The sequence below is a fragment of the Paramormyrops kingsleyae genome, chromosome 7, assembly GCF_048594095.1.
Source record: "Paramormyrops kingsleyae isolate MSU_618 chromosome 7, PKINGS_0.4, whole genome shotgun sequence".
Taxonomy (NCBI): domain Eukaryota; kingdom Metazoa; phylum Chordata; class Actinopteri; order Osteoglossiformes; family Mormyridae; genus Paramormyrops; species Paramormyrops kingsleyae.
The window spans coordinates 29,881,515-29,941,752 of NC_132803.1; the positions used below are offsets into that span (position 1 = coordinate 29,881,515).

The following is a 60,238-nucleotide window of genomic DNA, read 5'->3' on the forward strand; positions in this document are numbered from 1 at the left end:
TTTTTTCGCAGAGAGCTAAACCCCTTCTGGCTAAATGCTAGGGGACGGGTGGATGTGGCGAGCGTGGGGGGGGGGGTATCACGCTATGTTAGCTCAGCTTAATTCCCAGTAACACAGATTTATTTAAGGATACTTGCATAGTGAGGTAGGGATCCTCAAGCTGTAGCACGAGGAAGACTGCGCACATAATGCTGACCTCAGCACGAGTGCTAATTAAGGCAAAGTGTCCTCAACTCGGCAAGGAAGCGAGGATGCGACCTCCAAAAACCTTCAGGTGGGGGCATGAGGCGTTTTTGGGGTGAATGGGTGGACGGGGCTAACACACAGGAGAAAACAGCTTTAATTATGAGGCAAAATGCTTTTCTGTGGGGTTTTTTTTTGCGGGGGGGTGCTGATTTATTTAAGCATTTCAGCCTGAGCCACAGACGATGTTTTCTACATCTGCTGGCCCACGCCTTGGCTTTCGGAGAAACGCCATAGGTTTGACGTGTCGCCACAAAAAGGTGTCACATTCAGTGGGGGGCAGGCTGGCGCGCCGAAGTGCTTAAAGCACACAGGAGCGACGACAGCAGTCGCACTGACGACCGTTTGGAGCCTCTCGCATCACACGCCCTCTCAGCCTCCGCCATCTTCATCCCCGCTGCCGTTTCCCGGAAAAAAGATGGGGGAGCAAGAAAAAACAGAAAACAGCAAAACTGGTTCTCTGTTGTTTCAGGTGCGGGGTAGTACTTGCCAGCCTTGCCACGGTTATTTAAACCCCCCCCCCCCCCCCCGATCTTCCCGCCAATGAGGCTGGGCGCAGTGCATGCCTTCATGGCGGGAATTCGTATGTAAATATTCATGCGTCGCTCCTGTGATGATGAAGCACGTGTTACTGCTCACAGAGGCAAGGCGGGGGCCCCCGTTTGCCGACATCTCTCTGTTAATTAAGCTCCTGCCTCGCGGTTGCCGACCCGTGTTTTGCATCACGCCAAACACCCGCTCTTATGACTTCTCGCCGGCGAGCACCGGACCGTCTTTTAGCCGCCAAACTTGCCTCAGATTGTCTCATGCTTTATTCTGCTCATTTTTTACCCCCCCCCCCCCCCCCCACCAACTTCACTCTGAAATCCTCGCGTGTCAAGTTGCGGCTGTGTTCGGCGCCCCCAGCGAGTGGGGCTTGGCTGCTCCGCCCTCGAACTTTCGCTCGCAATCTCACGGCCCATGATGACTGGCCGCTTCACTGCGCCCCCCCCCCCCCAACATTCACCCCGACACATTTCGGACTCCCCTCTCGCTTCTCACTGCTGCGCCAGTTCTGGCTCGAGTCAACCAACCTGTACAATATTTTTGCTTTTAAAGTGCTGACAGTCGGCATACTGCCCCAAACAGGAGGCTCTATCCAGGCTCTTTCACTGTCATACGCACTCGACTGGGAAAAAAACACCTTTTTATCCCAAGTGGATGGTCACCTGATTGCCATGAAGCCTGGCCTGACCCCCCTACACAGACCGTAGCTGGCTTCCATTCAGCTGGCCTACGTCTTCCAGTTGCTGTGTCTCTCCATTACTCGTTAGGTTTTATTCATTGTTAAATAGAGCAACTTGCGAGTCTTATCTTCCGTAACCCAAAGTCGGGGTTTGATGCTTTCTTCGCTTAATTAATGCTCAGCCCACCTCGGTCCCTTTTCTTCCCAGAACACAGTGCTCCCCCTAGTGCCTGCGGGTCCCGCGCTGCGCTCATCCATCCCAAAGAGCAGGGCCCTTCACGTTTTCTTTGGAGGTGCCTTCTCAGGAAGACATGCTAACGCGCCTCGCCACCGGAGCGCCCCCCCGCTGGATTACCATGCCCCCGAAACACACGCCTGCCCGCTCACTCTCCTACAGCCTGCTGTCCTCCTCCGTGGCGTAGCCTCTACCCTCACCAGACTTCACATGGAGCGCCGTTAAAAATACATGCAAACCATACCTCGTTGTTTATTTATATGGTTTCTTTTCCTTTTGTTCTGAGGTGACCGAACCATCCTGTGGGTCCGCACAGTGTCCTAGGGGTGCAGAAGGGTGTCTTTGGATGTGGTTGACTAATTTTTTTTTTCTTTTATTCTGTGAATTCAACCTACAGTTAAGTCACGGGAGACAGCAGCCGTCAGTTAGAAACTCCGACGCACATTCTGGGTATTGCAGTGATGACCATTCTGCGTGTCACAGTTGCATTGTGGGTAATCCTGACTCAGGTTGCACGGAAGCATCAGAGCTGATGCACTCATTCTTGCATGTGAGCCTTTCAATGCAGTAAACAGCTTTTTCTATGTGTCACTGAGCATTCCATATTCTGTTCCATAACAATGCACTTTGCCCTAGATAAACAATGCTTATTGCTAATCACTGTATTATTATTAAAGCTGCCACACCATGCCCTCATTACTGAAATCTGTTTCCTTGGACCCTTTGAAAACCTAAGCTTCCCATTTTGTGGCAGTAATTATTTTGTTATTTTCAGTAGGGTGCTTGTGCCCTTTTCTGTCTCAAAATACAAGGCATTGGATACAGTAAATGTGCCAATAATACCCTAAAAATCACTTTAAAACATTATGCAAATAAACCATTTTTGTCAGTAAAACGTGACGGCTAAATTCTACATTTTAACGATGATTTTTGCAGTTCTAAAGGAAATGACCGGTACTATCAGGTAGTAAGACGACCACACCTGGGATATCTACATAATTGACCTAGTTCAGCTGTGTATCGAAGTCAAATGTGACATGGGTTCCTTTGTTTTTGAGGGTTTATGGTTATTACAGAAAAAAAAATGTACTTCATGCATGGATGTTTTAGGCACTGCTGTCATAATTGTTGTTTGATTGCTATTCTCCCTGCATGACATGAAGCGACTGGCCAACAGGTGGCACCCTAGAGCAGCCAGGGGGTGTGACGGGTTTAGCACACCACCCAGTCACCCCCAGCATCTACTGTGTGCTCAATCCTGTCTGAACTCTGCTTGCGTCGGATGTCGTTTGTTCCTCAAGGGTCTGAAAGGCTGGCTAGAGTAGCACTAAGCATGGTCCAGACTGCAGGGAGATGGCAACACCCCTGCGCCCCCCCCCCCCCCACACTCTGGGTTATTGATTAGATAATCTCTTCCCCCTTTTTCACCACTCCCCCCTCCAACAGAGTCTAGTTTACATGGTCCCCCGCTGTGGGTGACATGACTTTTATTGCAGAATGGTGTGGGGGGTCGCAGGTTTGTCATCCAGGGGGACCCGGCTTTCACCTTGCCGGTTCCCCCCATGTCCCCTGTCCAGGTCGTGCGAGCTGCTGCATGTGGCTCCAGCAGCCCCTGAGTCTGCTGCAGGTGTGATTCTGTGGGGACGGCCGTCACAATGGCTGCACCTGTACCGCCCAGCCAAGCCTGGATCCTGCCCGCTAGCACGGCGCTTTAGCTCGCGACGCTGCCATTTTCCGTTTCGGAGATTCGCCGGCTCTAGCCGGCCACAGGAGTCGCGGGGCGGAGGAGTGGAGCTGAGGGAAGCCGTCTTGCCTTTGGGGCTGCGCCGCGTATCAGCTGCTCAGGCGTCAGAGCACGTCTGCGAATGGAGCAGCGGCTGGTGTAGCTGGCTGGGTGTGGCAAGCAGCTGACAAACAGGGGCCTACATGGGCCATCCTGATTCCCACCCCCCCACCCACACACGGACCTCCAGGCTCACAGAGTTTGGTCACTCTTCCTGTCCCAGTTTCACTGCTACCTGTTCCACTCCCAGTCAGACCAACCGGGATGCGGAGGGCAACCAGTTCTGCACATTGCAGTTGTTATTGTTTTTTAAAATGTATTATTATCATCTGACTGTAAGATTAGAAAGGCTTTTTCTTTGTGTCTTTCAGGGAAAATGACCTATATGGTCAACAAAACTATTGCAAAAATATGTGTGTATGATCGAAAATAAATGTTTAATGTGGTACTATTTTAAACGTAGGCCTATCTATAAGGACATATTTACATTTATACAAAGTATATTACATAAAATAATATAATGTATATAAAACTAAGGATTTGTAGGTACGTAGTAAGTTTATACAAGTAGGCCTAATGAAGCATAAGCTGGTTGTAGCTATTTTTATAATTTACTAGAAAATACTACTTTTGCCAAAAATTAATTGCGTTATCCGGATTAATATCAAATTACGAGGCTGTGACTCTTAACTGCTATACAAAAAAGTTACAAACCTTTGCTTTATTTCAGTTTAAACAGTCTGGAGTCTTACATGATACGCGAGAGAGCGTTTAACAAGAGGCGATGTGCGGTGCATCGGACGTATAAGACGAATAACACGGTCATTCATTGAACTAAATTTAAATTATACTACTTTCCACTTTACTTCGCGTGTAAAATATCAAGTAATAAAAACGCAAATGTTAAGGGCTTTGTATCGTTCCTGTAGAAAATGCTTTAATGAGAAGTCTAAGCCCGAACTGAGATATCGTCTTTCGACAGGTAGCCTAGCAAAATTCACCAATTTGTACATTTTTACAATTCACTCACCCATAAGATAAGACGCATTTGTAACATTACACAGTGCTAGTCTTTAGATCAATGATTGAAACAAACGAACTGAAAATTGCTCCCTCCACCTTGACTAAATTCTTGCCACGTCTGTACCTGAATAGTGAGAAAGGGACAACAGGACATACCTATTACTGGACGCAGCGTCATAAGCGACATCTGTCTTTGCCACCTAACGGAACTCCCCAAACCAGTTATGATCCGCCTGACAAAAACTGGGAATCGACAGATTTCATCGTTCAATGTGTAGACAAAAATATAAATTGAAGTATGGATATAAGTTACATTTTATTTTATTTTATTTTTTAAATCCCTACATTAACTGAAATTATTTGCAACAAAAGATGCGTATTGTATGGTTCAGTTGTCGCCAGTGTTTGTAACTATAGAAGTGAATAAACCTAAATCGAGAATATATAGATTTGTGTTGTTCTGAATGTAGAATATGCTGTTGATCGCTTAATTGCAATCCCTCAGATCAAACCCTTTCGTTATTCTTTCCTTTCCTTGGTGGACTGTAAAAGGACACCCGCTGATAAATTTGAGGCACACTCACCCATACAACAATGCAAATTGAACTTTGATTGACTCTTAATTTGATTTGAAGGCTGTTTTGTTTAGTTTTATTCTGAGTCAATGAGATTAATCAGAGTCACTGATCCTTTGGGCTTAAGGCTCTCCGTGTTGTGTTTTTGTTTGTCGGCAGCTCAGTCAGACTCTATCCGCACTTCATTAACCCTAAGCCGGGGACAATCCGCAGTGAGAGCCGGGGGATTTACCAGTATCTTTTCTCATGCAAAATCTCTGCGGCCTTCGAACAAGACAAGGGAGCTTTTTTTTTGCTTAATCAGCTGCTCACTTCGCAAGAATTATCCGCCTTTTCATAAATATCGGGAGGTCATCGTCTCCCTTTGAATCGGACATAGATCCTTATGATAGCACGTTTTCATTTTGCGTACCGCTGTGGAAATTGTAATTTATATCACATTGTTTCTGTAGTCTAGTTTTTTTTTTTTTTTTTTAACTTTTACGCGAATTCATACACAAAGCAGGAATTTGAAAATAGTTACTGAAATAGGCCTATATTGTATTTATTTGGAGCCATTTCAGACCAAATGTTTTTTTTAAGTGTAGTGTTTAAGATTTGTCTTTCTCTGTGTCGGTTAATCATTCGTTAAGGTAATGCATTTTAAATAATGCAGTCCCTAACCATGACTCTGTGGTGTTTCCCCGTTGGGTGCCATTTTTAGTGTCTGTCCGAATCCAAGGCCGAGGCGTATGGCCGCAGACAGATCACGCACGGCCGCTTTTCACTCTGTCGGGGGATGACGGGCGGCACGGGATAATGCCGATTATCGACTTTCAATTAAAAGCTATTAAAGTCTTTTGTCTAATCGTTAAAATCCCCTTTCTCTAGCTGTATCAGTCTGAACTCCCCAAACTCCATCCCGGCTAGGGGTCTTGCCGCGCCGTTGACCAGCTGTCCTCAAGCCTGATCCAGCCGAGAGTCAGCTTCGTCCGGGCACCAGCTGTTGGAGCTGTTTGGCAGCGACTAGTCAACCAGCACTTTTAAGAAAAAAAGATGTCGAAACAATCCGTATCCAAAACGAAATAATTTATGACGCTTAACAGCGTTACGCTTTTAAGGCCGTAATTATGTATCATTGATTTATCGTTTAATAAATACTAAAATTGTTGTGGTTTGAGTTCCCGTGATCATGCCAAACAGTAGGTGAATATTTTATTGCTTTGAGACACCATTTCAGCATGCGGTGGTTTCAAGTATAGAGAATCCATTTATATTGGAACATTGTTAAACCACTGTGGTAATATAGCACAAAGTCTATATATACAGTCCATAAGGAAAATTAAGTTAAACTTTAATATGAATTACTGGTGATGTACTTTTCAATTTCGGAGTAAGCTTTCATGTTTAATAGTAGTTCCTCAGTCTATCGGTGAAGTCACTACCACTACTGACAAAACGTCATAAAAATAAAAGCATGCATTTATCTACCTAAATGTTCCTTGCGATTTCTTAATATGTTTAGGCCACAAAGTACATTCGCATTTAGGTGTTAAGAATAATTTCGGTTGCTGAATTCCATCCAGGCTGACACGGCACGGCGATTTTTTGCATAAATTTACAAAAAATAGAAGTTTTCTAAATGTGAACTTTCATCAAAAACTTCTGGAAAACGAGTGGTTTTTTCTTTAAAAGGTTAGTGTTCCCTTTCTGCTGAACCGAAGGCTCTTATTAACTTTTTTGGGTTCGACAAATTAAATCCACGCCTCTAATCAAACAGTGCCGCAGCGGCAGAGAATGTTCAACAGACCTGCTTAAAATTATTTAAACATTTTCTCTTAAATTGATTTTACGAGCCCTAAAATGATTCATATATTGCTTACTGCGGGCAAATACATTCACAGTAACGCCTGCATAATAATAAAAGCGTTACATTATAGTGCATGTTAGATTTAGTAGCAATTATACGCAAATAAATGTAAATCTAATTATCAAAACGTAATTTTTTTTCCAGCTTTACTGTCTTAGTTCAGCTTTCAATTAAGTATAGGATTGTACCTAATAAATTTAGCAATGTAAATGCCTACTCAAACCATATAATTCAGGACAAGATGATAATCTATTTTAAGATTACTATAGGGAAGTTGTATCCGTATTAATTACATTATTTTGCACAATAAACCAATATTTTGCCTGGTTTCAAACCGGTGGTGCGATTCATTCGATTAAAGGAAATGCTCAATATTTCCCTCATACAGATTATGTACTGCTTACCACTGCGTTTGTTATAAACCGTTTTTCACGCGAGGTTAATCAAACTCTCACCATAGTTTGGCATAGTTTGGCGAATTGGCTAACCGATACATTGAGGACACGGGCAGGACATCGTATTACAGGTCAAAACAAACTCAATGTGTGCCAGATTGTGGAAACTGGTGTCACTTGGGAATGATGTGGTTTCGTTGCTTTTTGGCGCTTGACTGAATCTAATTAGCCTTGTCCTGTTGCGGTTGATACTGTATCTTGGATCGCCACCTGTTCTATGAGATCCTCATTTGAAATGTACTGTTTTTATCCATAAACGCTGTCTAAAAGAAAATGTCTGGGGAAAAAATAATTACATGTATCAGCATTTGAAGAGAAACTAATACATGAGGCGCCGTCAATAGGCCACGCTTGACTCATTTCTGACAGAAACGTTTTGTCACTTTCCTTTCAATACCAAGAACATATCTGGTCGTCTTCATATCAGTAGACGACAATCTTAAACGTGATTTCCCGTCTCATGCAGGCAAAGAAAATTAAATATTCGTATTCAGACCAGTATTTTCTCAAAAGTAAAGCATGGCATTGATAGAAGAGTTTTAAATGGCCAAATAATCAGTTTCACATTTAGAAAATAACTGAGAGATATTATTCACATAAGTAGCCTAAATTTAATACCGGAGCCCTAGGCGTCTTCGCCTGCATCGCGACGTTGACTTTTTGAACTTGACAAATTATACCCAGCGTACCATTACTGATATACATCTGTCTCAAACCAGCATTTTTTTTCTACTTAAAATAAATCTCGACTGTTTCACCTCAAACCCATGAAGTGAATCACTGCACAACAACGCTGTAAGTAGCCTATAGGCATTTCAGCTGCAGCTTCTGCTGTAAATCGCCGTAATTGTTACTGGTAAATGTGGCGACTAGGTCATAGGAAACATAAAGGTGTTCTCCTGAAGAGGTCTGTGTTTCGTTATTTCAGTCATGAAAACCTTAAACTGGAGTTGAACCCGAAGTATCGGTGGACAGTACCCCTGGCCAACTCAATAAATGACTCTAATCAAAAATTTGGCTCAGTACCTTTACTAGCCACTTTAACGAATAGTTAGCTGTAGCTGTTTAATAAAAAATAGAGTAAATGGTTTGTTTTCGTGTTCTAAAAAAGTGTACTGCAATGAATTCGCTTTGAATACTTAAATCGATTTCTGCTGCGTTTTTATGTTCTGTCTGCTGATCTTGGCTCAAAATCCGTATATATTTTATTCTGGGGGTGTAGGGGGAGGGGGTCCCACCGATGTGTGCCCATAGCCCATATCGTTTTTCCATAACGATCTTAAAACACGACACAGAGGCTAATAACTATTTGGATCAACCGTCTCCACGTCTCCATTCAATTTGAACGCCCAGATTCCTGCAGGTCACGCACGAAACGTCGCGTACGACGTGAAATTAACACAGATTGTCGTATATAATGCATGTCGGTACGTTGTGATCGTTCTCTTTTTTCATTTCCGGATGGATTGCATTTAATTACAATTCAGTCTGTTATTTATTGTACGAACTTTATTTGTACATTTAAAAAAATTAATAATCTTCACACCAAATTTTCCCCCGTAAATCCTCCGTTGAGCAGCCTAGGAAAAAGTTCGTTTCGCCAACACAGAGGAGGGTGGGAGCTAAAAATAACCCAGAATATACAAGAACCACTTCACAACATGAGCCGCTTGACAAGTTAATATTGGCAATATACATTTCCACCAAAGAATTACAATGTTGTTCCACGGTTTGTATATGAAACAAAGGCAAAAACCCGCTCAGCGTCTATGTAAATACATACATGATATTTTAAAAAGATACGATGTACAACTCGGTCAGTAGGTAATCAGGACCGATTGGTAAGTTTTTTCAGTTCGTTTCTTCATGTTGCTGATCAATACAAAGCTTTGTTTTCATCCTGAGGTTGTGTTACTGCATTGTTGAATTTATGTCTGAAAATATTACGTGGTAGGGTCATCATTGGTGAATGTAGAAAATAATAAATACAATAATAACATAAATTAAAACAATAGTAAATAAATACTCTATTTTTATTGTTCCTAGTGTTCATTTTTGTGCTTAAAATGAAAATAATTGCACAAATAAAATATTTGTGTAAATGCACGTTTAAAATACAGTAGTGCATACGTGTTCCGCCACGTAGCTTTCGGGGCCCATCCCATTGCCTCGACTTGTTTGGGATGTCGCCTATTTCATATCTCTGTCCTGATTTTAAACGGTTAAATTAGTAGCCCATAGTAAGTGCATATATGTATTTTTCAGTACTATTTTGACGGTCACTATCTGCAAAAAAATAAAATAAAAAAAAGAAAATATTTTGGAGGTGAATCTCAGTTCTTCTTCTGTCATAAAACAATATTAGAATTAAATGCAATAACATTTCTGGAAAAGGTGCACTTAGAATTTTTTCCATCGACAGAAGTGCTTATTTTTCAGTAACTGTCAGCAGATTATGAGATTGCCGAAAATAAAAATGAACAGAAAAAAAATAAATTTTAATATAGTAAAAAATACTCTTATTTACACATCTATACCTTAGTCTTGTTTTACTTTTATACAAAAGAACATTTTATCAATCAAAACTTATCAATACTGCTTTGAACATAAGAACGTGAAATGTCTAAAATAATTTCTAAATACTGTTTGAAATCGGGAAAATCTGATTTTAAGAATGGTTTATAATTAAAGTGGAATAATAATGATAATAATAATAACAATCGATTTTATCGTTTAAATGCGTGTGTTCCGCATGCATGTTTTAGGTATGTCTTAATTATGAGCCTATACCTGTCAATGACTGGGTTTAATGTGTCATTATCATTCTATAAATCCCGCTGATTCTCATAAATATTTGATGCCAACAACATCTCTGTACCTTCTGGGAAACCTCCGTCTAATGAAATCATGTGGAAATAAATTTAAGCGGCAGATATCCTTGATAGGGCCAAAATAAATAATCAAATAAATAAATATATTTTTTAAATAAATAACATCAAAATGCTAAACCTATTGATTCAAAAGTTCCAGTTCGAAATGTTGTTTTTTTTTTTTTTTTTAAGATATTTTATCTTTCCTGTCGGCAATGAACTTTTTTCCTGTTCGTTTGTTCACGCGGAGTTTTTTTTTCGGGTTTTGAGGAGTCCGATGGATGCAGCTCACCGTGGCTGTGTTGCCCGCGGAAGCACTCCGGGCAGGGTAGGAAGGGGCGGCGGTGGTTCGCTGCCCCCTTGCAGATTGTGAAGAAGAATCCTTGGAACAAGAGGTCGTTGCAGGGCCGGCGGAGGCGCAGAGGGTCCCCGGTATAGATATAATGCCGCGCTGGGGTCCAGGTTGGAAACCAAGCTTTGAGGATAGAAGTAAGGAGATGGGAACATTCTCTGCAGGGCGCTATAATTCCCAGCTTCCGCTAACAGTTCGAGTCCAACTGCGGTCTGTCTCTTCCACTTCGTCCTTTTATTCGAAAGAGAAAAAAACACAGTATGAAAAAAGTTTCTTATTCTTAATGGTTCAGTTCATCTTGTTACAAAAAATAAGATATTTGCAACGCAGCTGTATGTAATTTTGGGCCGTCTTTGGTTTTGACCTTTCGTTGACCGTCGTTGGTTTTGGCCTGTGTTCCGCATCACTCTATTTTCCAGCCGGAATTCCGTTGTTATAGCTAGTAAACATGTTATCATCGAGTATCATCGAGGTAAATGATTTTGGTAACTAAATATTGTCGTTTGGCTTATAAAACCAGAGTATATACGTTCTCGATACAATTTTACAACACATTATTTGGAGGAAATATCTCTATCATTTTATTTGCAACAAAAAGTGTAACTTTAACGAGGTGTTTGCGCCGATGCCCTATTCCAGAAAGCTATTCCATACTTTGCCCTTAAATAATAAGAGATATAACTCTCGTAATATTGTCCCAAACAATAATAGAGCATTTTTTTCGAGTAAATAATTTATATTTGAAATAATTGTGTAATCATCGGACGGTGACTGAATTATTCATATGGCAAGCAATAATTTATTATTTATGCCAAAACTCGTTGCGCCGTTTATATTTATCGCATGTGTTCTTACCGAATGTATCTCTCAGCTGCCTGTTAAGCGTTTGATGATGCGGAACGGTTGTCGTAGTTTTTCCGTTTGTTTACCGTACGGGTATTTTGTTTTAGTCAGGTTTTCCGTGTAGAACTTAATCTGTCCTTCACTGTTTTTGGTGATTGCTTAGTTACATTTCATTTTTTTTTCTTTGCTGGGTTTATTAATTTCTTTTTTGTCTTTGTAGCCCACTAAAGTTGACTTACGCGTAGGTGATGTGTATGTTGCTTAGGCATCACATCATTGTGTGCAAAACATAAACACATGATATATATGAGGAGTTCATTGTATGGACCTCCTAATAACCCCAGGTAACCCTCACCCCCACCTAGCGTTGCCTTGCTTATCTTCGGTGATGAGCAGCGTTGAAAGCATTTTGTGTCCCTGTCCATCTCGCAGCTGTTGACCGTTGTGTGTGCGGGTGGTTTTTTTTACACCATTATTCCCTGTCCATCTCTATACAATCCCTCGTGTTCTTTATAATAGCCCTGATGTACATCCTGCAACTGGCAAGCGGAGCGAGAATGAGAACCAAGTCACGAGCCGCGGCACAATATAGTGTCGTCAGGACAAATTGTAACGTGTTTTAATGATCGTATTTGTGTCATTCTGTCTATTCTAGTTGACAATTAAAAATATTGATATTTTGAAAGTCAGTGAGATATAAAATAACTGTCACTCTTACAGAATTTAACTTGTTTTTACTGCTTGTTTTCTCGAAAGCCTCGTTTTTTAATCTCGTACGATTTACGACACCTGCGATACTATCATAGCGACTTGTGTCTCTTTATGTTCCTGCTTATACATTCAAATACTTTATAGTTAATTCCTTTCAAAATATTTGTTTTACATTTAATTAGGCCTAATTGTTTTTCTTTTCCCCTTAACGGTTATGTACACTTGTCAGTGTTTTGCTAAATTCAGTCATCTGGCATTTGTTGTCAGTAGATTTAGTAAAACTACAGAACTTTATGAGTTTGACAGTATTTCGAATGAGTGTAGTAAGAATCGTCATTCACCATATTACGTATTTCATGTAGGTTTTGTACCCTACATGAATGTATGGATGGACTTGTACAGCTTCGTCGTGAAATGCATTACTACTCATGGTATTCTTAAAAACGTATTTTTTATTATAATTAACAAACATAATTTATTTTTACCAACCGTTTTTAAGGACTGTTTTCATTGAATTTATTGAGTGACTTCTATATTTTATGGTCTTCTTATTACTGTTGAAGATGTACGACGTAACAGTTAAAAACTTTGTGCTGAGTCTGAAGATCTGGAAGGTGGCACATACCTCCTGTTCTGGTACCACGTTTTGACCTGAGTGTCGCTGAGGTTCAGTGAAGCTGCCAGCTCCATCCGGTCCTGCACGCTCAAATATTTCTGCCGCTCGAAGCTGCGCTCAAGCTGGGCCAGCTGGTGGTCAGTGAAAGCGGTCCGCGCCTTCCGGGGCTTCTTGAGCCGAACCTGGGGACTGTCTCTGCTGCTCGAAATCTCCCTGTCCCCCTCCTCCTTCACTGAAAACCAGACAACCATCTTAGGCATGTTGCAAAAGTAAACATTTAACGCATCTGTTCACATGCAATTCATTTTTCACATTTCCGACATTATTAAACATTTGGCCAGACGATATTAACAAAAATAAGGTGATAACCACTAAGGCGAACTCATTACATCCATTAGGAGTACACAATAAATGTATAGAAAATCGTGGCATTTGTGGGTCGGGTTTTATCTGGTTTCTTCTGATAAGTCATCATTTCAGTATTAAGTTAATGTTCTACCTTCTGTCGTAAAAAACAAAACTTCATGTTGTCTTTAATGTAGGCAAAATGTACGTTTTAAGAAATAACTAGGTTGGTTAGCATAATGCTATTCGTGATATATTTTTAATGTTGCACGTACAAATATTTCACTATACAGTACAATATTGTATAAAATATTTGGATACACGACAACCTTGAATTTCTAAAGTATTTAAAATATTTTATATTCCACAAATATTCTCCCCTTTCGTACTGCATCCCGCCCTGCACTCTAACTAGAGTGCTTGCCAGTAAAATAGTTGAGTCGTTGCAGAAAGAGCACAATAATCCTGTTAATTAAGTCACGAGGGATAAAGACCTTTCAACCGGGGCCGAAGACACTGCACGTGCTGCGGGAAACGCCGCGAATGCAGAACCCACATGCCCTACACTTTCAGGTCTGAATTGAAAGATCCTTGCTATACTTAAATGTGCTTGCTTATTAACAAAATATTTAAATAGTGTATAAGCGACGCGGTGTATTAGTCTGAATATAGCAAGCTAGGAAAAATGTCTGCATTGACGTTTCGCTTCTGCACAACGATTTACTATAGGGCATCTTACACTTTTTGACCATAATATGCACTGATAAATTTTACATATATATATATATATATATATATATATATATATATATGTGTGTGTGTGTGTGTGTGTGTGTGTGTGTGTGTGTGTGTGTGTAAAGTTTCCCTTTGTGCTTCAAATATTTCATAATATCTCCAATATTTAATTCATCACGACTATACAATGCTTCAATTATTACACGCAAGCAGTTGGAAGCATGGGTTAATCTTTTGAATTGTGAGTTTTAATTTTTTAATTTAGCCACAAAAAAAAGTAGTATGTCATACTTTGTTATCACTGTTTATGTCGTGATCTTAGGACATGGTTTGCCGTTCATGTAAATGAGTCAGCTCACAAATTGTTTTGTTTCTGGTGATTGTCTGCTTAAAATGAGACAAATGTCCATCCCCCCATCTTTTATTTATTAAAAATGGAAGAGAGACTGGTATAATCATGTCTGTCTTTCCGTCACACGGGGAATGGTCTCTCTGCGTCTATTCCCTGACATCAAAGACGCCTGAATAGACAGACAAATCAATTTACTTATTGGTCATTTGCTGTTTTACTGCATCACGGCAGTATGTTGACATTATCGACAGTCATTTAAAATTAATTGTGAATGTTGCTGTTAGAGGATATCTGATTAAAATGAATGACCGTTAAAAATATATGTTTTTAAAATATGACATAGGACATCAAGCATAAAATTTCTACATGCTCTGGCCAATCATCATAGGCCTATGAAAACTGGTTAGCTGCGAAATGCATAGCTCAACGATAAATACTAGAAGTAATGTAAGTAATGTAAGTTTATATCAGTTTGTGTGTGTCTGTCGGTGTGTGTGTTAGCTCGAGACTGCAGAGAATATCGGGAACAAATATCTATTAGGAACTATCAGGAATTATAATGATCTATTAACCTAAAGTGCAATGTATAGCACATTTCTCACATTACAATAAAATTGTATATTTTTCCACAAAACGTTTGCAAAAGAATTTTTAAAAATCTTCGTTATCAGACTAACATCACATTCATTTAATAATATACTGGCTGAATTATTCATATAATGATGCTCATACAGACATCCTGAAGTAACTGTTAAATAATTTAGTATTGAAATCCACCAATGTGTGCTCATTTAGTTAATAATTATAAAAATGTAGATAAAGTATTATTTACAGATATTGTTCGCAATTACGTACTGCAGACCTTAATTTAATACTTTCTGCCTGGTTGAAAACGGTTGATCTAAATACACAGTAATGAAATTAACAAGTGCAAACCGATTTTATATATAGATCATGTAAATAATTTTACCTTTATATTCGCTGTCTGAGGAGGAGTTGCTGTGAATTTTTTCCATGAAGTCGTCCGCGATTTTACTGGCGAGTCGCCCCGCCTCTTGAGTTGGCTGACCGTTACTGGAGTACGGGGCACAGGCAGCCAGCGGCTTGCAGTCCGCCAGAATGTCCCTGATAAGGAAAGACGAAGTTACCGTCCGCGGCTGAGAAGCGGCGGATATTTGTCCGTGCTGGAGGTGAGACTGCAGCCCCAGCGCTTGTCCCTGTCTTTGAGCAGCCTCTTCGACGCATTCCCTTCGCGGGGAAGGCGGAGAGGAACAAGCACTTTCCAGGTCGGACCGCGGGCTGAACTCCAGGGGAGATCTGCATTCCCCCACCAAGCTGTCCCCTTTCGACAAGACTGGACTTCCAGGTCTGTGAGATAACAAGGAGTCGATCCCAAAACTGGATCCGTTGGTGGACGCTTCCATAGTGAGCGCAGTTCTTGCCTCGGCTTCAGATTACCATTTGTGCAGGGTGACTTCTAATAGAAGTGCGGACGCCAAAATGAAGCAAAATGTATTTTTATCAGTATTTTTTTTAGTCAATCCAAGGTTAAATAAAGTAAGTCAGCAATCGAAAATTCATCCACTAGTTTTCGAATTCGTCCTCTCGAGTGTTTAGTATTGTTATCACTGCTACTTAGCTATTATCCTAAAAATAGGCTACTGAAATTCTCCAGGTAGCCTAATGAAACTTAGTTGTAGTTTCAGAAATCGACCGTGGATTTTTTTTTTTTTTTACAAACTGCAGCTAAACGAATTTTCAGAAATCGGCAGAACGCTTAAACGGCTCATTATGTAGTATTTTCAAAAAGCTACGACTTGGTCTAACACGATAGCAACGGGAAACAAAGGTTGCGCGGAATTAATGAGAAAAAAGCGACATCTGCGGCAAAATCCTGCCGGCGAGCTGGTTTCAGCACCACGGACAGAAACTGCGGTGAATTCGCGACCTGCACAAGGCAAGGAAGGAAAGTCTGTCAATTGATGGGACGATCGATCGCATCAAAGGCAGTTTTTTGAGCCGGGGAGTCCACAGAGCGCAGTGGCATCCTGCATGTGCCGAGGGGCGCGACACCGAACCGAAAGCGCCGGACAGCCGAAATAAACGCGAGAGACAGCGAATACAACAGGTTAAACACAGACATCGGCTTACTTAACGATTATCGGTGGGGGGAAAAAAAATCACAAAAAATGAACTTGCGGCGCACTCAAGAGCTATGTTTTAAAGGTGCCCAGTCCACGTGCGTCCCCGGCGGCAGCTTCCCATTGGCTGAGTGCGCTTTTTTGGGTGATCACTGGCTGGCGAAGAAAAAAATTGATCCCCCCCACCCTCCGTCGTCCCTCCCCTTTCCATCAATTTGATTAAAAGAGACACTGAATTCATTACGAGACCTAGATCCAACTGTTTACAGGCAATTTTCACACTGTTTGCTTTCATTACATCATTGATGAAGCTTATAATAGGGTTATTATGTGAAAGGGGTTGACGCCTTCCTCCTGCCTTCCCCTAATTCTGTATTTAGTCAAAATTTGACACCTTCCTTCAATGTGGGTAAATATTCTCCATTGTATTGCGCTAGCAGTGCTTAAGTAGGTTGTGGAATATACGTTTTATGTAATGTTTACGCGCCAAGTTCATTACAATGGGCTCAAGTTGTACTTAGTTTATATAGGATTAAAGTTAAGGGGTGAGATTTTTTTGGTATATTTTCCCTGAATAGATTTTTAAATTATATATCTTAACGTGTTTTAACTTAATCATCTATATAAGCAACACCTCATTCAGAATGATATAGCCTGCGTTTGTAAAACTTATGCAATAATAAACTCCAGTCATATAGCTCATAAGGCTTATTTTTTGACCTACATTAATCGGCAAGAATTAATTGTAATATGTAATACCTCTGTTTTAATGTCGCCATTTATTCGTGTGAACTCGGGAATAAACGGCGGCGCATGTGAACGCTTCCAAAGCTATTTGTTTATTAATATATGCCTTTTATTCCTTTCTAGTAGGTGAAAGAGCAGTGCGTTTACATTGTCGCGATGTTTAGCCCATTTGAAGCGCCTAATGATAATGTATTCAATGCTAATAAGCAATAATGGCAGGGAAGCGGTTACTCAAATGGCAGCGGGACTCAAACTGTTCAGTGTATAGAAACCATCGTCCTACCCCCACCATACCCCCGCATTCACGTATTTTTTTGAAACGGTTTGCCCCGTATAACCCCCTACAGACCCTAATAATCGAACCCCCCGTGTAAACAGCAGATTGGAGGCGCTCTTTTCTGCGCAGACACCGGCAGGTCAGTGAAACGCTCCACGCTCCCATGGGGTCCCGTCACGGCTGCAAGCTGTCACTTCGTGGCGGCTACTTAGGCAAAGCACGAGACACGCCCACCTTAGGCTTTTATTGAAGAAACACTGAAGTTACTTCGGCTCGTTACTGAGTTTCTGTGAATGGCAGTGTGGCAATCACTTCTGCGATCACATTGACCGTTTTAAATTCTGATCGACAGTAAAATCTACTTTTTTCTAAGTAATACAAATATATACATTTTTATATTACTATAAAAAATTACATTTAAATATTTTGAAACGTTTTCATTTCAACATCAAGTGTAATACATGAGCAGTGTAGGTATATTTCATATAGCAACGTTTATATCTGTTTCACAGTCGTTAGGTTGTATTTTAAAACGCAAATTACTGAATAAATAAATTCTTAAATAATGTTAATATTAAATGAGACTGGATCGTATTTGCTGCGTTTCTCTGCCTGTAAATTCATATTATTATTATTATTATTATTATTAACATAGCCCAATGCTGACAAATCAATATATTCAATTGCAGTGTTACATAACTTATTGTAGAATATATATTTATTGCAAAATTATGAAAGGCAATAATAGAAAAAAATATTATTATTATTATTATTATTGATATTATTATTATTATTATTATTATTATTATTATTATTATGACAGCTTCTTACTGCTGGCGTTCCCGTGCCGGCCCCCGTTCCACGTGCCCCTCTGTCTGTTTTCTGTAACCGCGAGCCCCCTTCCCTCCTGCAGGTGTCTGTATCTCTCAATGCACCGTGGCACCGCTTTGTACAGCCGCTAGCAGCCTGTACCCGTCACGCCTCTGGATCAGCGCGGCAGCCCGCCGGCGAGCGGCACCTCATTTGCGGTCAGGCTCACCCGCGGGGACGAGTCTGGCGGCTGAGGGGGAGCCGTCGGGGCCCTCGCGCAAGCCGGCTCCGTTCTGACGAGCGTCTGATCGGCCGTGGGCGGAAATGCTTCGCTGATGGGGATTCAGAATCAGCCTATGGCCTCCGTCCGCACCCCCAGCCAAGACTGAAGATGAGCAAGTGAACAGAAGGGTGTACGGAGTGTGTGGAGGCTCTCTCACCTGACCAACCCCCCCCATCCCACATCCCGCACCCCACACATCATGCCCACACCCAGCAGGAAATGAGTTTTCCCCCTATGGGGCTCGGCAGACGGTCTGGGCGTTGGGTTCATTAACACGCCGGTGATCCTGGCCTGTCTGAGGCAACACAACTGCACGCATTTCGTACGCATGTGACCAATCAAAATAGTCAAAGGTGGGTTAGTGACAGGGGGCTTTACTGCATTTTAACATGGTGGGACTTACAGGTGAGGCTTGGGCATTGATTCCGGGTTGAACAGCGATGGCAAGAGAGCAGGGACATGGATAAAAATCGACAAAAAAGAGAGGAAAAAAGCAAGTCATGAAATAGTAACCAAAAATTTCCAGGAAGCCTTATTTCACAGGATGCCAGTATGGCCTTATTGCCAAGGACCAGTCCGTAAGTGGCGAATCTTTAACGGCTTGCTTTGTCTGAAAAGAACCAGCTTCACTCTGTTGCGTCCTGCACTGAATTTCTGCATGTACGTCGGTAAGTATCTTTAAGGATTGGTGAGAATTTTGGCAATAGAAAAAGGGCTATGTGTTAGGGCTGGTCAAGTTTGCAAAAGTCAGAGTACAGAAGCGTGAGCGAAACTCCCAAAATGGTGGATAATCTGAGGTACCTTGAGTGGAGGCGTATAGGTTTAGGGGATATACTGCAGGGTTTGGCCTCTATTCCGCAGTGAAGGTGAGCCAGAGATATTTGCCATTCAGCATATTATCCAAGTAGTTTTTTTTTCTCACCCCACTGCCTTGTCTGGGATTTCAAACATTGTAGGGAGATGGGGATGCCTGTCAAGCCATCGAAAGGCGGTTATTTACGACAAAACAGGTGTGTGATTGCGCATTATATACATTAAAGTCCCGTCCCGCCAAAATCGCTGTCAGTCATCTCGTCCCGCCGTGTCCGTTTGACTTGGCTGGTAATGTTTGGTTACGGCAACGGCGGCAGCTTCAAGCTTCAAAGCCATAAGCTGCCGTTCATCATCTCCTTCCCTTCCGCCTGACGCCGAGGAAAACAGCGCCGTTTGCATCCATCTCACAGCATCACGCCATATTTACTTACAAATATAAATATATATTTATCCGTTGTTTGTTTTGCTAAAAAAAAAAAAAAAACACGCGCGTTGTCTTTCGGGAGCAACTTTGGCATCTCAATATCTTTATGAGAAACTGATGGAAAACAAGCATTTCACGGGACGGAGGAGAGATAATTTAAAAAAAAAGAGATGACAACACACAACAACACAAAGGAACTAGAGCCAGGGAAACAGAGAGGAGACACACGGGCCATCCCGGACAAGTCGGTGATGCAAATGACTAACCCGAAGCCGTCAGGAATGAATCTTGACAGGAAATAATGAGGACTGCTAAATCTTTTATAAGGTTAACATTCGCCTTTCACAGTCACCTGTCATACAAGAAAGAATTTAGCACATTCATGGCGCAGAAATAGACCTTCATCGGCTCATTAAAGCTGACAGGCTCAGGCGTTGGGCGTAGATGGGAGCGCGCCGGCCCGTTTTGTGTTGGTAATTTGTGGGGGAGGATACACACGCACGCCTAAAATGGAGAAGCGGAGGGGGCAAAAAAATTTATATATATATGGCACCAGCATAAGTGAGAGAGGAAGATGGAGGTTTGAGGTGCTGAGAGCTGGAGTGGTGGAGGACGGGTCGGTGAGGGGGCCACAGTCTTGGGTTGGGGGAGCGGGGGGTCTTGGGGGAGGTTGGAAGGATCGCTAGCGCGCCAGGAGTCTGATTCCCCCCTAATTGGAAGCGTTGGGCATTGTCAACGGAGAATTTTCAGCTGGGCCCACTGACAGGTAGAGCCGTCAGGATGATAGGCCGCTTGTCAGCGCAAAAGACCAATAAAAACAAACCACTTTTGATTTAATTGGAGGCCTGGCGTTAGCCATGAGGTGGGCTGGGGGAGGGGGCAGCGCTGCAGGTGAGGGGGTGTGTGTGAGTGTGCGTGGGAGGGGAGCGGGCAGGGTGTTGGGGGTGTTGGAGCTGAGGGGTTGTTCGTACTAGAAAGGAAATAATCACTGGCCTCAATTTCGGTTCACTCAGCCTCACACACCTGGCCGGGTGAGGAGACACGTCTTCTGGAGCCCAGATGCTGCCAGGAAGGCAGGACTGAGTCTGTCCTGGTGGGCCGGGTGGGGGGGGGGCAGGCAGAGCAAACGCCAGCAGAGAGCTGAGAGTAACTAGGACCATCCCGATCACAATCAGTGCTTTGATACTGACAATTTAATTTCAATGCTTTTTATATAGCGCCTTTCACATCAGAGTCACCCGAAGGCCATCCATCCATCCATCCATCCATCTTCTATACCTGCTTGTCCTAATCAGAGTTGCACACACACACTCACACACACCAATCACACAATTTTAGCATGTTTTTGGATGGTGGGGGGACACCAGAGAACCCGGAATCAACCCTACAACGACATGGAGAGAACATGCAAACTCCACACGCAAGGTGCCTGAAGCAGGGAAAAAAAGGGGGGGGGTAACAGGGAAATGAAGCTGTGGAGTGTTAAGAAGGTGTGAGGCCTGTGCTGTTTCCCTCCACACTCAACCTCTACGGTGTCGTCAACATCCTCATTGAATCCCACTGCCATCGGAGAATCCTCCATCGGGCTGCTGGCAGGTCAAATGTGTTGGTTTTACAGGAATGTGAGATAGCTGCTGACAGCCCCCCCCCCCCCACTCCCCCAGCTGTGAATTAGGAGGGCCTGAGCAGAACCTAAATGTAACCTCAAGGTGGGCTGTGGAGCCATGACGTCGGTGCCCACGCGTGTGCCCGGAACACGGAGCGCCAGTCACGGTTGCGTAATTTAGCTGTGGGTATTTCGGGCGCTCGTGAACGCTCGCGGGCGCCGTCACTTACACCGATTCTGTACAAAAGCGTGCGACAACACACCGCGACAAGCTCAACGTGGTGCAGCCACGTCTACAAAGATCTGGTTTGACTTTACCCCGGTGTAAAACTCACGAGCACATCGGGATTTTATGACGGGGTTCATTAACTGCCAGCTCGGTACAAGCAGGAGCCGAATATGAATTTGGGGGTGACTTTGCGAGTCGTTTGCGGCGTGTGTGGAGGTGACAGAGTGTGCGGGGGGTAGGGATGAGGACATGGTCACATCTCTAGCCTGTTCCCACACAGGAGGATGGGCCTCGCTTCTGTCTCCTCTCCTCTTCTCAGTCCAGGTTGTATCCAAAGCCGGGTGTTTTGTTATTCTTGACAGGGTTCACTCGAAGACATCTGCCTGGCTGCTTGGAGTCAGGGTGCAGGCCTGGAAGAGGGGCAGTGGCCTCTAGTCATCCATCAATGGGACGTCACGATCACAGGAGAGCCCAGGAACCGACATGGCCGCCCCGCGCACCCCTTTTCTCACGCCTGCCAATGGGCGCCCGTCCCAGGCTTGCAGCCTCGGGAACACCAAGCCTGCCAGCTGTTTGTGGGGGGGAGGGGGGGGGCATTGACGTGGCCCATTAACGTCCATGCCGGGTCTGTCGACGCTGTGTGACCGACGGCTGTTTTTCAGCATTGGTGGGGTGGGGGGCTCAGCGGCAAGATTTTTACCTAATTCAAGGTGTAATTTAATTCAGTAAGTTAATGCAAATTTTAGCACAATGGCAGCAGTGCCCCTGCACACCAGGGGGCGCCATCACATCCTCATCATTAAAAGCTAAGCACTGGGCCCAGTGGTGATACAGAGGGGGCAGAGCGGCGTGCGTTAAATAAATAATCAGCAAACAGGAACGCGGCCTGCCTTGGCGCACGTGAGCCAGGCAAGTACTGCACCGAGGGTATTTATTGGGCAGACTAACTCAGGAAAGTGACCTTAGGACTGTATTTGGAAACAGAGGGCAGCTATGATTCAGCTGATGTGGGTTTTATAAGTCAGCTGTCCAATTCGAAGGACGTGGGCCTAAAGAGTCCTTTTTTTCACCCCGTAATTTGCATTTGAAAGGCAGACAGGTAAAGGGAGGCTAATGGTATTCTACAAAAACAAAGAGATCGCGTCTGGCTGAAATTCATGACCGTTAGTCAGCTTTTAGTCAGCCTGTTTGTATCGGCTGTCTGCGACTAGGAAACTTCATGGTGATCCTGGGCCAAATTGTTCAGACGTTTTAGGAATTTAAAAATCCTTTGAAATTTGATATCATATAAGTCTTCTTTCTAGGCCTGAATCATTTTGCTTCCATGTTATATGTCATTGATTGTCTCGTATCGGTATCGCATAAGATCTGGATCGCATGTTCCGGAACCCAGACGGAAGCCCCACACATCCAGAAGGCGGTTATAACCGTGTCTGTCACCGAGCCGGGAGCCGGGGAGATGTATCCTGCAGGCCCCTCTTCTCTACTGACTTTCCTGGCAGTTGGAAACTAACAGGCTGTCATTGGACATCCAGCACTAGCAGATCAAAGATCTTCAGGCTTGAACGTCCCTCTGCCAGCTCTTTGACGGTTCCCACAATGCGAGAATAGTGATCTTCCTGGGCCGGGAGAGTGTTTCACATGCAGGTCGGATGTTACCGTGAAGCTTGAGAAGCGGTGAGCTGTAGGTATCCCGTCAGAAGGGAAGCGTGTCGGGTCACTGACAGAATACAACATGAACTAGATTGGAAACAGCTTCACTGGACAGAAAGGTGGGGGCTGTATGATATAAGGGAGGGTTATAGTTCAATGTTAATCATTTCACTGACATCCTGGTGATGGAGGGCTGGGGGGGTCCAGGCTTATCTTCTGGGGGTGCTGGGTATGTCTCCTCCAGCTGCCGTGGGGAGACCCATACAAGCTGCTTGGCTGTGATGGGAGCGATTCCATCTCTCAAGCAGGACACGGACAAACCACCAAGAATGTTCTAGAAGGGTGCGGGCAATAGGGCAAATGGGCAGCAGAACCAAAGAGCACAAAGTGACTTCTGTGGAGGTTTACTACTGTTATGTCCTTCATCATCATCATCATACAGCCATGCTTACTGAAATGTTAACTGACTCAAACTTTAGTTCCTTCAGCAAGTAACCCCCACCCCCCGTACTAAGAAATGTTTCTTTTGTTCTGCTCTAAATCTCCCCTGTTTATGTCCATTTGTAGCCTGTGTTTTCCTAATATATTTAAAATAATACATTCAAGTAATTCATGGGATAGTTCTAATCTATCCACTTATGGCTCCGACTTGTATGTTTATGAAGAGGATGATCTATGTGTTTAGCATGAACTCCAGCAGTAGATCCTAAGCTCGTAGATCACCCTCATAGATATTCACTGACATATGAATATCGTCCTCTGTCTTGTTAACAACTCCTGGTCCTCGTAGGCTTTAACGGCAGCTGTTAGCCATTTAGACGTCACTCCTTCTCATTCAAACAAATGCATTTTGGGACATTCCCCGCTGCACCCACCACGAGAGCTCATAGATCACAGGCGGAGGGCCTGACAGCCAGGACAAAAGCGGGATGAAGCGGAGGTTTGGGACTTAGGGTGCCGATGGAGTTGCGGGGTGGGGGTTGGGCCGTGAGTCGGTCGAGGGCGGAGGGGCAGATGGGGTTTGGAGGGAAAGACAGGATGGGGTCAGCCCCGTGTTTAGGGGCTGACAGAGAGTGAGGCGGCTGGGCCAGAGAGGAGGTGCTGGTCAGAGGACAAGAGGGGAAGGTAGAAAAAGGATGACAGATGGAGGCATGTGGATAAGGTGAAAGAAAAATAGCGAGAAAGACTTAAAAATGCTCCTGGGGTACATGGAGAATGTTCTAGAAAAGTCACAAAAAACTTCAGGAAGAAATATATACAGCATTTATCAAAGCTACATAAAGAATCTATGATATATTCTGGATTTGTATTGCTTATTTTCTCTGGGAGTTAGTGTTGAAGACCTTCACAAGGACTTAGAACATATCTTTTCAGCTCCCTGCATTTTCTCTGTTTCTTTTTTATTTGCCAGGACTGCATCCAGACTCCATCCATGCCAGAAATTCAGAGTGGGGGTGGGGGGGGGTCCCCTCTCCAGAAAGAGAACCCAGTGGCGCCTAACAGCACCCACCCACCAAGCCTAATTCCCACACCTCCAGCTCCGCGCGACGTGACTCCATCGACATGCGTCATAAATACACCAGTGGACTCCCAGTCCCACCGGTGAGGCATCTGTATCAGACCGCCGATCCAGCGGGATGCCCCCCCAGGACCCCCGACTGCCCCCATCTCCCACGGTCCGGGCCCCATCGATCCCCCTTCCCTTGTCGTCCCCGCAGATGAGCGCTGACGTTCTCGGCACCGCGGAAATCGCTGGCCCCGCGGAGTCCGACGGCAGAGGGAGACGACAGGTGTGTGCATTCATACGGCCGCTTATCCCCGGCCCGTTAATGAGCGTCATCTCATTTTCCATTTACTGGCGTCACACCGGCCCCGTAGCAGCGTGCATCGTTAGTAATCACTCACCCCGGGGGGGGGGGGGGGCACTGCTGACGACAATGCAGGGCCTGTCGTTGATTTTACAGTGGGGGCTCATGACCGAACACAGGCCAGGCCTGGGATTCTGAGTATTTTTCCCAGAGATGGACGCCGTTAGATGGGATAGCGCACAGGATCGAGGGGTCTCGCTGCAGGGGTAAGGGACGACACAGGTGCGTGAGACGGGACCTAAACGAGGCATGACAGATGCTGATAGGTGGCTGTTTTGACTTGGGTCTGGAATATTAATGGTTAAAAAAAAGAGTAGAGCAAGGTGTAGGACTGAGAATTGGCAAACGGAATTATCACCGATAATCGTGGTCACATGACTACCCCGCTGGAGACAGACGACCCTCCCTCATTATCTCATGCCCAGTGAAGTAATAGACTGTCTTCCTCAAATGCTACATCAGCAGGCTTTCTCCTGGGGACAGAACCCTTTGGTCACAAGTTCTGTTCCTTAACCGCTAACCCCTACAGCTCCCCCCCCCAACCCACGACTCACCAAACCACTCCTCACACAAAGCGCATCCCGACAGCTCCCTCCGGCTGTCGCAGTGAGCCAGCCGGGGGTTTACCTGTCATTTACCGCGGTATACTGACCCCCGTGTCCGCTCTACTCTAATTACGTGTTAATGGGCAGTTGCATCCCCATTGGTGGGAGATTGGCGCGGATGTCAGGAGTGGGAACACCGGTATGGACACGCGTGTCTGTGTCTTTGTGCCCGTGTGGACCGAGACAACGAGCACACGCATGTTTAAAAGATGACTGCATGAATATCTCTGCATGCAGAAGGGCCCGTGCAAATGACGGCTACTCAGAATGTAGGTCTTGAGTAAAGTGTGTTAGTGTAAATGTGTGTGCATGCATGTGGGTGTGTGTGTGTGTGTGTGTCTCAGTACCAGGGGAGGGGGCCGCGGGTGGGGGAGAGGATTGAGAATAAGACCCCAGCAAATGCTCATTAGAGCTGACCTTGGCACCGGGAAGCGGCGTTTGATGGATCGGGTACAGGGCCAGACAAGACCCCCGGGGAGCCATGATCTTATCTTTTATTGTTCACCCACCTCCCTCCTCCTGACCCTCTCTCCCCCCGCTCTCGCTCGCTCGCTCGCTCGCGCGCACCGGCGTGCTCTACACGCGTCAGGGGCAGGATAAACCCGCGCCTGACACCTCGGAAGGAGAGAGGGAGAGAGAGAATGTGAGAGAGGGAGAGAGAGAGAGAGGGAGAGAGAAAGGGGGGAATGTGTAAAAGAGAAATGAGCACAGAAAACCTAGAGTGACCGACGGCACACTTGGGGGATCTTACCTGGATCATCTAGCTTTGTTTTAACTGGCCTGATAGCGAGGCGGGGGGGGGGGGGGGGGGGGGGCAGCACAAAAACACAAACAGTGGTGTTGGTTACTTTTAATTGTGATCCCTCCCCTGCTTGGCAGTTTACGTGCATGGGAGGAAGATGGGAACACAGTTTACGTGCATGGGAGGAAGATGGGAACACAGTTTACGTGCATGGGAGGAAGATGGGAACCCAGTTTACGTGCATGGGAGGAAGATGGGAACACAGTTTACGTGCATGGGAGGAAGATGGGAACCCAGTTTACGTGCATGGGAGGAAGACGGGAACCCAGTTTACGTGCATGGGAGGAAGATGGGAACACAGTTTACGTGCATGGCAGGAAGATGGGAACCCAGTTTACGTGCATGGGAGGAAGATGGGAACCCAGTTTACGTGCATGGGAGGAAGATGGGAACACAGTTTACGTGCATGGGAGGAAGATGGGAACACAGTTTACGTGCATGGGAGGAAGATGGGAACCCAGTTTACGTGCATGGGAGGAAGATGGGAATGAATCATAATGAGAGAGGAAACGAGCGAGCGCACGGTTTGGGACGGGAATCCGTGATTGTATGCCCCCCTACCCAGCCTGACCATTAGGGGGGCAGAGGGGCATCTCCTAGATGACGGCGGCATGTGAAGGTGTAACTTAACAACAACAAAAACTCCACAAACCGGCTGTTAGGCACGTTAACGTTTGACGGGCAGAAATGGACAGGCCTGGGGACCAACCGGCCTGGGAGTCGCTCGCTGCTGTCCCAGTGTTGCTGATTGGCTGTTAAGGTGACAGCTGAGCCGGGGGGGGGTGTGGTGGCAGCCGGTAAGGCACGTTTCGTTTTGCGGGGAAACTGGTCGGCCTGCTCGTGCTTGTTTAGTCCTTCATTTGAATTTGGCACTTAGCTTGAATTTGGTTCAAACCCGGCTGTCTAAACTGTAAGCTTGGCAGCTTTTCGCTTCTGCTTTCAGTGATGACCAGTGATCCCCCCCCCCCCGCTCCCCGGTGAAAAAGACCCTCAGTCAATTTAGTTATCATGGAAATGGACAAACAAGTGAATGTGCTTTTGGGCTAAATGGATTGGTCATAATAGCTTATTTGTATGAATGTTATCGCTAATCTATGCTAATCACCCTAACGCTACTGATCGCATTCCATCGGCACTGATTCGACGTCCTATCTTTAAAATCCCACTTCTCCATGCCACACCTCATAAAAAACGAATGCTCCCGGCGCTTTGGCCGCTGCCACGGCCTGCATTTTAACTAACGCCGGGCCAATAAATTTCAGCCAGGCCCTTGAAGCTTGGGTAAGAAAATGGCAGTTCAAGACGGCGGCGCAGGATAATGTTCTTGACAAATTTCGCTGCACTAAGTGTTGGCATTAATTTTTAGCGGCGGATTGCTAATGGCGCGATTTCCCCTGAATTAGCGTTTTGCCAATTACGCTCCTCCCCGTGCCTCTCTCTTTTCGTGCGAGCATGGAGCAGGGTCCCTCGGTGGGCAAAGCAGGATAAATGACGGCACTTATCCCGGAATTGTGATTTTATTATTTTAAAGAGGGACTCTCGCTCTCTCTCTCCCCCATAAATAACCCTTAGCTGCTGGAGAAAAAGAGATGTCAGCTCATTCAAGGCAGGAAATTCAGAGGCAGATGCTGGACAGGGCCTGGGATCCGCAAGCCACCGTCGTCGAGGAACCGAAGCGCAGGGTGACGAGGTTGCGGGTTCGAGGTGGCAGGAAGAGGAAGCGAGTTGCTTTTAAGTCTGGCTCTTAACCCGAATTGCATCATTATCTGTCAAGTCAGATAAACTGGTGGCGCGTAAAATGGTACGCTGGCTCAGACAGGTGCCTTCGCTAACAAACAGTTGGTCGATAGATGCGATGGGAGGTAGCGCCAACGAAAAAGAGAGCGCGCTTTTCCGGAACGATCCGACTGGAATTAAGTTGCTGCGTGATGTAATTATGCTGCCATTTGCTGCAGGAGAGGATGCCCGCTACCTTTCAAAAGACCCATCAACCCAGAAGTCGACAAATTGGTCCTATGATTAAAACAGGTTCCCGTGGGCAAATTGCAGATCTGCTGCTGGAATCCTTTGTTTTCATTTGCACCGTGGTTGAGAATGAGAGGAAAAGAGGCTGGTTACTGTCAGCCGTCCCAGAAACCCCAATGTGCACAACACAATGTAAAAATGTTGTGGAAGAGCAATGTCTCCAAACATAAATTATTTGAAGCTATTTCTATTGCCTTGACAAGAGAGCATGGTGCCGGGTGGGGGGGCGGGGGGGGGGGGAGGGGGAGGGTATTGGTAATCACAGTGTTTCATTACTATTGAAGATGCTAGTGGCTTTTGCTAATGTTTCATAGTTATCATTTTCCCTTGATCAAATGAAACGTGGCCACTCTGGGGCAAGCTGCAGAATGCAGCCATGAAAACTATTAACCTGCTCGCTCAGTTTAACGATTTCCCTGGTTCCTTGGACATCTCCTACAAGCCTCTCAGAAACCCTCAAGAGCCAGCTCAGATACGGCAACTCAGCACAGCTCATATCAAGATGTTACCCAGCTAACAGGGAACGTTCCCATCACTTTAGCCATTGTTATGTGAAGGTCTTCTCAAAGAGAGCGTTCTTACTGCAACATTAATGGAACATTATTTCCACATTTTACATCTTAACAAAGGTTCTGTCAATGTCAGCACAATAACATCCTTTTAATGCAATTAATGTTGAAAGTCATTGTTTTTTAATAAAATATTATTTTCTAATAGTGCTTTATGTTTACACTACAAACGCCCCCCCCACCCAGGCCCAGCCTTGAGTCCATGACCTCAGCGATGTAAAGCCACACTGCTACCATCAGCTGCTCCAGGCCCCTTTGCTCATACATTATTAATATTATTCGTAGTATTAGTCATAATTGTGGGACAATATTCTGGGAACAGCAGAAAAACCAGACACTTTGAATGTTTCCATACCTTAATCGTAACGTTCGATCGTTTGATAAACGTTCCTAGAACGAAAAATTGTTAGCTGGGTAGTAGCTCTTAATCACTGATTAGTGCAATTGGGGTGTTTAGTTAGAATATTAGTTGGTCTGCGGGTCACTAGCAGTGCACACTCGGTCCTGCCCTCAGTCGGTTGCAAAGTCTCATTTCACTAGTTTTACTTGTTTTATGGCACTTCTACTTTTGAAAACAGGATGTGACATCACAATTGATAAAGGTGTAGCGAACTCTATTTCTATCTATTCCACCCCTGTTATGCCTCGTGCCTTCCATCCTGTTTTCTGGGTTTGCTGCTTTGATGTCCTGCACAGCCAGTGCATGATGGGATGCCTGACAGGTAAACAAAAAAAGTGGGAGATGCCAAAAGTCAAGGGCAAGCAGCTGATTGGGCGTACTCCAGTCCCTGCCATGACAGAAAATGTTACTAGAGAGAGAAAATCCCACCTTGGTAATATTGCTGCCACTTTAGCTGGGCCTGTCTATTTGCTGATTTTGTTTGGAAATACTTGTTCCTCGCAGGTTTCATGATACCCGTCTTTCCTGCCTGTTTTGTGATTTGTTGGGGGGAAAAAAATCTCTTCTTAGAAACCACTCACAGGCTGTTTTGACAGTTGCAGCAGACTTGTGGCTGTAATTGCACCTTGACGCATTACAACAAACTCACAGTTCGTTGTCAGGGTTGCCAAGGTGTCAGGATTTTGTAGACCTGATTGTTTGTCATTTTTCCAGGTTTAGGATGAGGCTTTGGAGTGGCGGATGAACGGGACGACAATAAACATATATGTCTCGGCGTACCTTTCTGCGAAGTGCTTTAAATGTTCCAAATTTCCAGAACAGGACCCAACATACGTTTCATTTTTTATATCAACACTATAAACAGGATATCTCAGCCACGCAAGGTATTTTGATGAATATTTATGACTTCAATAAATAGCTGTGCTTGGTGTGAGATCAGCTAGGAAGTAGACTTGATTAGCTGTGATTTTTGTCCTTTACATCAATTGTACTGTGACTTTCTACTGAGGGACAATGACACAGAGAAGCTGTTGATGAGCTGAAGCTGATGTCTTCCTGCATCTCCAGCTTCATGTTCCTGTGGTAGCCCAGCTCCTACAGAGCTGGCTGTTAGGTTCAGTGCCGGAAGATTTGTGTTTTACTGTAAAAGCAGGTTTTTAACCTGTACTGTTCCTGCACTATAAACAGATTAAAAAACACATTATTAGTAAAAACATCCAGAATAAGACATTTTAAACATCACACTGTACCTTCTCAGAAGATTAGTACTGTGACTTTGTCGCCCATGCCACACATTATATAGACAATAATTAGGCCCAAACTTAAAATGCTCACATTATTACTGATCCATCAATTATTGTTTATTTGTTTGGGTAAAAAAACATTCACTAAAATTTAAATTATGAAAAAATAATGCATTATTTAAATTTAAAAATGGCTGCAAACCTGAGGAAGCACATGGGTAGCTGATGCAGGAGGGGCCGAGATTAGGCGGTGATGGCCTGAGTTACAGACCCCCCCATAACTCTGATCTGGGGAGGTTGTTAATCTAAGTGTTAAGCAAGTGCCTGCAATGCTAGAAACAGGTACCAGCTACGCCCTGACCCCCCACCCAGCGACACTGCTAGAAATTCAGGGCCCCATGGAGCACATCATGTGGGGACCCCACCCAGACTGGTCTAATAATGCTCCAAATATTTGAGGAGCTCTCGCTCATGGGTAGGGTGTCCCCTGGCATGACTCTAAAAAGGAGGACATCTGTGTTCCAAAAAGAGAACTTGGCCAAAAAACTGTAGGCACGGCCGTTCTCAGCTTCTGTAGTACATGTGTGCGGGTATTTCTCTAGTGCTAGTTGTTGACAGGGAGGAGGGTAGGGGGAGGGAAGAAGGAGGACAAGGGGGATAAAAAGAGGACAAAGGGGCTAAAAGAAGGACAAATGGGCTAAAAGGAGGACAAGGGGGGAAAAAGGAGGACAAATGGGCTAAAAGGAGGACAAGGGGGGTAAAAGGAGGACAAATTGGCTAAAAGGAGGACAAGGGGGGTAAAAGGAGGACAAGGAAGACAAGGGGGCTAAAGGGAGGCTAAAGGGAGGACACCCAACAGCAGTATGGAGAGAGGGCAGGAAAACTGGACTGGACCAAATCTGGATGGGTGGTCACCCTTCTCATGGGCCCTTGAAATTATCCTAACCCCCCCCCCACACACACACACACACACCCTTTACATCGCTCCTGCCCCCACCCCAAGCCTTGTGCAGGGCCTGAGCTGTGGGCCCCACTGTGTTAAAAAGCTCTGAGCAGTTTAAGTGATTCTTTGACCGCTTTAGGTGTCGGCCATTCAAACAGCGATCATGAGAGACTGCCAGGGGGATGTTGTCCCTCCCATTTACGCATTTCTGTGGTTCCAGTACGTCAGTGATGGTATGGGGGACAAACACTGGAGGGGCCCCTTCTTTGGCAGGGGATTAAGGGTGCAGGGGGGCCCTTTTTGGTCAATAAACTGCTTGGAAGCACATAGCACAGAGGAGGCGTTTGACGGGAGGGAAGCTGTTTGCTTTCGGCAGTTCAGGATCAGGACCGATTCAGGGTCTGGGGTCATGGGCTCATTCGAGGGGAGGTACAACCTTCATCATCATCATCATCATAATGGCCTCACCCCCCCCCCCCTCTCTGCTGCTGGGCCTATTGTTCTCCGTGGGCCCTGTGTGCTTTCTGGAATGCAGGAGGTTGCTTAGCTCGTCGTTTGACCCGAACTCAGTACAATAACAGACATACCACACCCATGTATTCAAGCGGGCAGAAAATGGTTCGGTTCTGCTTTCTGGCCGTTTCTCTAAACGGCTGTTCAGAGTGACAAAATAAAATTGGATTTTCTGCAGCAATATTCATTTGCAAATGCAAATGATTTCAGCTGTTAAGCTACCCTTAAAAACCAAAATTTTTATGTCAAGATTAGCTTATTGGCTCCCAAATATCTCCCAAATATCACATCCAAATATCTCTGGCAGCTTATCAGCAGTTTCACACGTTGAACATAAATTCATAGTTTGAGTTTCATTTTTTTCCAGATTTCATGTTTGTTTGTCACTCCAATCCTCTACAATGTTTATATACAGCGCCGCTCACTCAGCCAGAAGGGGGGTCCATTTCTGTCCTCACCATAAAAAAAATGACACAATCAAAACAAACAATCACACATTCAGCTGTGGAAAAGTCCACTTCCATTAAAGATGTAATTGTTAAGCTCTACTTGAGCCCTGAGTTACAGCCACGTTCCACGCTGGGTTTCGCAAATGGCCCTTTTTCTATGTGACAGTGCTAATTCCCCGATGATGATGCGAGGTGTCTGTTTGCTAATACAGTGTATATATGCACACTATTTTTTTTCCCGACGGTTCCTGCGCTGATGGATAATATTATGCAAAACAGGGAGATGCTGAACAAAATGCTGATAATTAAGTAAAGATGTTTGGGGAAATGCACTACTTAACAGCATACATGTGGGACCAAGCACATGGTAAGCCATATGGGCTCGAGCTTCCTCAAGGAGAGGCCGTCTATAAATGGTGCCTTTTTACAGCTGATTCCTTCTAGATCTACAACATTCTAGAGGCCATCTAGATTTACGACATTCTAGATCTAGATCTACAATATTCTAGTGACCATCAAGATATATGACATTCTAGAGGCCATCCAGATCTACAAAATTCTGGCTCTGCATCATTCTAGGGGCCTTGACTTTCTAAAACTTCCAGATTCCAGAACCATAGATTCTAGAGTTAATTGGAGCATATGATGTTACAGAAGATAAAACAGGGAAATGTTTCTATCCTATCAGACAGCCGGGACCCCCGTGTCCTGTCATGGAGGAGATCTTAGGCCTGCAGGTGTGTGTGGTAGGAGTCAAAGATCAGGGCCGAAACAACGAATGCATCCTGCATCTGTTTTACCCTGTTAGGAGGAGAGGAGGGGTTCCATGGTACCCGCTCAACCCCAACCTGTCAACCATCAGAAGCAAATTTCCTCGAAAGAAGTCTTTTGAACCCACCAGGTCGACTTACCCCACATGGCGCAAATCCGCCCGCTCGCTGAGGGGGTGGGGCGTAATCCAGAGCGTCGAGGGGAGCCAGCTGACTCACACTGTGCCCAGCGTGGGCACTGGAGCGCGTCACCTTCCCTCTGCGCGGGCACTGGGGCGGGCGTGCTGTGGAAACAATAATTAGAAAATAATAGAAGGCAATGTTGCGTTGTCTGTCCTGCCGCGGGCACAGCGCCATCTGCTGCTCGCTCTGAGGACGGCAGCGGAACCGCATTGTGAGAAGAACGTGCCACGTGCCTCCTGACAGCTCCTGCACCGTGTGTTTGTGCACCTGACCGCGCGAAAGCGAGAAGGCATGGGGATGGTGGGGGCAGGAGTTATTCCAAAGCTGATAGGACATTAACCTATCCCACTGAGCGGTGCTGTGGCAGGCTGACCGCATCCTTGTTAAAATGCACCCTATGCCTCTATAAAGGAAAGCAGCCTGGCTTTCCCACAGGGGGCACTGTGAATGTGACGGCCCGGCATTGCTGCCGATGCCCTGGAGCGGGTCCTGCCCCCCCTGTTTTCAGGCGTCTGCCATTCCTTCTGACCCTCCACTCCAAGAGGTTCGGGCCTCGTCCTACTAACCTTCTGTGTGGTATACCACATAGGGTGGGAATCTTCCATTTAGATTTACTCCCAGCTTGGCACCCATATGCTATTGGGCAAACGCCACCCCCCCCAAAGCCATGTTTTGGGTTTGGGTGCCCATCAGCCAGGTATGATATGGGTGTTCTCTGCACCAGACAGGGCCAGATGTTCTGGAGAATTCCATGACACCGACCCAGCCTGTGACCTTTGCCCCCTGGGCTTCGATCAAGGGCCAAAGGTTTGGATCCCTTTCTGTTTCCGCACCATAGTGTCCGCGACTCACCGCAAGTGTCCACCGGCATCACATGTACAACCCAGCCACCCCCCCCCCCCCAGATAATTTACATCCACTCGTTTATTATGACTTTATGGTTATATATTGGGCTTTGTCTGGCTGTACTTGTACCTGGGCCGGCCCCAGCTGGTCCTCATTAATAATAAGCTCCGTTGTTGCTCTGCCGACAGCAGGAAAGATAAAGGAGCTTGTTACTGTCACACCGTAGCATGGGCTCTGGTGCGGGGGGTGGGGGGGCAGGGAGGGGGTGAGGGGGTATGAGGGGTTTGCCTGGACGATGAACCAGGGAGAAGAAGCCCGCTTTCCACACTGGAGTGGTAAGGGTGATGCGGGGGGGGTTTATGCCCCATTACTGGGTGAAAACCAGCCGTACATGCTGGTCTAAGATTGCTTTTTTATGTTGAACACCCTCAGAGGGGCTCTGTTAAGGCCGCCGCCACCCACCACACACCAAGCAGCATGTGCAGCTGTGAGCAGGCCACGTTTACTTAGATGATTCATTTTTCCAGCATTTAGCCTCCGGTAAGCAATCAGCTCGAGTTTAATTATGCAGTTTACGAGTTCCCGTACTAATGCGCGCTGCCTAGGTTATGGATAATGGATCGTTAGCATTGCTTTCCATCCGTGGCCAGCAGCTTACTGTGTCTACAGCGTTGGCTTGTAGTTCTATTACCACTGCTAACTTGGGCATAATATACTAAGGGTCTGTACATTTTCAACAGATGAACATTAATCAAAGTCAAATCGCTAAAAATTACCAGTTTATTATTGCAATAATACTCAATATTGTCATCAGAAGATTTTTGTACGCAGAAGATTGTATATGAAACAATATGTTTGATTACTTATTCATCAAAGTCTTTCCTGCTTTCAGGTTAACCTTGCACCTTTCAAACCTTGCACCTATTTCAAAATACTCCAGTTTCTCAAGCATGAATTCAGTGAAATACATAAAGTTGTCATACTCAATTTCAAATATACAATTTTTGGCAACGCTTTACATTAAGTGCACCTTCATAATGAATTCATTATGCATTCATAGAACATTCCATGCACCTTCATAATGCATTCATAATGCATTCATAGAACATTCATAAGCAACATGCAAGTACACCTTAACATCCTAACATCCCTTAACAGGTTTAATATACATTAATAGCAAACATTACATGATTATACAATTATGATGTTTGTTATTATTATATAATGTTTGTTATTAATGTATATTACAGCTGTTAAGGGATGTTAGGATGGTGAGGTATACATACATTATGTTTATGAATGTTTTATGAATACTTCATGAATACATTATGAAAGTGTACTGAATGTTTCATGAATGCAATATAAAAGCATTATGAAGGTGCAGTTAATGCAAAGCGTTGCCCAATTTCTGGTAACAATTTTAATTAACCTTCATAATGCATTCATAGAACATTCAGGGCACCTTCATAATACTACATGTCTTAATACACCATATTGATAACACTTTCAATGAACAAGACATGACAAATGTAATATATATTAATAACAAACATTATAATTGTTTAATCATATAATGTTTACTAATGTATATTAAAGCTGTTAACGTATTTTAGGATGTTACGGTTTATTTACATGCTGCTTTGAATGTTTTATGAATGCAATATAAAATAATTAAGAAGGTACAGTCTATGTAAAGCATTACCCAATTTCCCAAACACAATTATTTGAACAAATTTCTTAAAATATTGTTCAAATTTTTCACATAATCCTAACCAGAATAAGGGAGAATAAGATGGATGGATTATTCATTTATTCATTTATTCATTGTTCAAAGATTTATAGATAAAACACGGTGATGCTTCTGACATCGGAATGATATTTAATAAACACATTTAAACAACTAAGAAATATTCCAGTCGAGAAACAAACTGAACATGCATCAACCTAGATTTAAGTACAAAAGAAAAATAAACAAAAGGCTTGAAAATTCTGGAACGACATCTTCATTCACAGTCAAGCGAATAAGATGAATTGACATCTTCTGTGAAATATAACACAATTAAAACATCAGCTTCACCAAATCGCCTATTTTAATACATTTAATTGCAGTTAAGGTTATCTGCTGATTTGTCATGAGTTGATCGCTGCCAGCATTGTTAGTTTGACGCCCCCCCCCCTTGGTTCAGTCTGTGTGGTGTTTGTATGTTTTCCTCACGTTTCTGTAGGTTTCATACAGCTGCTCCACATTCCCAGTGGTTTGGTCTGTTGGGCTTTATAAACTGCACCACTTGGTGAGTTTGTGTGTCTGCATCCTGGGGTAGACCACATCCCTGCAGGGGTGATCTGTGATACACCCCATTAGATAAGTAGCCAATGTGGACTACTCCTCTCTCCCTGCCGCTCTCTTTTTTTGTCTTTTTCTCCTCCACTACATCCCTCGCTACAGCTTTCTTTTGTTTACATTCACATTTATGCTGGTTATTCCATTGGCAGCATGGATGTACATCGCTGTTTCATACGTCGCACTCCAAAGCGGAGTTTACAGGTGGCATGGAATCCTGTCGTTGGGAAACAGCTTAACCGGCTCTAACAGGTGATTTCAGAAATATTTTATTATATTTATGCACCTCAGGTGTTGCTGCAGTCAGTTTGCACAGCTTCTTGCTATTCACGAGCATGTTTTCTTGCTCTCTGAAATCTGAAGACTCTGCTGCTTCTCTGGATTTGTCTGGCTGCGGAAAATGGCTGGTTTTGTAACTGTTTGTCACAAACCTGCCAACACTTCCGGTTTTCCAAGGCTTGTCCCCAGGCCATCTTCTGACACCCTTCTGTTTTGTTGTTTCTCCCAGAAATCTATCTATCTATCTATCTATCTATCTATCTATCTATCTATCTATCTATCTATCTATCTATCTAATCTGCTTCTCCACTCCACCCACACCCCCCTTGTGCCGAAAAACACCCATATTTTGAACCCTCCGTGTTGTCAGGTATGTCATCACTTTTTGATTCGGTGGGACCTGTAATTAGTTCACTGTGCGGGTCGGTCTTTCTGACATGTAGTGTGTGTCTGCTTTTCACGTGCGTCCACGTGAGTGTGTGCATATGAGTGTGTGTCTGCTTTTTACGTGCGTCCACGTGAGTGTGTGCATATGAGTGTGTGTCTGTATGCGGGACACGGTGACCATGTGGTGTTTTGAAAAGCCGGCTAATGAGACTGAGTTGGGGTGTTGGGGGGGGGGGGGGCAGAGGATTGGGTCCATGGCCTGGTCCCATTGTTAGACGTGAGGCCCCAAATCCGTTCCCCTGATCTCTCCTTTAGGAGCCAGGAGGGAATAAAGGCGTCAAAATGGGATTTATTTAGTACGGCTCATCAAAAGGGAATTAACAGAGTTTGGGAATTGGGGGGTGGGATAAGGAGCAGGGAATGGCAGAGTGGAAGGTGGGGGTGTGTGATTTTTGGGCCCTATTTCAGCAGTGTCTTATAAACACTAATTAATAAAGAAGGATGCGGCCAATTGCTATCATTTGCAGCCAACAGTGCTCTCTCCATGCCGGTAACTATATAGCTGGAGACTGTTTCTCCTGTGGCAGTGAGTAACAGGGTCCTTTCGCTCCCAAAGCGAGAACCATCACTTTTAAACGGCTCGTAAGGGGGTGGCTGACAGACAGACAGAGTGGGGGGAGCTGGCTCGAATCCCTCCCGCAAACGCGCCGTCTGATCCGATGGGCGGCACGTGCGGCCTCTTTGTTCCTTTTGCCACATCCGTTTCCTGGCTTTCTTCTTCGCTCATGTTATTCGTTTTCTTCCCCCCACGCTGAAACAACAGCATCCCGTCAGCCGTAATAAGGAGGAGATGGCGAAGGATCCCGGCCAGGACGCGCAACAAACACGGCGTAAACAAACACAAACAAACATGCCTCCTCGCACTTCAAAGACGGGCCCTTCTTTTTTCCTGTCACCCTCCAATGCCACCCCCCCCCCCCCAAAACCGAAGCAATGATGAAAGTTCCACCGGGGAACAAAGACGAGCCGGGTGACGGCTGTGAATACCCACGCGGCACAGTGAAAATGCCGGCGGTGTTCTGTTAAATGTTATCCCTTCACCGATCGGCTCCGCCAATCCGATTCTGCCACTTTTTTCCAGGCCGACTCGAACCTCAATTCCGAAGGGAGCCCCTTTGTTGTCAGGTTGAAGCCTTGACCTTTGACCCTGTACCAATAACCAAGGCCCTGAGTGACCTTCGACCTCCACGTCATGCAAGGAGAGCAGTTGGCGATGCCACAGGTCTGAAGCAGGTTTGGAACAGACGCAGGAGGAATCATGAAGTGCTTTCACAGCTTCTCTAAAGCTGCTATTTTGGCCTCTCATGTCATACTAGACGAAAGGAACAAACAAACCAAACCATAAAACTAGAAAACACAAAGTGGTACTACTGTGTCCTTCATACGAACCTGTAATTTGTTTTAAAGAATCCCGATTGACGGTAGTTTGTCTTTCCCAACAAGACAATTGATTTCCTCTCCACATAAATCGATACAGGTAATAAAACAGAGTTATTGAGTGCTCTCGAGTCCGAGGTGTCCAGGAAACCTCACAAACACAGAAACGAAAAAGGGGCGCCATACACTATCTGTGCGTAATGGCAAATCATCTTCCGGCATAGTTCAAAAGTGCCAGATTTATCTTGCTGGTCCCCTTTGATGGGTTACATTCCATACGGTGTAAGGACAGCAGGTAGTTCATCCTACATCTGTTTCCTCATGGATCAGGGATTTTTTTTGACGAAGCTTAGGATGGAGTTTGCTTGGGTATTTGGGATTGGAAACGCTGGTATTTAATTCTTACGCAGTGAACTCTCAGGAAATCTGGATGGACCTCCGTGCTTAGAAGCTTTTATGAAACTAAACTTCTGGCATTAATCTGCGGTCCCAGGAATGTAATATTGTATCAACAAGTAAAACCAAAAATGGGAAGTTAGATGATCTTTGAGTATAGCATGTGGGCCAAGGACAAGCGTTGTACCTTTGGACTCATGTCAGTCAAGCCCTGTTTCATTGGTGCTGCTATATATTATTATTCATTGTCTTGGGTGGGGAGCATAGTTATAGTAACTATGTATCTCATTCACACAAAACGTCATTCTCTTCCCTTTAAAAATGTTAGTATATCCAGGCAGGTGTGTATGTGATAGTATCACTTTCCAAACCCTGTCCCAGTTTCCTGAGGCTGGCCTTGTGCTACCCACTAAACCTCCATCTTTCCCCACCCAGTGTCAATCCCACAGGCCTATAGTGTCCCCAGACAAGTCCCCAGAGCTGGGGTGTATGGTGTACCTGCAGGTCACCTGACCGGCAAACACGATGTAATCCCGTTCCCCAGTCTCCAATACCACCACCCCCCCAGCAGTGGGTGCCCATCCATCTATGGCCTCCCCGGCAGCTCATCATCGCCGCCACACATTACCGTGATTTATCGCGGCCCTCTGCACTCCTGGGGAATGGAGGTGTAGGTGGGCGGGTGGGTGTCTGGGTGGGGGCTTCGCCGACTCCACACACGATGGGGATCAGATCCTGCTCTCCCCTCGACCATTTGTTTCCCAAACATCTTCATTCTTTCTCCCTGCACCTTTCTCTCTACCAATGAACTACTTCAAACCCCTGTGATAGATAGATAGATAGATAGATATAGATAGATAGATAGATAGATAGATAGATAGATAGATAGATAGATAGATAGACATTGCTAAATGAAAATACATGGTAACCTGCCTCTGTGAGGTGGTGAGGTCGCCACCTTGTGCCTCGGGGGCTGATGGGTAATGGCAGCTGGCGGTTTACCCTGGGGGAGCGGAGGATGGAGCGGAGCTGTATCTCCCGGGGCAGACGCGTGCCGTCATGTCGCTGCCATGAGCACCGGCACAATCGCTGGTGGAATGACGTATCGCTGGCGGGTCGAGTGAAGCTTTGAAAGGCGTGCAAATGCCTCTGTGACCTGGTATCGCGGCGCCGTGCCCAGAGGCCAGCCTGCAGACTGCCAGTGACAGCTCACGCTCATTCAGTCCTCCGACCCGGGGCGACGGCCTGGGCCCCCGCGGGCGGCGGGGGGCCGCTGCCACGAGCACCGAACGGGGCCCCCCCAGTCGACACGTCTGACTCGTCTCCCACTCGGACATAAAGGTGGTTAAGAAAGAAGAAGAAACGTCACAGCGGTGAGATCTGCGCCTTGGTCCTCCCCAGAGCATTCTGAACGTCACCCCAGCGTGCCTCTGGGGCCGAGGGCCTCAGTCTGCCGAGAAAAGGGGGCCGCCGAAGAGCGGAGAGAGAGGGAGAGAGAGGGAGTGAAAGGGGAAGAAAAGAAAGTGGGATCCCTCACAGATGACGTCCCTTTTGTGTCCGGGCAGGATGAGAGTGCGTAGCAAAACTAAAAACAAAGAGGATGAAGTGGGTGGGGGGGGGGGGGGGGGGCAGTGGCCTGATGTTGATTACCATAGCGATTTAAATACAGTAATCTCATTTTCTGCATCAGCCAACAGGGGCATGCAAAATAAGCCCAAGTGAAAGGGATACGGCACCCGTGCGTATGGCAGGGGGTGCCTGTCCTTTCTTACTCTCCTGGGGGGGGGTGAGGGGGGAGCGAGGAAACAGCAGGGGTGTAAGTGCATTTGGGGAAGGGGGCTGTATCAGCCGCACGGAGGTATAACGTTAAAGCCGACAACAAACGGGAAATGAAAAGGATTGGCGGGTCGGCCTGGATTCCGCCCCTATTCCGCTCCAGCGGAAGGCATGATGAGGCTTAAATGAAGCAGAATTAGGGGATAGAGAGGCTGGGGAGGGTCAGCGTTGTGTGTTTGTGTATCTGGGGAGGGCTGCAGCTGACCTGAATGAACCCCAGGACAGGCAAAATATATGAGAGGTGATAAGGGGATTAAGGGGACCTCAATGTGATAATCTCCGATCGCGGTGAACATCGGCCGCTGACAAGAGTGCCGCTAATGAGCTCAGCCACTGAAGCGTACGTCTCCCCTCCGTCCCTCCCTCTCTCCCTCCCTCTTTCTCCCTCCCTCTCTCTCCAGTCCCCTCCCAACTGCTGCTGCTGTTCTTTGTTTTAATCCTTATCACTTCATCCTATCTAAGCTGAGTATGGTGGTATTGAGGAAGCACATTAGTTAGGCTTCATGCTCTCGCCAATCTAAATGCTAACAACATGGGGGGGGGGATCTCTCTGTGTGGCCACATTACGTGTTTTTTTTTTTGCGTGGGTGTAAATGATATGATCAATCTGGAGGGGGCGCTGGTCGCTACTTGTGGAGGCAGGGCTACCTGGCTGGAACCCCCCCCCCCCCCCCCCCCCGAGGTTCTGAATGTCTTTTCTGCCACCTTGATGTTTTCTGAGTCTTTTCTAGGAGATCAGTACAGAGTCAGGGCACAGGAGCGATGCGTCCTGGGCTCTTCTTGTTCCTTGGTGTGGTATTGATTTGCAGCTGACTGCGTAGCTGGATTGGAAAGACCAGTAAAAAACCTTGGAGGAGGGGGTCACCTTGGTGGAGCGGAGGGTGGCATGGCATTCAAGTCTGTTTGGGATGCACGGACGGTAAATTACGGTTCTCAAATCCCGCGGCTTCCTTTTACGAAAGTCGCTGCTTCCGTGGGTCTCTCAAGATGGACCAATAGAAATGCAGGAAGGAGGAAACCAGCGAGTGATTTGTCCTTGTGGTGGGGACACAGATGCATGCAAATGTCACCTGTACCATAAACACCCCCTACCCCCACCCCCGGCAGCAAGCAGATTCCAGGGAGAAGGTGTGTGTCTGTGGCCAGGCCCATGCCCAGGGGGGGGGGACTGGAGCAGCAACGTTCAGGACCGCCGTGCACCTCGGAATCCACTCTCCCCTTTATGTTCCACATGCACAGACGCAGGGGAGAACATCTGTGCCGGGAATGCCGGGAATGGCCGGGAATGCCGGGAAAGGCCTCTCCGAGACGCAGAGCTCATTTCACCGGGAGGGGGGGTGGAGAGCACAGAGGCCATTGTGGAAGGGGGAGCCATCCACTGTGCCCAGCCACAGCCGGGACGCCGCCTCTGTAACTCCGCCACTTCCACAGCAGAGGGACGCCCCCCCCCCCCCACAAACACACACCTTTGGTGGTGAGGTGCTCCAGACAGGAACAAAAGAGAGGCTCTGTTTACATTTCCTGTGTCAATGGATAAATATGTAACATTATTCTAAAGTTATAATATTCTACATTTACAGTATTTTAAAAGCATGATGCTATCCTTGCATAAATGATCGAGATAATAATAGACATATAACAGTATTTATTGTAGACAACATATACATTTAGAAAAAAAAAACATTTTAAGAAGACATTTCAATGTATAAATTATATACATATAATATATAATTTGTAAATTATTTATAACAGTCCAATTAAATTATTTGCAACAGTTGACATCATATCTGATCTGATAGGTGGCTGTTTGGAACTACAGGTAGGATATTCCGTTAAGCCTGACATCGCCATTAATGAAAGAATCTGCTCTCCAGCGAGGGATCTTACCATCTCCAACACCGTCTCACTGCCATTAGAAGCGGCCGTATTTCCCACTTGCCAGTCAGAAACTGAGCTAATCCCCTGACTGGCTCAGAGAGCAGGTGAAGGCCAGTCAGCTGAGAGGCCAGCTGGGGGGGGGGGGGGGGGATGGGGGCAGGTGGGTCCTGGAGTCAGTCAGCCGTGGGAAACATGGGCAAGAGGCAAAAGGCAAGAGGCATCGTGTTATACACAAAAATAAAACCTGTATGGTCAAAAAGGGAACAGAATCCCACTCAAAGAGCTTCATTTGCAGTGCTTCTCTCTGACAGGAGATTTACACAACTGACCAGTGTCAGTGGGCGGGACGGGCGGTGAAATGGACCTGGACTTACCAGGAATGGCCTTGGCCTGACGTTCGGTGCGGACAGTGGTGCCCCAAACAGGGCGCTGTGCTGCTTCAGCTGTAAACGTGTGACTGCAGCCCACTACAGTGGTAGCAATCGCTGATGAGCAGAGGGGAATCACCCCTCATCATCTCGTCATATTTCCTCATCATCTAGCCACACTGCATTTACCACTGTTCCCCCACCACTACACAAAACTCCTAATAACCTTGTACATGGTATGTCATTCTAGGATGGCTCTTTTAGAAAACAATACTGCCCTCTACTGGTCCTCGTGATTATTGTTATGATTAGTATTATACGAACTGGCAAAATTATAATGAGAATCGCTTTTATTGGGGAAGCACATTCACAGAAATGTATGAGGATTTTTTTCCAGGTGGTAGTGCTACATATTTCTTTTGATTACAAAAAAAAGTACACATACATATGACGATTTTGGGGGAAATTAATACTTTTTAGCAAACAGACAAGTATGGGACCTTGGGTCAGACAGCATCCAGCCCCGGTGGATCAGCCGTCGGTAAATTCTAGCCTTACAGGCCATGAGATTCAAACCCATAACATGGGCACATACCCGTAAAACGCTGAACCACATACTGCCCTTGAATGTGACAAAACACAGCTCAGGAAAAGAGACTGTCCCAGTAATGTCTAGTTTTGGTTTTTAATTTCCCTTTGCCTTCCACCATAGACATGTGATTGAAAATGGTGCCATTACGATTTGCACAGGGAAGGCTGCAGGAAATCCTTATTCACAGGGTAATTTAATTATAAAGGTGTTAAGATCAAGATTATTGTACTAACATTTTTTATTATTAATAAAAATATATGATTTGAATGAATAATGAGTAATAAAATAAGCCGCAGTTGTGTAACTGTTTTTGTCCCGCTGAGCTGTTAAAATGTGCTGTCTACTCTTGAAAGATTGCCCCGCTGTTATAAAGCGGTGACATTTAAAACAAGGCGTTTAGGTTTCCGACGTATGTGCTGGATATGAACAGAAACCTACGGAAATTCTATTTTCGTTCACCCGGATGAAAGCGCTGTCTTAACGTTACTGAAAGTACAAACGCCCACTGGGCCGTCCCGTGCGGTGCGGTGTTACCGTAATGCCAGTTACTGAATTACTGACAGTAAGAAGTGTTACTGTCTGCGAAGGTTTTGTCTGCCCACTGATCCGGGCTTCAGCTCGCAAAGACCACGCCAAATTTCTGCCATCGTAATGTACTTACACGCATTTAGGAATGAAGGTTTTGTGATTTTCTGAAAGGACTGTGTGCCACTCCAGGTAAGAGCGTCGGAGGATGTAGAATATCTAGCAAGATCGTTTTTATTGCTTATTAATTTTAGTGTATTATATGCGTTCATTTTATTTGGCGTTTTCGCGACATTATTTTTCTAATGTTCTTCTGACCTAAAGCTATGTGTATGAAAGTATGATCAGACCCTACAGGATGTGTGCACTTTTAAAGCCGAAGACTGGTTAACATCAACGTTTTGAAGCAACTAATCCAACTTTGCTTTTCATGTAGGTCAATCAGGAGTCATTTTAGCGACACGACACAGCTAGAGGGGTGAACGAAAGAGAGACGGAGAGAAGGAACGGGAGACAGAGAGGGCAATGGAGCGGTATAAAGCAAGAGATTCTTTTGAGGATTTATTCCTTGTTGCCGCCCCAGATGAAAGGACCTGCAGTATTAAAGTAAAGGTCAAATCACAGGAAGCATAAAGCAAGACGAAGGTGTTTTTTCACGCGTGGCAAGGTAACATCATCCCTAACAGTCTGATGTCACGCGTGTCCCAGCTTGGTGCTTTGTCGATGTACTGTGACTAATCCATGAGTATTCCGATATCCTCACTCCTTAGCCTAATTAAAACAGGATTAGCCGGCATGGAGTCCGCAGCCACTTCGACTTGCACTGCCTTCGCTGCTTCACCCCCCACTTTTCCCAGGATAATCAGGCCTCAAGAAATTGATCATCCAGGAGGCTCCTTCTTGGACCGCTGCCCAAAAGAAATCATAGTAGGTCACTCCGACCACACGGTAGGGCGCTGTGCCGAGCCCTGACCCCCCCCCCCCTCCCTACTGCCCTCTCCCCCATGACTGACACCGCTGTTCCTTACATCTACTCTGGGCTCGCTCCATCTAGCCTGTCGGCCCAGACCCTGTTACTGAGAAACAATTAAACTCCCCCTATCCCTTGCAGATGTGCATCAAGGAGACACAGTTGTGGTCTAAGCAAACTCTGTATTAAAAGATTATTACACAGGAATTTGTTTAACCCTCTGCTTGAAGGTCACAACACTCAACCTTTTTTGGCATAACATGATTGAAAAAAAAAGCAGACCTGAATGTGCCACATAGCCAGCGCATCCGTCTTCAGGCTGTCCTGAGCCTTATATAATATAGAAATATGTTTTTAACGGTACATAGTGAAATGGGTTATTGATAAAAACGTACTTGCTCTTGTCTTGCTGCAGAAAAAAAGGAGTGCTCGTGGGACTATGGTTGGACCACATCTATAAGTGCTGAATGTCAAATACATGGGCGTCGCCGCCATTAAATCTGAGGGGGACGTGTCCCCCTCACATTTCATAATTATTCGTTTGGATCCCCACATTTTACATAAAATATTAATTTTATCTCAATGGAAATTGAAATTTATTTAGGTAAAGATCCAACATAACAAAAAAACCAATATGTCTATATCTTGGTATAAGGCTGTTCATGCGATTTGAGACCACACAGATCCTTAATATTACTGATTTATTCATTGTAGATATTGGTTAGATATTAATTAGTTACATGACTTAAAATGGATCATTTAGCCACTGGACATCATAAAAACCAACTAGTGATACATATTTGGAACTGTATCATAAAACCTAGTGAAATGTAACAATTTCCTTTTAAGCGTGAATAACAGAGTGCAAAATTGCCATTTCTTCTATGTTTCGGGAAAAAAACTTAAGCTTAAAAAATGTGTAGCCCGGAAAAAAATCAACATTGAATTTGTTCTGAAATCAGCGTCATACATTACATGACAAAACGAAAAAATACAGCTGGTACAACCGTATGTGGTTATCGGTACAATATTGGGTTGGACTGTCAGAACTCCTTCCTTTTGAATGGGTGGATGGAGCAATACCGGATTCCGTGTTATCTGTATTAAGCAGGCACGTGCAGAGGGGGGGGGGGGCGGAGGGTGCTTGAGCACCCGCCCCTTTCCTCCAGGATGCCTCAAGTGCCCTTTTCTTGGGTTCTTTTTTGTTGTTGTTGTTGTTGTTTTTTTAATGTGTATGTGCGTATGGAGTAGGTGGGTTGTTGTCTTTGCCCCTCAACAATAAAATGTAACTATTAATCTCAATTTTGCTAAATAAAAGGATCTGGCTTGCATCAGTCACATGACTTCCATTAACCAATGCTCGCCCTTGAGGGCAGAGCGCGCTCGTTACGAGCCGGGTACGAGCTCGCAAAGTGCACGCGCATTTTCTGCAGGCTGGGTGGTGCGGAGCTGGAGGAGAAGCAGGCAAATTAATTGGAAGGTGCAGACTGCAACAAAACAGTAAATAGGGTGTACAGCGCACACTATAGTCTATAACAACAAATCAATTGAAATAAATGAGCGTGCTGTTTGTGCAACAGCGCGACAAACATTACCTGTCCTTTTATGAACTGCACAAGTAGTGGTGGTCATTAACTGCTAGCTAACTCAGTAACTGGGTAAGGGTGTTACAAGGCGGTCTGTAGCTCTGTCCACCGTTTTAGGGAACATGTTATGCTTTAAAGTAAGTTACAGGACTTTTCCCTTCTTTTCTGGAGGGCTTTTATTTCACTAAAAACTATCTAATATGGATATATCCACATAATTCCATATTAGATTCGTCATGAATGTGAGTTGTTGTTATTCAGCCTGTTCTATCTTTTTTAACTTTGAGCACCCGCCCCTTTAAACGTCTCTGCACGGCCCTGGTATTAAGGTCTACCATCTGTAGTCAATTTCCTCCTGAATTCAATAAACATGTCGTTGGAAAAACTGGCGCCTCTAAATTGTTCGTAGTCTGCGGGTTTGTGTATGTACACTGAGACAGACTGGTATCCCCCCAACCCCTTGTCCAGGCCCGTTATGGCATATCGGGAGACGGCAGAATTCCTGACGGGCCGCTTCGTTGTTGCGCCGGTCAGAAACAAATGAATTTCACAAGTTAACTTTTGAGTCGGTCGGAAACAAAATCATTTTACAATTTTAAATTTCTACAACAACGCTTCAAAATGTTAAACAGCGAGGTTTCCCACGCACGCACACACACACACACACACACACACACACAATAGACCACGTTTGCATGATCGCAACTAATCGCTTGCTATTGCTAATCACTGGAGGTTTCAAACGATGGATGTTAGAAAGAGACTAGGCGGGGCTTAAAAAAATCAGACTACTTGAACAGTTCACTCTTTTTACTTTAACAGTTTAATTATTTATTCTTGAAATTTCAGTTATAAAATTAACTTCCCGGGCTGAAAATGAGTCCCCCTCCGTGCTTGCCAGTGCCTCATACCTCTTGGCATAGGTGTCTGACCCTATATCCAAAAATTCATCCCGACTCGGGTATCGGTAGCTAGATTCCATCTACCGGGGGGGCGGAAGCAAACTTCGAGGGGGGTTCAGACTCGTCATTTTAGTAACCCGCTGCATGTCTGATCGGTAACAAACTAATTTGTTAGCGCACACAGGGAGAGTGTCAAACCCGTAATTATTCTAGGCTACTTGGCTACCTCCCTGCTGTGTAAGGTAAGTGCTATGGGAAATCAGTGGTGAACTTGGTCTAGGAAGAGCTTCTTTCAGTAACTAACCTGTAATTTAATATGACATTGGTGTTACTATAGGATGCCATCATGGGGTGGAAATTGGGTGTGTTGGGTGAGCACCAACGTGTAAATGAGGGGGGGGGGAGGGTTAGCGACGGTAATAATTGTCGACCTGATCGTTGGCGAAGGTAAAAATTATTCATTTAACAATCTCTTTTGGGTGGGCAGACGTTTGGGAAGCCACGGCCTTGTAACATAATGTAGGCTATAACAATTATACCCGGGAAGTTCATGTCGCCCAGGGTGTGACCTTAACTGGCTGAGACAGACTCCATGCTTACCAGCGAAGATGGATGGATGAAAGTCGGCCGTGAATATACATTTTATACAGGCCTATTCTGGTTTTCTTATTTTTTCTTTATTGCTTTTAATTCCTCTGGCACCTTTTTTTGTAAAGCCGTTTATAAACCCAAATAGCTGCCAGTGTTATGTGTAAAAGAAACGCGCGAATGCCGGTAAACGGCCCCCAAAGGCTTGCTGATTCAGCCACAAGGCGTGTGAGACGTGACTCTGCGGTGCCCCCCAGTCTCTTAAATGGACCACCCCCCTACCCCGCCGACCACGTGGTTTCCGGTGTTTGTGTACGACGTGAATTTGGTGTATGGCAGTGCGACAATCGGGGCTGTGCTGTATTCGGACGCCTGGGCCACGTAGGGGAGTGATCGTAACAGGGCGATCATGCATGAACAAGAAATGACGGCGCAGAAAAAGGGGCGAGTGACAGGTAACTGAACACTTTCGCAATGTTTCGTTTTTACGGGTAGTATGCTTTAAGTTAGGAGCCGTGTTTTGGTTTGCGTGCGAGTTAAGTTATTCGAAACTGCCCGTTACACAGCTACCGTCCCAAAGCACTACTGCACTTTAAATATGCTAAATTTAAAGTAGCCTTTGTTTAAGGTTTCTTTTCGAAGTTAATCCAGTTATTTTTTTTACTGTACAAAGATCTTTATAGTTTATTTTAAAAGACATGCATTTATTCAGTTTATTTGTATTTTGAAGTACATCGAGCAGTTTGGAATACGAGCGCACTTAAACTAGCATAATGTGATTACATTAGAAATGTGGAGGAGCATTCATTTTTAAGTTAACAATAGCATAAAGTTACGCTTTTTTGCTCCCAGCACAGTGTAATATTTCTGTCTTCTCCCTGACAACTTTTGACTACAATTCGTAGGTTCATGCAGATTTGCCAATCACGGTTCTGATGCAGGTAACTAAATGGGTTTTTGGAGGGAAACGGATGCATGCTTAGTGAAATTCAATTAGGGGAGTGCAAGAAACTTGTGATTCACTAAACCCAGCCCCACAGCTGATTTTACTCCATGTTCTAACTTCCGTGCACGGCATGTGCATTCCTGTATGGCTCGTGACCCCAGTAAATAACAAAAGGTCAACTACTTTTAGTCTGAGCCGGAGCTGGATATAGCGATATGGGTATAGCTGCAGCCCCCTTCTCTGGCTCTGGAAAAGGAGGCCCAGAGCTGAACAATGCCCCCCCCTGTGTTACAGTGCACCAGGAATCTGACGGTGGCATCGGTGTGTGTGGCTGGCTGCTGGTGCTGTTCTCCATCCTGTTAACCTTGCTGACCCTGCCTCTCTCCATATGGATGTGCATCAAGGTACAAGGAACAATACCCTCCCCCCCCCAAAAAAAAGTAAAAAAAATAGTCACAGGTTTAGTTTTCGGCATATATCCTGCCTCCAGTCCCACAATTCCAGGTCCGCTCATTTTTATATCATGCAAATGTGTCTGAAATTGCAGTCACAGTTTGTGAGGAGGGCTGTTTTATTGGTCCTGAGTGACTTACCAGTCACATCTCACACCATGTAGCTGGAGTAGTAAACAGCATCAAGCACCAGCGGGGTATTAAACAAAGCAGGATTTTCCAGTTAGCTAGATAACTTAAGCCAAACGTGGAAACTGTCCAGTAGGAGGAGAGGTAAGTGACATTCCTATTGGACAATCCTTGCATTTGGCTCCAGTCAAACCCCCCAAAAAATCCTGCATAGGGTTTTACGTTAGGATGGGAAACATATTTTAAAATTGCCTGTGCTCCTTTTTTTATATAGTCTTACTATATAGTTTTTCTTGGCCACCTATCAGCCACGCGTCATAGACAGAATTCGGCACAAGACTGGCCTGGTGCCCGCAGAGTCTTTTCCTTGGGTCTCATTCCAATTCCTGCCGCATGCCCAGCGGCTCTCACAGCCCCGATTCCCACAGATCCTGAGTGCATGCTGTTTACAAACGGCGCAAGAGCACTTCTCACTGGACAAAAAAAAAATGTCATCGTAACAGGAAGGAATCTGTTGAAATCTGCTTTAAATCTGATGCATTATGAGGAAGCTAAGGCAAGCGTATGTTTGGTTTCAGCATTGTTTAGGATCAAATCAGCCCGAGCTCTCCGCACCCCTAAATGCACACGGTTCTCCAACAATATTGGTAGGGTTAGGGGTTGGGCAATATGGACCAAAAACCATATCTCGATATAGGCAGAATAGCGATAAAGAAAATATTGGAATTTTCTGTGAAGTGGGCTAAATGTTTCATTCTAAGGTAAAGCCACATGTAAGATATCACAAACATTTATTAAAACAGTGCGGTCAAAACAAAATGCAAAAACTGGGCTTCCTTTCCTGTTTGCAAATATACAACTGTAACTATTCAACGCAGACAATATTATTGCAAACGGAAGTCTCAGAATCAAAACAAAAATTAATTATGCTGATATTAGCAGCCTCAGCCTAAAACCATTTCATTCCACTATGTCTACCAACAGTATTTTTAAAAAATCAGCATAATTTGAAAATGACATTGCTTTTGAAACAGAAGGTGAATGTCTATGAACAGAAAACTAAAATCCAAATCTAAAACCTATTTGGGAAATGGCTCTAAAAGCAGAAGCCTGCCAACCACTGAAATGCACTTACTAGCTAGAAGGACATTAATTTTAAGTTCCTATATTTTTAACCGTTGAACCATTTGCCAGTGTTTTAAAATTAAATGAATCAGGTTGCAGTGATTCCTCACCTCTCCCCTCTGTCAGCTTCCCTGTGAGATGCCACTAACTGGATGGTTTGATTTTAACTGTAAATTCTGGTATTCTGTGTGATGTCCCAACCAAACCGCTCGCATTGTTTACGACCAGGAAGGAATACCCTAATTTTAACGCGCGATAAAAGTACAGATGATCCCCTACTTACGAACTTTCAGAAATACGAACAAAGAGGACTGTAAGTTCAAATTGTGTTCGTTGGGATCCCATTTCCTATCCGCAACATCAATTTTTTTTTCTGCGCGTCAATTCCGCCTAGTACGACTTCTGGCCACTACTCCCACTGCGCAGCAGCGTAGCGTGTGAACTCCCAGCATCCTAGTTCTTGGTACTTCCGTATACCCTTAAAATGATGTTAAATAACGACTTATGAACATTTCAAGTTACGAACGACCATTCGGAATGTATCTCGTTCTTAAGTAGAGGAGTGTCTGTATATCGATATATTACAATAGTATTGTCATCCCATAACTTGTTTTGAAAATGTATCGATATACCACAAAAATGTAATGCACCACCCAGCCCCTGTAGGGATCCATTCAATGAGTATAAAGCAACATAAATCAGTATTAGGCAGAGATCGAATTTATCGACGGCAAAAGCCGCCGTGCCTTAGCAATTTGCCGTGCTGCCCTGAATATTTACAAGTTCTTGCCGGCAGATACTTGCAGTGCCCTCTTCCTCAGTTGCCTTTGTGCCCTATTGTGTATGTTTAGATCATAATAAACTTATGAAATCAAGAACAAGTTCTTCCGTTTTTTACTTCTCTGTCGCCATGTCCATGATGTCTGGGTTGATAAGCGCATCCCATAATTTTACGTTAGCCACGCCTCCATGGTTAAATTATTCAGAGCGGCTATTCTAGCCAATGCTTACCTCCCTCCGAAACTAATAGCAACATGTTCATAGAATAGGGAGGGTGAGAAGGTTTAGAAGTTCTTTTGAAAATAACCACATTTTTTAGGCAATTTCGCTGGTTATGCATGTCTTTCCCAATCATACCGCATCTATTGTTATGGAAATTATCTGTCATTACTTGACGTTGTAATAATTTATAATAGACTGTAATAATTCATAGAAGATTGAAATAATTGATACCAGATGTGCATTGAATTGAAGTGAAAACGGAGAAGGAGTTAGAGCATAAACTGTACTGTCCTGCAGTCCTTCGTAGTGGCTCGCGGAAGTGTTGCGGGACAGTTCGTAGTGGCTCGCGGCACTGGGCGGGACAGTTCATAGTGGCTCGCGGCACTGGGCGGTACAGTTAGCGAGTGGCTCGGGACAGTGTTTGAGTGGCTCGACAGTCGGTATAGTTAGTTATAAAAAGTTAGTTGGCTTGAATATGGTCACTCATGCATTATTTTGAAGTTCTGTTAGTCATGTTAGTGTTCAATGTCTCAGTAAAAAAAAATGTTCATTAAATTAAAGTTTTTATCACTGACAATAGCTGGTTCTGTTTTTTTTCATAAAACATTTCGTCATTACTGAGTAGGTGAATGAAGGCAACAGCATCTTTTTTTCAATAGCTAGTCTAACACTATTTCACAGGGTGCTAATGCATTTATTGCCCTTGAAAATGTCAGAATGCTAAATATTTCATGTGTCCGGCTATATACCTTTTTGCCTCAGTGCCCTGGCCAGTAATTCTTGATTGCCTTGGTGCCCTCCGAACCTACGGGAAAATGCCTTAGTGCCCTCCTATGTTTGAGGGGATAAAAGGCAAACATTGCTGTGCCCCCCGAACAAAGTAATTCTACCCCTGATTAGGTACTATAATTATTACATGCAGACGCAACTTCTCCCAGCTGGCCATATCCAAATCTATGCCTATGAGCTGAGGTCACACTCACAGGAGAAGATTCTTAGGAAATTTTGAAAAAATTAGCAAAAGTACTCATAATCTCACTGAAAAGCAGTGACAGGTTAAGAAGATACCCTTCACGGTTTCTGCGTTTGACCTGAAACGTTGCATAGAAATTCTCCCTCAAGCATTAGCTACCACGCAAAATCTCACTTACAGGGTTATTGAATAAACAGTTTATTCTGCTGGATGCTTGGCTCCTTACAGACTTGCTTTACACCAGGCAACAAAAACAGTAAAGTGAGAGTGGGCAGAGTGGAGTGTTGTGCTCTTTTGTGGGGGGGGGGCTGGCGAGACTGACTGGCGGTTTCCTTGCGTTCCGCAGATCGTGAAGGAGTACGAACGTGCCATCATCTTCCGTCTGGGCCGGATCATCCGTGGTGGTGCCAAAGGACCAGGTATGAGCGATGGTCCCCCCCCCCCCCCCCCCCCCCCCCCCACCGTTTACTCAGTGGAAAGTACAAGGTGGTTAGGAGCCACAGACTTTCAAATTGAATTTATCTTTCTCGCCCACAGTTTCAGGTGGGTGGGCAGACGGGTTTGCTTGTTTTCTATGGTTGTTTAGATCTTCTGACCAATGCTGAGGGGCAGGGAAAGTAAAGCTCATGCATGTTGAGGTGCTTGTTTGCAGCTGCAACTCTGCAGTCTTAGTTTGCAAGAAACTGGGCTGTTGCTGCTAGTAAAGTAAGCTGTTCCCAGACCAGAGCTTATATATATAAAATCTGTACTTTGCAGGATGTTTTCATTAAGGTCAACCCAGAGGCAGTTCCAGAGTTCTTAAATAAAACCAGTGTAGTAAATCACTTCATTTAGAATTTTCTGATTTGTAGACGATCTCATTAATGCTGCCTCTGTATTTTGAGGTTCTACCTTCTCAGGATTTATTTATAGTTTGTGTTTTTAAATAATTATAAACTTTAATATGTGACTTAGGCTTTACAATGACATAGTGCAAACTCAGATGAAAAGGACAACCTATTGAGGTATTACATTTCTGGCAGCATGATGATTCACTGGTTGGCGTTTCGGTCTTTACCCCTGGTTTTTGCCCGTTTTCTCTCTACACAGCATAGCAGTGGTGGGTAATGCAGCACCACTGGACTTTTCGTTACCATTCAGCAAAATCAGCAACACTGATGCTTTGGCAAAGAGACAGACTAAGCGCACATATCAGGCTTCGTCTTGGTAGCATTGTGAACGTGGAATGATAGACAGGTTTGTTTAATTTAATGACATTTATTTAAGCGATATTTCTGTTTTTGAGAAAGCAGGGACAGCCGATACTTGGCGGTTAAGGCTTTAATCTGAAGGAGCAAACAATGAAATTCCTCTGCTGACTCTGAGATTCGAACCAGTAACATTTGGATGACAGGCGTGGCGTCTTGGCCCACTGAGCCTGGATTGTAATACTTACAGTCATTCGTCAACTTGCATCCTATCGAGTAACGTCCAATCGTTCTTGCGTCCTGAAGTCTCTTAAGAGCCTTAACATAAAATTTGAGAGATGTCTGATACAGATGTAGCAAGAACCAAAACAAACAGATTGTACTGCCACTAGAATGCTGTAGTTAAATGTGTGCAATGTTGTATCTTATGTTGCACAATACATTTGACCTCTCCTATAGTGATTGAGAGATGTCCAAATCGACTTGGGTCCTCACTTCTGAGACACAATGCCAACGCAAGTCGATGAATACCCATATAGTGTTTTATGCTAGGGTATGCTTGTTACTTTCTTCTTAGCGAATGCCATTTTTTGATTAAAACAAACAGATTTTTGACCATGCAAGTAGCATGGAATTACAATGATACATTTGTTGGCTTCTGATAAGGGACCGATTCTACTGCAGCAAATGACACTAATGACCTTTGAATGTGTTTTACTGCTGCATCTGGGTGGATTTTTATACACCATACACGAGCCAGAGGAAGCCGTTTGGACCCCGTAAATACGGAGAAGGCTTCTGTTTCATCCTCGTATTTCCTGAGATGTCCACAGACTTCTCGTCTTCTACTTTTACTCCGGTGGTGTTTTTAGGCAGGGCATGTGTGACCGGAAGTTTTGGTTTAAGTGACTTTTTCCTTGGCCAGCTAACATCAGCAGAATGGATTCTGCCTTGTCTGCAGTTTGTGTGTGCAGACTCATTTTTCACAGGCAAGCCCAGATACGCTGCTGTGGCGTCATTTACCGGCGGTGCCCAAATTATTTATTTGTTTGTTTTTCTGTTTATGAAAATGAAGCTCTTGGAAAGATTACTATGAAATGTTGGTCTACTTTATTAATTTCTTCTGGGAGCTGGGGAGTTGCAGGATACGAAAGTATATTCTCACATGCCAAATGTTCTCATAATGATATTTGGGTTATGTGGTGTCAGGATGGCTCAGAAATAATCGCCTTCACTCTCTCCATTCTGTGATGGGTTTGCATCCCACCATTGACTCAAACACATTGCAGTAGTTACCAAGTCTGAAGAAACGTGAAGGTTCATATTCCTGTGTGCTTGTGTGCATTTCCGCAGGTCTGTTCTTCATCCTGCCCTGCACTGACAGTTTCATCAATGTGGATATGCGAACCATCACTTTTGATATCCCCCCCCAGGAGGTACGGCTACGGGCAGCAGTTTCCCATCAGCCCCTGGGGCCTCTATCTGACACTGGGAATCCACCCCCCCGCCACAGACACACTCAGTCACAGTTCACGGACAGCTGGCAGCTGTAAAGTGGCATGGAGTGATGCGCTTACAGACATGCCATCCGCGACTGCAGTGGGGGGTTGGGGGTGTGGGGGGGTATCCATTCTGTCACGGTAGTTCCTTTTTCCTGGGTGATGACAGCGAGGCTCTCAGACGTCTTCATCAAACACTGAACATCGCTGTGTGATTTTTCAGCTTCATGACTTATCAAAGTGATGAATAACCAAACTGAAATAACATTTCAATTAATTTTCACCGTGGGTGTCCAACCCTGGTCCTTCAGAGACACTGGCCATGTGGATTTTCAGTCCAATTCATATCAGCCTTTATCAAATTTCAGTTATTTAATAAAATACGTTAGATTGGATTTGAATGGTGAATCACCTCACCTGGATCTCTAGGTGCCAATAATTAAAATGACTCTGGAGACTTAGTCCTGGGCGTGGTGAACTCGCCGTTATGTGTTGGCCATTTATAATTGCAATATTTATGCATTAGAAAGTACGTTGATTAGCCATTTTGATCAATGCATATTTCGTTTTCATGCTGAATCTGACCTTTTCACTGCAGAGATCCAGACTGAAATAGAAGCCACTAGGAAATTGGCCGAGTTCTTTGCATCTGGACGTTTTGCTGAAAATGCTGAACCACTGCAGTCCAAGTGATCCTCCTTGGACTTGTTGCATTGGCTTTTGATTTGGCAGGCCTCGTCCCTTTCTTCAATTGAACAGTTGGCCACTGATTAATACTGTTGAGGCTTCAGATAGCTGCTCCAGAGTTCACCGCAATGGCCGCGTGTCGCTCCTGATGTGACCTTTTGACCTCCGTTCCATTGCCTGCTAAGCATGTCCACCCTGTGCCCCCCCTCCAACCACCAGGTGTTGACGAAGGACTCGGTGACGGTGAGCGTAGACGGGGTGGTGTACTACCGGGTGCAGAACGCCACCCTTGCTGTCGCCAACATCACCAACGCGGATGCCGCCACCCGCTTGCTGGCTCAGACCACCCTGCGCAACGTCCTGGGCACCAAGAACCTGGCAGAGATCCTGTCTGACCGGGAGGAGATTGCTCACAGCATGCAGGTACGACATAAGAGGCTGTGTGAGATTCAGGACCTCCTAGAGACTTTAGCTGTAGATAGTTATGGCTGATTTCCAAGCAGTTTTGTTCCTTGTAACTATCAGAATGACTTCCAAAATGTATCTCTGTGAAATTCTCTGAGGCTGCAAAGAACTGCTTGGTTATAGGACCAGTACTGGTACTGTTAAGTGAGTGAGGGATGTAGGGAACACATGGGACACACTAGCCCCCTTCTCTGCCCTGCCGTAGTCCACTTTGGATGAAGCCACGGATGACTGGGGCATCAAGGTAGAGCGAGTGGAGATCAAAGATGTCAAGCTGCCCCTGCAGCTCCAGAGGGCCATGGCAGCCGAGGCGGAGGCAACGCGGGAGGCACGGGCCAAGGTGGGCTCCCATCCTAGAAGCACGATGACAGACTGTGTGACGTGATTTAGTCATGTGACGACTCTGCCTTACTTGCCCTCTTTATACCACATGTCGATACTCACAGTGCCGGGATTTTTGTCACATTGCTTTACTGAGATCTTCTGTTTGATCTTAAATTAGTTCCCCTGGTACTTATAGACCTAAATCAAGTCAACTTCAGTTCATATTACAGGGCTCCAGACTATGACCATTTAGTCGCTTTTTGCAACTATTTTTGGAGACAACGTAACTAAACTTTATAACTAGGCGCGCCAGTGTGACTTGCAAATATGCATTTGTTTGTTTATTTTTAAAAAATGATTGTCGTATGTCGCATGAAACACCCAGAGAGGGCGAGAATTGGTGTATGAGCAAGATAAGGCGCTTTCCCATCGAGGAAACTTTTTTTCCAGAACCGCAGGCACTCAGTCCGATTGTAGTCCCTCGTAGGCGCTTCTGGGTTGGGGCTGTCTTGCTGAAGCACCTGTGCTACCTTGGAAGTTGAAGAGAGAGAAGCAGCTGGGCAAAAATTGGGCAGATGGAATTGTTTTGTTTTAGTACCTCAGTTACATTTAATGCATTGCCGAATACGTTTTTGCTTGTATCTCCATATTTCTTCATCACAAAATTTGATCAATAACCAATATATTTTGGTCTAATATTACTGGTGCTCACAGAATAACATTTCATAGTTTTTATTCTGTGGAAAATTAAAGATCGATCTCCTGGCCAGATATAATAATGTATTTTAAGCATGTCATCAGTTGCATAAATAAAAAATAAATATATGGCTGTATCCCATTTTGGTCGCGATCCATTGCCCCAGTAATTAACAAATTAATCTAACAAAATGACTTATTCATCCTCCATTGTTTTGGGATGGCGGTGTATCTTCCAATAAAGTTACATGTGAAGCTTAAGAAGAGCTTTCTGCAGCTCCAGCCCCCACGCTTGTTTGCCGTAAAGGTACCGGTTCCTGGTGTACGGTGAAAAAGCGACAGGTGAAAGTGGCCGGGAGCTACAAAAGTTGATATTGCCTAGAACTGGATTCTTGAATTTCAGTGGGAAAGTACCTCGTGAAACATTCGTAAAGCACAAAAGTAGCATAATTGTGGGCAGTGGTGGCCTAATGGTTGTAAATTTGTTTTTGTTTTAAAGAAGCACCATTTAACTTAATGACTTTTCTTCTCGTAAGCACTACTTCACTCTGTGACTTTTTCCTTTTAAAATAGAACATCATATGATTATTTCTGTAAATTGTATATTTATTAGGCTACCAAAGCATTTATCAGAAATAACGTTACGATGGGAAAAAATAAGCCAACAAAAGTATATCTTGCATTGCATGTCGATTTAAGTGGTGTGCCAAAATTTTGTGCAGGTGCTCCTAAATTTTTCAATACGGAGCCCCAGTGCAACTACATTGGTACCTCAGAACTCAAATTTAATCCGTTCAGACCTCCGGATCGAATCCTAAAAAGTTGGAGTTGTGATCGAATCTTCCCCATAAGAAATAATGGAAAACCAATTAATTGGTTCCCGGCTCCAAAAAATTACACCTAAATATGCTTTTTTGTTTTTAGCATTTAAACACAAAATGAACCGGATAAAACAAGAAGAGCATATACTGTACTCAACACATCTAAGCACATTTATCAAAACAGTAATTTGTAAAGTAAGAAAATAAATGTATCCAAGCAATGTGTCCTGCCCCGATCGTCCGATCCTTCCGTGTGCCACGTCCTCCCCATTAACCCCGTGTGGAATCCCCGTATGATCAGCTGTTTCTGGTTGTTGTCATTAGCCCTCTGTATTTCGTCCGCGTTTCAGTTTGTTTCCGGTCATTGTATTGTCCGTCTGCGTTTTGCCTGCCTTACCTGTAATTAAACCCCGTATTCCCCGATACCCTGACGACTGCACCTTTGTCTCCGTTCTGTCCCCGCTCAGCACAACAATATTATTATAATTAAAAGTATTAATGGTTTATTATTAATATTAAATAAAGATTTCTTATTCATTATTTTTTCATTGTATTTTATTATATAATAATTCCTGTTACTGTCTATCATTGTCTAAATGTATTTTTACTGTCTAAATATATGTATTCAGTTAGTGTAAACATGCACGGTGCTATTACAGTGAATGCGAGGCTGAGACTGAAGCTTTAATCTTTGTTTCCGCTGAGAAACGTGCTGCGTGACTCATTTCCCCGCGCGTACAAGTTATCTTAGGTCGGCGTTCACGGTTTGACTTCTGAGATTCAGATTGAGCTCTAGGTAATTTTTTTTCGAACTGGTTGGTTCGACTTAAGAAATTTGAGTTCTAATGAGTTCCAGAACTGAGGTACCGCTGTAGTTGAAAAAGTTAGTCTGGAGCACTGTGTCACTGATTCCACATCAGGCATTTGTCTGGTTTTATGTGTCAGGCAGTGAGAGGTTGCATATGGTTCATGCAGGAAGTGCCATCGTTAGAAGCTTTGTACTGTTACGGTAGTTCTGAATTCCCAAGAAACACCTCACTGCATGTCCACTTCCTCTTCTGAAAAGTACCACAAAATTTGAGATGCATCTAAACCAATGCTCAATGCAACATATGAAAGGCAAAATTAATATATTACTTGGGGATGGAGACTAACTCGCATCTCCTGTCATTCGCGTATCTTGCCCCTCCTCCCGTCCCTCCCCATGTCTTTGCCCGTGTATCCCTTCCCGCTACGCTCTGCAGGTGATCGCGGCGGAGGGGGAGATGAACGCCTCCCGGGCTCTGAAGGAGGCCTCCCTGGTCATCGCGGAGTCGCCCTCGGCGCTACAGCTACGTTACCTGCAGACGCTAAACACCATCGCCGCCGAAAAGAACTCCACCATCATCTTCCCCCTGCCCCTCGAACTGATGCAGAGTTTCATGAAGCGCTAAGT

General features: G+C 44.8%; 2 protein-coding genes across 3 annotated transcripts in view; one reads left to right on the forward strand and one right to left on the reverse strand.

The window, feature by feature from the left end:
* Window positions 1–8,913: 8,913 nt before the first annotated feature.
* barhl1b (BarH-like homeobox 1b) lies at window positions 8,914–16,450 on the reverse strand. The gene is made up of 3 exons (XM_023811051.2): window positions 15,183–16,450; window positions 12,790–13,012; window positions 8,914–10,841 (listed from the first exon to the last, which is right to left on the reverse strand). The coding sequence occupies exons 1-3, from the start codon at window positions 15,634–15,636 to the stop codon at window positions 10,547–10,549; spliced, it is 972 nt and encodes a 323-aa protein (XP_023666819.1). The 5' UTR covers window positions 15,637–16,450; the 3' UTR covers window positions 8,914–10,546.
* A 32,303-nt stretch (window positions 16,451–48,753) lies between these two features.
* Window positions 48,754–60,238, forward strand: part of LOC111843479 (stomatin-like) — an 11,789-nt gene continuing 304 nt past the window's right edge. The window contains exons 1-8 of one of the 2 annotated variants that reach the window (XM_023811119.2): window positions 48,754–48,952; window positions 49,403–49,438; window positions 49,738–49,847; window positions 53,471–53,543; window positions 55,665–55,747; window positions 56,717–56,920; window positions 57,168–57,302; window positions 60,048–60,238. The exon at window positions 60,048–60,238 is cut by the window's right edge and continues 304 nt beyond it. In XM_023811119.2, the coding sequence (XP_023666887.1) occupies window positions 48,907–48,952; window positions 49,403–49,438; window positions 49,738–49,847; window positions 53,471–53,543; window positions 55,665–55,747; window positions 56,717–56,920; window positions 57,168–57,302; window positions 60,048–60,236 (876 nt within the window). In that variant the 5' untranslated portion in view covers window positions 48,754–48,906 and the 3' untranslated portion in view covers window positions 60,237–60,238. The remainder of the gene's footprint in view (window positions 48,953–49,402; window positions 49,439–49,737; window positions 49,848–53,470; window positions 53,544–55,664; window positions 55,748–56,716; window positions 56,921–57,167; window positions 57,303–60,047) is intronic. The other variant, XM_023811120.2, reaches the window with a different exon arrangement.

Excerpts from the sequence above, each read along its gene's own strand:
- barhl1b (XM_023811051.2), bottom strand. The coding sequence starts at position 15,636 with ATGGAAGCGTCCACCAACGGATCCAGTTTTGGGATCGACTCCTTGTTA. Across the intron at positions 13,013-15,182 it reads CTCAGACAGCGAATATAAAG|TGAAGGAGGAGGGGGACAGG; the intron begins GTAAAATTATTT and ends TCTGGTTTTCAG. Across the intron at positions 10,842-12,789 it reads ACGTGGTACCAGAACAGGAG|GACGAAGTGGAAGAGACAGA; the intron begins GTATGTGCCACC and ends TTCGAATAAAAG.